This window comes from Bubalus kerabau, chromosome 21, assembly GCF_029407905.1.
Source record: "Bubalus kerabau isolate K-KA32 ecotype Philippines breed swamp buffalo chromosome 21, PCC_UOA_SB_1v2, whole genome shotgun sequence".
Classification (NCBI taxonomy): Eukaryota; Metazoa; Chordata; class Mammalia; order Artiodactyla; family Bovidae; genus Bubalus; species Bubalus kerabau.
Window position 1 is genome coordinate 58,283,643 of NC_073644.1, and position 72,089 is coordinate 58,355,731.

A 72,089-nucleotide genomic window follows, 5' to 3' on the forward strand; every position below is an offset into this window, starting at 1 on the left:
AGAATCTACAAACATTCAGCAAGAGAGGTAGGTTACACGGGTAGGGTGCAAAATTAAGTCATTAAAAATGAAGTAAATTAGGAGCTTGGGATGAACATATACACACTATTCTGGATAAAAGAGATAACCAACAAGAACCTACTGTATAACACAGGGAACTACACTTAATATTCTGTAATACCCTAGAAAAGGTAACAATCTAAAAAAGAAGTATATATATATATAGATAATATCATATGTATATGATCCCTTTGCTGTATACCTGAAACTAATACAACATTGTAAATTATTGCAATAAATAGTAATTAAAAAAACAACTAAAAATCAACTAACAAATGATTTTTAGTGACATAGGGGAAATAAGTAGAAAAAGCAGAATGTAAAATTTTATACACAATAGTTCAAGTTATAATAGTTCAAGGTTATAAAAAAAAGGTAACAAGACTGCCAGGAAAACACCAAATTGTCAACAGTGGTTAACTCTTGTTGGTGGGAATAAATACTTATTTTCTTCTTTATAGTGTATTCTCTCATTTTATACTGTCTACAATGAGCATGTGTTACTTTCATAATCAGAAAAGAAATCATTATCTTAAAAGAAAAGTCTCTAGAATTGTTGATTTTACCTGGCAGAAAATATCAGAGGAAACCATATTGATGAATTGTTTTGTAACATTTTTTAAAGAAGAATTTCACAGTTCTATTCAAACCAAAGTAATAATCTCCCCCCCTTTTTCTTTGGCAGAGCAGTAGCAAATAATAACTAGGCAAAAACTGTGTATAATTAGTTTTTACAAAAATGGTTAAAATATCTCTGTTAAAAAAAATTGAAGAATAAAAAGTCCTTAGCCGCTCAGGGTTTAAGTAAGAACACAGACATTTTTGTCTTATGCCATCATTACTAACTAGTGTAAAAATTTCACAGTGGCATTTTGTTTCAGTCTTCATTTCTTGCAGTTTCCGAAAGTATTGTTTGATCTCAAGATCAAGACGATTTACGATGTGGAGAAAACTTGCTCCAAGTTTTCCATAATCAGTCTCCACCTTCTCAGACCTCCCTGGCTTGCTTTTGTAGTTATCTGTCCCCTTCCCAGAGTCTCAGTAGATTCACACAGGAGTGACAACCCAAGTCTTTCCCCCAGAGCCAGCCCCAGGCAAATTTGTCAAGGAACTGAAGTTGGTGGCACTTCCTTTCTCCAGCCCCACGTCTGGTGTGTTCCCACCCTCTCAAAATCTGCTCTCACACGCTTTAATCACACTAAGCTACGCTAACGCTTCTGAGCATCTACTCTACACCAGGCATCCTGTTAAAGGTTTTCACCCATAATATTTTATTTTAGCCTCATGATAACCTTGAAAAAGTTTATTTGCCTTATTTTACTGAGGAGGATGCTGAAGCCCAGAGGGGTTAAGAAAACTGCTTGTGGTCACACAGCTAGCCAGAGCTCATATCCACACACAGCTCAGGTTGATTCAAGAGCCGTGCTTGTTTGCAGTTGGTGGGGCCAGGACTCTGGACTCTCAGGACCCTTTTCCAAGCTTTTTAAATTCAATTTTACAGATAGTTTATCTGTTTCCAACTAAAATCCCAATTGCTCTTAAATTGGAAAGAGTCTTAATGCTTTACAGTTTGCTCCTCAAATAGTAGGAATTTCCTAAAGAATAAGGACATGTGCTTAATTATAGCTAATAGATCCATCAGTTGAAAAGAACTTTACAATGGATTTGGGCAGCACTGAGTTGTCTCCAATTGTCACACCTTCCCTGAAGCCAAATAAGGGGGAAACAAGAAAATTCATGGGCTTGTCTTGCTTAATTAACATTGTTTCCCCCCTGGAATCTAAAGGTCATCCCATAAGGTTATTAATATCCCATTTCTCTCTGTAACTAATCAAGATTTGAAAACACTAATTCTCAAGAAATTCTTCCTTACCCCTTAATCAATTGTTATTCTGCTCCTCACTAGCTATAGGCCCTCAGGCAATTTACCTTGGGTCTCTGCTACAGATTTCTCCTCTGGAAAAGGAGGACTGGATTAAAACTTATACCCTTCTCCTCAAGTTGTGGAAAGCATTAAGTGAGATAATGCCAGTGAAGTTTTGGATAGATGGGTGGCTCAGGAAGGTTCACTTCCTTATTCCACTACCCCCTCTCCTTTGTATCTTGATATTTTCTCTGTGTAACAGTCACTGTGTCCTCCTGAAGATTTTCTTAACTGTTTTTTTTCCCCTCCAGGATACTAAATTCCTATCCCTTAATTCTTTTCCAAGAGACCTTCTTTTCCAATCGTGTACCTTTTGCAACCTCTCCATTCCACGGACGTTAAATACAAGACCTAACAGGGTTTGGATAAAGTCAGACACAAATCTCTTTTCCAACTCCCTTTCACTTTAGCCCCTCTTTCTCTCCCCCCCAAAACCCTCCTCACCAAGCAACAACAACCAAAAAACCCAGAGTGGCAGAGAAAGGAGGCCCTCAAAGTTATCAATTAAATGATCTTCCTTTGGTGGCTAAAGAAAGAATGTTTGGCAAGAGGGTAGCTTTAAAGGAAGAAAAAAGAAAAAGATGCTTTTCCTAACCAACTTCCTAGTCATCCTCCGTCAGCAGCAGCTGTAGGAATCCCTTTTCTGGACAAGGGCAAGGTGCTGTGGGCCGTTTAACACCTGGCCCCAGCTCCGCTGAAAGCCTGGCCAGTATCAAACACCGTGGATCACAGAAATGTTTATGGTGGTTATGATACAGTGAGCCGGGGGAACGAAATATTTCCCACCCAGTAATATTTAATGGAAATGCTTTTGCTGAGTTGATGATAAGGAATCTCTTCCTGGTGGTCAAAACCAAGGAATTAGGAACCTAAGATTTTACAGCTGGAAGAGAGGTGGAACTCCCACTTTCCGAGGTTAAGGAATATGAATTGTGTTCAGAAATCTTCCCACACTCCCTTTCTAAATCCACTGATTTAGAAAGTCCCAGGGGCTCTGGAAGTTTCTGATGATGGATCATCTTTTTTTTTTTTTCCTTTCCCCCTTTCCTTCAGGGCTCCAGACAGTTGGTGCTTAAGTGTCTACAATGTAACGTTTTCCTTGGGCTGCCGTATGTCTACCTATCCCGCCCAGGACATCTCCCTAAATAATCTCTGAGTGGAGAGGAACGATCCTCTCCTAGGAGATTTATCTGAGAAGGGAGGAGCGCGGGGCCGTTCTAATTCCGAGGCTCGGATTTCGTTCCGGGCAGGTCAGATGGTGCGGTCGGCGGGCCCGAGGGATGCGCGCAGCTGTCCCCGCAAGAGGCGCGGCGCACAGGTGCTCGGCCTCCCGCCTCCGAAGTCGCAGGGAAGCTGCTGCACCGACACGTGAGTCGCAGGCAGTTAAACCTCGGGTGTTTCGACCCTGGTGGACAGAAAACAAACAAAAAGTCAACGACATCCGGGGCGACTGTCGCGATTAAAGCCCCGGCCCCTCTGTCGCCAGCCCTCCGTCCAAACAGACGGAGAGCCTCGGATTGGCACCTCGCGGCCCGAGCCTCCCTTCGCGGGCTGCGTCTGCGCCATCTCCCCGCGCGGTCTGCACCGGCTCAGCTGCTGGGGCCGGGCGGGTTCCGCCGGCCGTGGGGGTCGGGGTGGGCGCGAGGGCGGGCGCCCCTGACACCGCCCGGCCGACGGTGCCCGCAGGCCCGCGGGCCGCGGCGGGTGCGTCCCTCCCGTGCGCCTCGCGCGATCCCGGGGCGCCGGCCGAGCGCCACGCGGTCTTAGCGCAAGTCGGGCTCGGAGCGCGCTCCTCGCGGCCGCCGGCCAACCCGCCCGGTTCCCGCCGCGGGCCTCGCCCCGCGGTGCCTCCGCCCGGGCGCTCCGTGCGGCTGTCTGGCCCGGCCTGGTCCGCCGATCGCGCTGCGGCGCAACTCGGGGGGCACCCAGCAGGCGCCGGCTCCTCCGCTGGTCCCGCGCTTTCCGCGCGGTTCCGCCGCCTCCCACCCGCGAGACATCTCCAATTTGATAGGATCTTTGATCAACCGCAGCGTTTCCCCCAGGTGTTAGCTGCCTCAGTTTGTAACTTTTCTGCATTCCCTATGATTGCTTCTTTTCTTTCCTCTTTAAGGTTGTGGATGGTTCAAAGTTTGGACCTGGCATGTTAAGAAAAACAAAAACATGTCACTTACAGTGTTACAGGCGGATGCTGAGTGGGTTTTAAATTTACCGACAAAAATGATTCCACCGCATGACCCCAGGCTCTTCATATACCTCTCTGAATCTCAACTTTACTTCATCTATAAAGTAAAATTTAAATCATTTTTATCTCACCTGCCTTCAAGTAGAGGGTTGGTGAGATGACCTCGTGAAAGATCTTGCAGGGATCGCTAATGATTTTGTGATCTGTTGATTTGAAATGTAGGATTAGAAATATATGATTTTCTTTTAAGCGGTGAGTAAAGAGCATTTTCTGTGCAGTTAAGTGTCAGAAGCAGGGCGTCTTTCTCTCTCCCTCTCGCCAGCTGGGGCAACTAGGGCTCTCCACGCTCAGTGTCAAGTGTCACGAACACAGAATCAGGGAGTCAGACCTGAGGATGACAGGTCTGTCCTGCAAGGACTGCAGGTTAGTCCTGTAAGATCCTTTGTGCCATTGATTTTCTCTGCTCATACTGATAATAGGATAGTTAATTGTGTATTTTGTGTATTTTGAGTTTCCCCTCCTTTCATGTTTTGAGTCCTGGAGGGAGAGAGACTGAGAAAGAGAGAGAAGGGGAGAGAAAGGCAACTAGTTCTCATTTTTAAAATACAAAAAAAAAAAAAAAAAAAAATCAATCCCATTGATCAATGTGGAAAACCAAAGGCCCAAATCCTTTCCATTACCCTCCACTGTGATTAAAATTGAAGTGTTCTTAAAAAAAAAGTCATTTCAGATTGCAAGGAAGAGAATCTCTCTCTCTCTCTCTCTCTCTCTCTCTCTCTCTCTCTCTCTCTCTCGGCCTCCCCCACCTTCTTTGCCTCTTTCCCTCTCTTTTAAGGGAGACATAGGAGCAGCTTAGGAATGTTTTTCTGATTCAAGAGTTTTTAAGAGGCTACCTCTCAAAGGCAGCTGAGACGATTGAACGCTGACTTTAGGTGAGCCAATATGAGAAATGTACTGCAAAGCCCTCCGAAAGAATCTAGACTATTTTTTACAGGATAAATCACCTGTGTGTTTGCATGACTGGATTATTTCGTGTTTGTTGTTCCTACCCACCCTTTCCCTAGGACGCCAGGGCGACCTTCTGTGAGAGGGGGAGGAAAAGAAGGAAGATGTGTGAGCTCCCCCTGGTGCTCGTCTGTATTCAGGCGGATTGAAAAGAATTGTCAGGAGCACCCGTCTACACAAGGGGAAGGAAAAGTCAATGATCTGGGTTATTTCAAGTGGCCCGCTTCCCCACTCACCGGCAGAAGATTTCAGATCAATGTCTCCAGGCTTGGATTCTCTTGGACCCTTTATGTCACACTGTCCGTGTAGACCTGCCTTTGTTAGATAATGTCGTTTCTGTCAAGAGTTGGAAGAGGAGTCCATGCCTTGTCAGAGAACAGGTTGACAAAGCACAACTTGAAGTGGGAATTTGGCAGCTGCCCTGTGGATGGGATTGCTCTTGGAATCAAATTGGATTACTTTTTTGTTCAGGCTTGTTCTCTTTTTGGATGAATAATTTTCACACACTAATTTTTGTGTGTGTATGTGGAAGTAGATATCACAAAGATATCATGGAGCTCTGGTGCAAACCATCTTGATCAGTAAGTCCTTTAATTCTAGACCATGTCTCCGATCCCAGTAAATTCCTGTACTTTTAAGAACTTTTTAAGCACCTGCAGTCAAAAGACCTCTGAGGGCTCTGGTTGCCAGTAAAGGCGGTGGAGGCAATCTCATGCAGTCTACTGTATAAATTCATCACAGTGGCCTTCAACAATTTGTCAATGTGTATTTAGTTAGTCCTGCATTTGGTCCACACTATGGGGAGTTTAGGGCTTCCCTGGTGGCTCAGATGGTAAAAAATCCTCCTGCAATGCGGGAGACCTGGGTTCGATCCCTGGGTTTGGAAGATCCCCTGGAGAAGGGAATGGCTGCCTACTTTGGTATTCTTGCCTGGAGAATTCCATGGACAGAGGAGCCTGGCGGGCTATGTAGTCCATGGGGTCGCAAAGAATCAAACACGACTGAGCGACTAACACTTCTACTTATGGGGAGTATAAAAGATGTACGAATATAATCCCTGCTGAGAACTGGTTAGATTAGCTAAGGGACAAACTTCAGTGTTCATGAAAATAGATTATTAAGATTCATTGACCTCATAAGTCAAGGCCGAGCTTTGGGTGCATTTAGTTTTCTGTGTGTGATTCTAGCTGCGTGAGGGTCTTGTCAAGCCGAAAATGGACCCAAAGACCCCAGCTCTCCTGACGGCTCCTGGGCTTCTCATTTACTCCGAGCTTAATCACGGAGCCCTGAAGCCCACCCAGAAGACTGTGGCAAGCTTTCACTGATCTATCAATTCTTTATAATCTTAAATGCATTCTCCTCTCTGGCTTTTATTTCTCCTGACACACCAGGCTCACTCCCCTTTACTTCTTTGCTGGGCTCTTCCTCTGGTCTGGCTGCTTTCCGCCTCCCTGCCTCCAAGCCATCCAGTGCCTACATTTTTAAAAAGTATTTATTTGTTTGGCTGTGCTGGTTTCAGTTGCAGGATGCAGTATCTTTAAATGCTGTATGCGAACGCCTAGTTTTGGCTTGTGGGATCTAGTTCCCCAGCCAGGGATTGAACTGGGGCCCCCTGAGTTTGGAGCACGAAGTCTTAGCCACTGGACCGCCAGAGAAATTCCCACTGTCTACTTCAGAGTGAGGTGCACCTCTTTCCTGACAATTCTCACCTATACAAATTGCTCTCCTAACTCTTCCTGTACTTTTTGTTTGTACCCCGAAACGAGCTCTTCTTACGGATAACCCCTTCCCTGATCTCTAAGACCTCCATGTGTGTTACCCCTGGCCCTGAACCGGAAGCTTCCTGGAGGAGTAATGGCTTTTGTTTCTTCTGTATCATCACACTATCCAAGTGCTCCAATTTATTTAAGGAGTGCTCTGTTCAATGAGTAAATTGAAATAATAATCCTGAGGGATTTTTTTTAATCTCAAAAAATTCTTAAATCCCATGTCTCTTACATGAAAAATTGTCAAATTAAGGAGCCATTTCCAGGATTTTAATTTATGTATTAGTTATGCTTTGCCTCCACCCCAAAAGGATTTAAGGTGGGCTTAAAATATTAGGAAAACTAGACAAGATTATTAATTCTGTCCTTGCAGGCTCTAAAATCACATAGTTCTGGGTCCCAAATTAAACAATGGAGAAATTTTTTTTTTAAGGTAAAAGGTGCACTTTCTAATATCTCTCATTTTCATGTTAAGGAAAAAAAAATCACAGATACAACATTTCAGAAATATTTTTGCGTCTTCTTTGCATAGCACACACACACACACACACTCACACGAGAACTGTACTGGCAGTGAACATGGGTTGTTTAAAGTATAGCTATTCAACTGTCATATAAAGTGAAATCTATATTTTCTCTCCCTATATGACTATATATTTAACATCTCTATGCATATGTGTGTGCATACATATGTATATGTTATATACACACACTCCACATTATTATTTCAAGGGGGATTTTGCTCCTTCTGGCTACCAGCAATAACTAGTCAATATTTACACTCTTGAATATCGATGATGTCGTGCATACACGGAAAAGCTGTGGAAAACATCTCCATTTTCACGAAGAGTTTTAATTATTTGTAAAGACTCTGATTGTTCACTATCTAATGCCATGGATCGGTCCTCACAGGGTCAAGTGCACTGTCCGGATCTCCCACAGTATTATAAATGGGCTTCTAAAGCCGGGTTGATTGATGTTTGGCATAAAACGCTGTTCCTCTGAGCACATATATTCCTTCTGTTCACCATTTTCATAGAAAAATACCAGGGCTGATTTTTATTCAAATCTCCAATTTATGCAGGGTTTAAACTACTAAATACCTAAAGCCTTTTTTCAGATCTCTTTTCCCTGCTTTTCTATTAGGTAGGTAACTAAATCTTTTGCTTCAGCGCAAGTAAGAATTGGAGATTTAGCAGATTCCTGGGGGGGAGAGAAAGAGTTTATTAATTATATTGAGAATCAAATAATATGCTTCTTTGACACTAATGTTCTATATTTCTCCACCCCAAGTACCCAGAGGGACAACTTTAAAGCCTTTATCAGGGTCTAGATTACCGCATTTATGGTTCCTTAGAAGAAGAAATTTAATGAATGGCATTCTGAGTTGAAGAGAGAATTCGAGATGTTTTAAGATTTAAGCTGCAACAGTGGAATGAGTTTTTTCCAAGTATGTTCCAGAGATTGTAACATAAAACATCACCCAAAAAGTACAATAATGTACATTTTCATGAGTTTTAATAAATTGTTAATACTGATGAAATGTAAATTTTTCCTTCATGACCCTTATCTGGATGTGACAGAGTCCTACAGAAACCTTTAAGTACCCGTTTAAAGCAATTTACAAGATATCGTAGAGATTCCCGGCAATAAAGAATGATTAGTGACCTTGTTAAAAATTTTTATATTGATAATATTAAACTAAGTGCCTTATCAAGATTGAGCCAGTTTTGGCTTGTGTCTGCACTGGTACCTTTATCAAGAGTGCCCTTTTACTTTACACGCTCTGTATTAGAAACAAATTTTACTTGAATACAGTTCTTCTGTTACTGATGGACAGCAGAAGATTTACTGAGTGTTTATTACCTAACCAGACACTACACTAGGTTTATTCCATTGATTATTACACTAGAATTTTATAGCTACTATATAAGGAAGATACACGATTACCACTCTTCTGGTGGCTCAGAAGGTAAAGAATCTGCCTGCAACGTAGGAGACTTGGGTTCAGTCCCTGGGTTGGGAAGATCCCCTGGAGAAGGAAGTGGCTACCCACTCCAGTATTCTTGCTGGAGAATCCCATGCACAGAGGGAGCCTGGCAGGCTACAGTCCATGGGGTTGCAAAGAGTCAGATATGACTGAGTGACTAACAGTAAGCATCCCTGAAAAAAAAAAAAGGATGAGGAAAGTTGAGTCATACAGAGTTAAAAGTGATTTCCCCCAAGTTTCCTGCTGTCTGAATCTCTTTGGACTGCTGTAACAAAATGCCATAGACTGGATGGCTTGTAAACAACAGAAGTTTATTCCTCACAGTTCTGGAGGCCAGAAAGTCCAAGATCAAGGTGCCGACAGATTCCGTGTCTGGTGAGAGCCCACATTCTGGTTTGCAAACAGTATTTGCTAGTTATAACCTCAGATGGTAGAATTTACAAGGAAGGGTGCTGTCTCAGCTGCTTTTATAAGGGCACTAATCTCATTACTGAGGGCTCCACCCTCATGACCTGTCTGTCCCCTTCCAAAGATCCTCACCTCCTGATACCATCACATTGGGGTTAGGTTTCAACATACGAATTCTGGAACATTAGACCACAGCACCTTCTTAGTAAATAGTGAAGTTAGGGACTGAACTGCAGTAGTACATCCCTGCTATCCACTATCTTTAAAGGGCCAGTTAGCAGATCTTAGGCTTTGCAGGGCATACATTGTCTATCACAGCTACTCAAGTCTGCTGTTGTAGTACAGAAGCAGTTCTAGATAATATGTAAATGAATTGTGTGGCTCTGTTCCGATAAAGCTTTATTTGAAAAAAACAGGTGGTAGGCCAGATTTCTCCTATGTCTGTAATTTGCTGACTCCTGTACTGATCTATTCTGCCAGCCTCGCCACTGCAAATAAAACCCACTAAGTGCAGCTAACTTCAGGTCTCCATACTGGGTGAATCCTCTGAGAAGGCAAAACCCAGTGTGGACTAAGGGCCTTAGAAACTACCTCCAACCTTGGCACTTGACCCTAAACATCGTTGTTGGAGGTTTTGGAAGGCTCCTCTTAGAATGTAATATACTTGTAGAAGTGCGGTCTTGAGTTAACTCATGAGTCCCTATTATTGTTTGAGTGTGAATTAGAAATACTTAGAGTGAAGCTGGAGTCCATATCTGCTTGGATTTCTAGCGTTCTGAAGGCCCCTTACTCTTATCTACAAGACAGCCTTGCTTCATCTTCCAGGGATTTTTGGAGCCCCAAATTACTCTTCATGCAGTCCTTGTTTTGTTTAATTGGACTTTTCTAGCATGTTCCCATGGGTCAGTCTGGGCTGATCTGGTGACTCACTGATTTTCCAGACCACTTAGGACTGAAGTGTGCCTTATACTTCCAAGTCTTTAAACCAGCAGCCCAGGGACTAGGTCCTGCCCACCAACTGGCCGGATACCTCTCTGAAATTCTATTTTCATCAGTTCCTAGACCATTTATTACTTCAGTTCATCCGTGACTGTGTATTGGAAAGTAGATACTGTCACTCCCTGCCAGTGTGGGATTCATTGTCTTCCCCATCAGATATGTATTCTGCAGGACCTATTGAGCTTCTTGGTCACTCAGCTTGTCACTGGCTGCCTCCCTACCCCCGTGGACAGGCACAGGTCCAGTCCTGGGTCTTCTCAGTTGGCTCCATTTACTGGCAGGTTGTTGATTCATGTTTGGCCATGTGGTAGGAAAAACTACCTCCCTACTCTACAGCCTTGCCAAAAGTGAGACACTTCCTTTCTTTCCTACTCAAAAGGTAAGTCATATGACCATAGAATATAGTTATTATAAGAGAGTTGCACAAGGGTTTGGCCTTATATTTCTCAAGAGTAGTAAGATAATGGAAACACAGTCTTGGCCTGATTGGCAAAATGACAGATGCAACTGGGTGAAGGAAAAATCAAAATGATAGCTGATGATTAAGAAGAGCCGAGATTAAACTTCAGATGCTGTGTGACTAAAGATGTTTTCTCTCCTCTTTCCACTCAAACATCTTTTTTAAAACTCAATTTTTGTCATTAATCTCAGTGATGATTTTTGTATTAAAGAGCTAAGTGGAATTTTTAACTAAGAGGAAAATTCTCTGGTGTTGGATTTAATCCTTGAAATCAATCAACAAGTCATTTAAAGTCCTTTAAATCATCACAAGATGAAAGGCCTCTTTGGATTTAAAGCCAAAGAAGTAATCCCCTGTCTCGGGGGTGACCGAAAAGAATGATTGTGAGCAGTGATCCCTGCTCTTAAGTAGATTATAGTGTCATTGCCAAGATAAAATGAAGACGTAAGAGACCATTAGACCAACTAAACAATATGGCGCTTCTGGTCTGTAAGCTTAGAGCAGAGAAAGATGATGGAGCATCAGAGTAAGTGCTGTGCAGAGAAGGTTGGGTTTGAGGGGTGTGTGTGTGTGTGTGTGTGTGTGAACTAAGTTACTTCAGTCATGTCAGACTCTTTGCAACCCCATGGACTGTAGCCTGCCAGGCTCCTGTGTCCATGGGATTCTCCAGGTAAGAATACTGGAGTGGGTTGCATGCCTTCCTCCAGGGAATCTTCCCAAGCCAGGCATCCAACCTGCATCTTCTGTGTCTTCTGTATCGTAGGCAGATTCTTTACTGCTGAGCCACTGGATAAGCCTTGGGTTTGAGGTAGGTTTATATCAGGAAGCCACTGATGGTTTTCTACCAGGGAACAAGTGGAATGTGAGGTCCTTGAGGTTAGAGGTGGCTAACTGTCTTTGCTAGCTCAAGTCTAGGTCACACATCATGGCACACAGTAGGTGCATAAAAAAGTTTATTTAGTATGAAAGTCAAATTTTAGTGGTGCAGACTACTTGCTGGAGAGATTGGAATCAGGAAAAAGATGATAACCTCTTTGATGACCAGAGGTATGCTAGATTATTTTTGCCAGCTAGGACCTATAATAGCTAACAATACTGGGTAAGCTCTTAAAACATTTTCACTAAAATTGCAAATTAGTCTCGGACATCAATCAGCAAGTTTCCAAACTCTTTTGATTATTAAAAAAAATGTGAGTTTTGAATTTTAAGACAAAGAAATAGATCCCATTTTTTGAGTGAAAACCAAGAAAGGATCTTAAGCTTAATTGTCAAGGGAAGTAGCACGGTGGAAAATTTTATGGGTAAGGGAGTCAGATCACATCACATCATAGTTGCATCACAGGGAGTAAGATGGCCACACAGGTTGTTGTACATGATTAGCTGGGGGATCTTTGGTAAGGTCATTGTTCTGTGCCTTGTTCTGTCACTTGAAAAATAGGGATGAGGACGTCTTTCCAGATGGATTGTGGTGAGGATTAGCATATATAAACATCAGCACAGACTCTGGTCCAGGGTAGATCATTTCCTGATGCTCCTTTCAGTTTCTTTCCTTCTCCTACAGAGCTGAATTAAATGAGAGCTTCGAGTCAAGTGAAGTCATGGAGTCCTTGATGTCCTGGGCTACAAAGACTGGAGTGTCATTGGGTGATAAGGACGAGCATCATGGATGGCCCCCCCCCCCGCCCCCCCGCATTGTGCAGGTCAGACCACAAGTTCTGAGCACGAGGGGACTGCACTGATGAGTACAGACAGGAAAACTCTGAGCACTGAGTTAGCCTTGTGGGATATTCGATGTTACAGCTCAGGAGGCAAAATGAAAAGAGGTGGTACTCAAGAAACAAACAAAAAAAACAGCAATCAATTTATATGCAATGGAAGGCGAAAGAGTTGACCTTTGTTGGTTATTAGTAATATCTAAGTGCTTTTGGTGGGCTTCCCTGGTGGCTCAGTTGGTAAAGAATCTGTCTGCAATGCAGGAGACCCTGGTTTGATTCCTGGGTCAGGAAGATCCCCTGGAGAAGGGATAGGCTACCATTCCAGTATTCTGGCCTGGAGAATTCCATGGACTGTATAGTCCACGGGGTCGCAAAGAGTCGGACGCAACTGAGCGACTTTCACTTTCAAGTGCTTTTGATTTTTGTGAAATTAATATGTTCACTGATGGGTTAATAGAAAAAATCGATCCCAATGAAAGCTTTAAGTGAGTCAGCTGTGTTCAGCTCAAAAGGAGTCCTTTTTATTCTTGGTGTGAGCCAGAGGAGTGGGCCTGTTTAAATAAGGAGAACAGTACTGGGAAAAATTGGGGTGTGCTTTGATTTCTACAGTGGAAGGAGTTTACCCAAGAATTGAAAGCAAAGCCTCTGTCCTGCCGGTGGAGGTTTCTCAATCCTTCATATGGGGAACCTGTATAGTCTTGGGGACCACAGGAGCTGCCCTTCTATGCTGCCAGCTTGCTCTCACGGACCACAATGGATGCAACAGGAGACTGAAGTCTCCGTGGAGGCTGCTGCCCCACCAGGCCTGCCTCTTCATTTCCAGCTTATCCTTTTATTCCGATCGCCATCCTTTCCTTGGGTGCCTCGTGGTACCAAGTGAAGCGTCATCATCTCAGACCCTAAGGCACTCAGGTATACCATATGTTGGTTGTCCTTGGCTGCTGTGGCTTATCCTGGAGATGGTTGTTGGGCTCCTCCTAGTCCAGATGCCCTGGTGCAGTGCATGGGTGTGTCAGGCATGCTGAGCATCGCCCACATAGGCTCCATCTATTCATCTCTATGAACACCTCTTTCTTAAAAATGAAGCTGCTGAGTAATTTGCTCAGGCTTTGTGGACTAGCAGATAATAGATCCAAGATTAGAATACAGATCTTCAGGTTCCAGGAATTTTTTTTCTGCAGACCATTGATCCTCAGACAGGGAAGCAACTTTCTCATCCCTCTGCCCCCACCAGAATGGCAGATCATACCTAGGGGGATGAGAGCATAGCTTGAAAAGTCATAGTTAGATCATTCTAAGTACCTATTGTTTTCATGATCAAACCAAAAAACTGAGAATTTTCTCAGTTAGTGAGTAAACAACTGTGGTGGGTGGTACTGGTGCCCACGTGACACGGTGATTAGAGCTTCAGAGACACAAAGGAAAGTGAGGACTGTCGAAGGTTCCTTGGATTTGCCGGCTAGAAAGGAATGGTGATCTTCAAGAGCCTTGTTTCAGCTCCACAGTGGATATGGAAGCTGGGTTGCAGGGACTGAGGAAAGAATGGGTAAGGAGGGAGTGCTGACAATGCAGGCAAAGCAGAAGTGGGACTATGGAAAGAAATGGAAGCAGAACTTTTGGCAGGATCAAGGCGCCGTCTCCCGCTAGACTGGATCAAAGGTTCAACCTCTGTGTCTTCCAACCCCAGTTCCTTTCTCTCCTTATTTAATGCAATATGTTACTTGGCATTTATGTTAAAAAGCTAGAGGGATTGTATTTTAATATATGAATATATTTAACGCATTGAAGATGTTTCTGTGTCCCTGAGGTAAGTACATTTCTTCACTTGCTCTCTCAGGATGCCGCCCCCATGCCGCCCCCAGCTCCTGCTCTCTGCAGCCCTTCGTCTCCTTGTCCCCACCCCCACCCTCCCTCCGAACTAGACAGCCAGACAGTGAATCACCCAAAACAAAGGCTGAACATACTTGAAAATCCTCCGGTCTTAGTGTAAGTCAGAAAGATTTGGATGCGTACTTGTTTAGCAAGTATTTCTGTCTTCAGAGACTTAAATCTAGTTCAAACTTCGATTCTAGATTCCCAAGGGCAGGGCAGGGCAGGGGGAGAAGGTACCAGAGAAAAGGAGAGCAGGAGGTGAAGAAACCCCAGGTCTCCACCGGGGCAGGAGCGCTCTGTCCCCCCACTCCGCTGGGGGTCCCAGAGGTCCACCCAGCGCCCAGTGGTCCTCACTGCCAGCTGGGGAGGGCTTCTTCGGGAACATGCCGCTGCAGAGCTGGTTGGCGTGTTCCTCAGCATTCTTTCCAGGCCTCATCTGATTGATTATAAGCCTAGGTGTGGCGGTAACAAGCAAGGGGGCCTCTCCTCCTCTCCCTGTGCCATTAGTTGGAACTGGATGGACATCTTCTACGAAATGAGAGCCCGCTACCCTGCGTTGTAGGTGTTTATGAACTCGTCTTCCCCGCTCTACTGGTAAATCCTTGAGAGCAAAGATCCTCTCTTTTTTTTTTTTAACCTCTGCATACTTGATACGTAAAATCATTCTTGGCACAGAGCTTGATTCATGTTTGTTGAATGAATAAATGAGTGAATGGCTGTTTGATAAATAAAATAAGAGTTAAAATGTTTAGAAATAGACATCAGAAGAAACCAGAGAGAGAAAAAGAGAGGGAAGACTGGTGTGAGTCTTAGTTGCTCAGTCCTGTCTGACTCTTTGAAGATGCTTAAAGAGGCAAGGATGATTGTTTAAGCAGAGCTGAGAGTAACTGGGAGCGGAAGGATTATAGGTAAATCTAAGTTCTTTTGGAGCCTGGTAAAAGGGATGAGATGATAAATGGTGAGCCTCTGATATGTTGGGTTTAACATTTTTTTTTCTTTAATAGCCATAGGTAACACTAAACTTATCTTCTTCATAGTTCTATTTCTGGTCATAGTGCATGTCTAGTAGTGTTGACAGTTAAGAATCATCAAGATGGTCTAAGAGTCTATAAAAGATAAAGTCATGGGGTCATATTTTAAGTCTGTCTTCATATTTAGAAAAGCATGTTACTGTCATCCTCATATTATTCTGTTGATCATCTGAGAACAGAATTTGCTGTAAGAGCATGTTCCAAATGCCAGGTATAATTGTGTGTTCTTAGCCTGGCAGGGTCAGAGAAAGCAATGGCACCCCACTCCAGTACTCTTGCCTGGAAAATCCCATGGATGGAGGAGCCTGGTGGGCTGCAGTCCATGGGGTCCCAAAGAGTTGGACACGACTGAGCGACTTCACTTTCACTTTTCACTTTCATGCATTGGAGAAGGAAATGGCAACCCACTCCAGTGTTCTTGCCTGGAGAATCCCAGGGATGGGGGAGCCTGGTGGGCTGCCGTCTATGGGGTCGCACAGAGTCGGACATGACTGAAGCGACTTAGCAGCAGCAGCAGCAGCAGCCTGGCAGGGTACAGTCCATAGGGTTGCAAGGAGTTGGACATGACTGAAGCGTCATAGCACACAGATACTGGTAAAAGAATCTGCCTGCAGTACAGGAGACCCAGGTATGATCCCTGGAGAAGGGAGTGGCAGTCCACTGCAGTACTCTTTCCTGGTAAATCCCGTGGGCAGAGGAGCATACAGTCCATGGGGTCGCAAAGAGTTGAATATGACTGAGTGACTAACACACACACACGCACACACACACACACGCCTTCAAGCAAGTCCACATTTATTCATTCACTAATTTTTCACTCTGGTTCATTCATTCACTCATTCAGAGGCATAAATTAAGACCTCAAAGAGATGATTTGTGGGTACTGAAGATTGATAAAAAAGGAGTTCCCAGCCTAGCAAGGGAAACAAACGCCTGAATGTATATTTAGGGGTCATGTGGCTTTGTCAATGCTGACACATGAGACATACCATTTCTGACCCCTTCCTACCCTCTCCTGAGCCATCTCAATCCAAGCCATTGGATTGACTGCCTCTCCACTGAGGCTGCCCTTGCCTGGGCCCTTCAGTGGAACCCCAAACTCTAGGAAGAAGGGGAGCTCTGAAGCTCTTCTTGGTTTTTTCCAGTCTCCCATGAGCTTCGATCTTGCCTCCACCCCAGCAGCCATAGCTAGACCCCATTTTCTCCTCTGGCCTAGCCCATTACCACGTGGTTCCAATGGCTGCCCCATCCACACCTCATCTTGCCATGGCCTTTGCACACACTTTGGACTGGCTGGCCCCCTTCCTTGGGGGCTGCTCTTGGCATTGGGTCAGATCTTCTTCTCCCTTTCTCCTGGCAGCTACCCCCCTTTCATGTAATATCTTGTTTCAAGGTCTGCCAGCAAGATTCAGGTCAAAGTCGGTTCAAGACAGCCCCTCCCGCCATGCTCTACTACAGGCCCCTTACGACCATGATGCTCGTGAATACCTCTTTCGGCAGAAAAACTTCCTTTGGATGTGCTTCAGAAGGGAGGAAGGAGTTCTTGCTTCTGCTGGGGCTAGCCCAGATCCTGGACCTACTACTATATGGCCATTTTCAGATTTCACCCTGAGAACTAAAGGAAGTCCAATGGGATAAGACGTGACACGGACCGATTCATTAAAGAAGCTGAAAGCTCTGTGCCCGCTTCAAGGGAAAGTGTAAAACTGTGGATTCAGTGACTTGATAGAATATATATATAGTGTTAGTGGATGAGTTGGAAAAGGAAATCAGTATTTCTCCATCTCTTATGTTAATCCCCAGATCATGTTAATAAATTCTGACATAGTAGACTTTTCTGGAGTGAGAAGATATTTCATTTGAAATATGACAAGGTTTAAAAAAATGTTCTTTATGTAATATCACCCCTTAATTTAACAAAGCTTTTTGGATGACTTTGTTGTTAAACTGATTTGTCAATTTGCCTCATAAGATTGTATTTCTCTAAGAATAACTAAAATATATAGAGATATCATTCTTGCCTGGAGAATCCCAGGGATGGGGGAGCCTGGTGGGCTGCCATCTATGGGGTCACACAGAGTTGGACATGACTGAAGTGACTTAGCAGCAGCAAGCCAGGGGGGACCCTTCAAACTTACATTTTGGAGAAAAATAGTGAGCTTTTTTGAAATCAGAGTACTGCAGTCTTCATTTCCAGTCTTCAAGTCTGTTAAAAAAATTTGAATATATGCATATATATATATTTTAAAGTAGGGAAAAATAACTTATTTATTGTAAACAGAGTATCATTGAAAATGCAAATTTTTGAGCTAATAGAAAAAAAGAATTGCAAATCATCAGTCTGTCAAACATCAACATCAGCTCAAACCTGGGTTGACTTTTCAATAGGTTTCTGAAAGCCGGAGCAGTGGAAATTGCTAAAAGGGGAGGACCCGGCAAAGATGTGTTCCCAGTTCAGGACAGCGGGAATAACGGCATCTCGCTGCTGAAACAAGCTTCACACGTTAGCCGGCAATCATTAGGTTGGTGACTTTCCTGATACCCAGGAGATGCTTGCTCGAGGAATAAATTTCTATGTTGAAGCATTTGACAAGCCCCAGTTCCTGATGTCTCACACTCAAGCCTTACTTTATAGTCACATCTGTTAGTTTAAAGCATTTTTAGTTTATTGAAGAAGGCTTCACAAAGAAAAAACAGATGATGAAAATCTCATCTGTCAAAACTGTTATTAAAACCAGTAACAGTGTGAAATTTTGTTTAAATTGAAAGCATCATTTATTTTTATCAAACATTTTATAAACAATCACATTTGAGAAAGATTTTAGGGGACCTGGAGAGCCCTCAACAAGACGCAGCTCATTATGTTGCTTTGTTGCTCAGAGATAAAGCCTGCTTTCCTTTAACTCAGGGAGAGACCACAGGGGTCAAGACATTACCTGGAGCGGGGCTCGGCCGTCTCGAGGAGGGAGAGTGAGCAGGAAAGAGGATGCGCCCACATGGGACCTGAAGACCTATGTCAGGCGGCGGACATGGGGCCACCTTCCTTGTCCTTTGCGGATAGATTAATTTGGAGCAACGTGGCCTGTGCCTCAGTCTCTGAGAGGGCTTAGACGAAGAAAGGAAAGGAAAGAAGAAAGGATACTCATGGAAAGAGTGAGCAAAGCTTGCTTTCTTTTCTTCTGTGCAGACTGTTGATTTCATGCTCAGATCTGCTCCTAATATCAAAGGGTGCTTTCACAGCCAGGAGGAGTCCCAGCCAACCTCAAGACAGGGAACAAGACGATCATCAAGTCCATTTAGTTGAATCTTCATTCAATCCATATGTCTGGCAACGTGGAGACAAAACATCCGACACTTCGCTCTTGTGTAGACTCAATCTTAGAATATACAAAAGATCCAGTTTCATGTTCTGAACTGTATCTCATGCTTCTTTGGCTATTTGGTGTTAGCAGCTTTGACAAGGAAGTCATGTCTGAGGCAAAATAGAACCGTGTCAATCTGAATGATTTGTTCAAGGGGTGACCTTTTTCTCTCCTTTCTCTGACAATACTGTGCTTAATTTTGTCACACTTAGATATCTCTTCCTGGGAGCCAGCAAAGGTTTGCCAGGGGGCCTGGGGCGTAGGAATGGGGACTTACAGAGTGGGAAGGGCCCTGCAGATCATCAGCTTTCTGTATCCATTCTTTTCTGAAGCTGACTGTTCTAAGAACGGGTCTGGTTCTCCTTGGATATTACTCCATTCTTAAGCCCTCCTTCCATTTGTAAAAGAAAATCTTACCTCTTACTCATCAGTTACCTCACTGAAGAATGCAGCTCCAGGGCATAAAGACTACCCCACCCCCGCCTCCCCCCCTCCATTCCCCAGCACTTTAAAGAAAAGGATTGTTGGGATCTTGCTGTGCTAAGTCACGTTAGTCATTTCTGAGTCTTTGGGACCCCATGGACTGCAGTGCACCAGGCTGCTCTGTCCATGGGATTCTACAGACAAGGATACTGGAGTGGGTTGCCATGCCCACCCAGGGGTTGAGCCCACGACTCCTACATCTCTGGCATCAGCAGGCTGACTCTTTTAGCGCCACCGTGGAAGCCACTAAAACCAGGCCCTCGCTCTGTGGCCCAGCTGCATGTTTCCCACATTTTCCAAGAGGTGAAAATTTCATGTTTACTTCCAAAATAGCAGTATTACATTTTCTGGAAATGAACCCGATATTAAGTTAGTGTTGTATTTTAGCTAAGTTAATGTTTATATTTCTTGACCATTTATTCAGAGTTTCAGGAAAAAAAATATTTTCATTAACTTTTGCCAGATGATTATATATTGTCAACCTCTATGTTAAACATAAACACAAATGTCTTGCTCACTGGTAAACTCTTTTCTGCTCATTTATTTTTGCCACGTGCTTAATACAGGAATAGCTTGCAAGTGCCACTCTTAAGAACATTAACAACAGGAATTAATACACCTTTTGTAAGCTCTGAACATCCTGTGGCCCCAATCATTTTTAATTTTTTCCTCTGAACTCTGTATTATGATGTCCTCTGAACCCAATATCATTCTAGCCATAAATTATATTCATCCATGGAAATATAAGCTAATTGGGAGAAAAACTCTATTGTCATTAAAAGATGCATTTCCAATAAGAAGTTTATTTGTTACATTCAATCATTTTAACATCAAAATGTAAGATATAGTTACGTTATTTGAGCAATTGTGGCTTACTAACTGTAATGATAATTAATTCAATCCAGAAGAAATTTTGGTAATAATATGAGAGTTGGACCATAAGGAAGGCTGGATGCCAAAGAATTGATGTTTTCAAACTGTGGTGTTGGAGAAAACTCTTGAGAGTTCCTTGGAAAGCAAGGAGGTCAGACCAGTCCATCCTAAAGGAAATCAGTCCTGAATATTCAATTGGAAGGACTGATGCTGAAGCTGAAGTTCCAATACTTTGGCCCCCTGATGCGAAGAACTGACTCATTGGAAAAGGCCCTGATGCTGGGCAAGACTGAAGGCAGAAAGAGAAGGGGACGACAGAGGACGAGATGGTTGGATGGCATCACCGACTCAATGGACATGAGTTTGTGCAAACTTCAAGAAATAGTGAAGAGCAGGGATGCCTGGACAAACTGCAGTCCATGGGGTTGCAACTGGACAGCAACAACAATTTTTCTTTCACGAAACAAGAACAACTTAAACTTTTCATATTCATATGAAGTGAAAGTGAAAGTGAAGTCGTGTCCGACTCTTTGTGACCCCATGGACTGTAACCCACCAGGCTCCTCAACCCATGGAATTTTCCAAGCAAGAGTACTGGAGTGGGTTGCCCCCTCCTGCACTGCAGGCAGACGCTTTACCGTCTGAGCCACCAGGGAAGCCCAATGGGAGCTGGATGGCATACTTCCACCCAGGAAATTGACCTAAATTTATTAAAAGAGTTTACAAAAATATTGGCGGTATTATGTGAAACCTAACTGAGGGCGAAGGGGCACAGAGGAACCTAGTCCTAAGGGTGTAAAGTGAAGGAACTCACCAGTCAGCGAAAGTAACTTTATCTCAGGAAAGGGCTGCCCTGTAGCAGCTGTGGTCTTGGGTAGAAAATGGAGCAGACCCGTGTTCTAAAGGATGGAAGCCAGGAAGATACAACGCCCTGACCTTACTCTTTTGTTGTCCAGTCTTTTGCCAGTGCCTCCCATTTGTCAACCCCCACACAAGTTGGGTTCTAACAATAGAAGTGACAGCAGCCCTTAATCTTGCATTGTTAACGATATTATGATGTTAGCTTTAGGTTTTGTGTGGACGTCTATCATCAGATCAAGGAGCTTCTTTTTTTTTCTTTTCTTTTTTAAAAAAATTATTTGTATTTATGTATTTATTGGACTGTGCCAGTCTTAGTTGCAACACGAGGGACTTTAGTTGCCACGTGCAGACTCTTTAGTGGCAGCATGTGGGATCTAGTTCCCCAACTGGGGATCAAACCCGGGTCCCGTGCTTTGGTAGCATGGAGTCTGAGCCACTGGGCCACCAGGAGAGTCCCGAGGAACTTCTTTTGTATTTATAGTTTTTGAAAGTATTTGTCATGAATTTTGTGAAAAACTTAACTGCATCTACTGAAATAGCTATGTTTTCATTTTTATCCTATTAATAACAATATTGATTGATTATTATATATAATATAGTATATATTATATAACCTTATTTTTTTTAATTTATGTATTTTTTAATTGGTGGAGAATTGCTTTACAGTTCTGTGTTGGCTTCTGCCTTACAGCAGCGTGAACCAGTCATAGTTATATATGTTTATTCCTTCTCTCCTGAGCCTCTCACCACTCCCCGCCACCCCGCCCCTATAGGTCTTCACAGAGCACCAGACTGGGCTCCCTGTGTTACTTAGCAACTTCCCACTAACTGTTTTACACACCAGAGTGTACCTATGTCAGTGCTGCTTTCTCAATTTGTGCCCCCCTCACCTTCCGGCACTGTGTCCACAAGGTCATTCTCTACTAGGTTCATCATATAATGCAATGATTTTGCAATGAAATATTTCTGTCCCCTATCACTTATCCATTGTGCTATTATTATCATACTTAATATTTCTTCATTGTTATAAACCCCATCATGAGTTTTTGTTGTTTCTGCTTTAAAGATTAAAAAAAATTTTTTTTTTAAAAATCAGGAAAAAATAGTTCTTTATGGTTCCCAAGAAGGTTATCATTTTCATCGTGGGTGGTGGTGGTTTAGTTGCTAAGTTGTGTCTGACTCTTGAGACTGCATGGACTGTAGCCTTCAGGCTCTTCTGTCCATGGGATTTTTTCAGGCAACAATACTGGAGTGGGTTGCCATGCCTTCCTTCAGGAAATCTTCCTGACCCAGGGATTGAACCCATGTCCCTTGCATCTCCTGCAAGAGTGGTTCTTTACCACTAGTGCCACCTGGGACACCCTTCTTGAGTCTTTACTGATATTCAGTGACATGTTTCCACTGTAACCAATGAGGGGAAAAATTAACCCTGGCCCTTTGTAAGCACAGGGAATTTTTTAATCTTACAACTCCCTGGTAATTGTTTATTTTTCCACATGTTGTTCCTCCCCCAAATTGTGGAGTTTTATCATATATACAAATGGTTAGCATTCAGCTAAAAACTCAAGACACCTATTCATGTTTCTGGAGTCCTTCCTCTGTGTAGCTTTCTTTTCTCTGATATCCTCCCTTGAAAATTTTAGCTTATCTGTGACTCTGAACTGTATCTCTCCAATTCAGCAAAGCTACGAAGCTCTTCTTGAGCTTTCACTCTCTGGACTTCAGGTTTACAAATGACTTCCAGGTACCCACTCCAGTATTCTTGGGTTTCCCTGGTGGCTCAGCTGGTAAAGAATCCGCCTGCATTGCGGGAGACCTGGGTTCGATCCCTGGGTTGGGAAGATCTCCTGGAGAAGGGAAAGGCTACCCATTCCGGTATTCTGGCCTGGAGAATTCCATGGACTGTATAGTCCATGGGATCGCAAAGAGTCAGACATGTCTGAGTGACTTTCACACTTTCCAGGTAGTTGAAAGACCCACTCTATTTTCTCTCTCCCCCTGCACCTCCCCACCCACCCGCCCCCTCCCCAGGGATCACAGTCCTGTGCTACCACTTTAGCTGATGTCTTCAGACAGCTGCCTCATATTTTCTTAATTTTCTGGTTGTTTATGGCAGGACAATAAATCTGGACCCTCTTACTCTCTTATGGTTGGAAGTTGAAGGTTCTGGGTCATCTTTGATTTTTTTCTCTTACCTCCACATCTGTGTTGTTTGTATTCCCTCCCAGGTCATACCACTGCAGTTCCTCTCACCAGCCACCTCCTTCCTATTGCTTCAGTCCACAGTTACTTGCTTCCTCAGTAATCATAAAAATCTTTACCTAGTCTTCCTACTTCTGGACTCCATCTCCCAATCCCACCATCACTCCCTTTGCCAGAATGATCTTCTTCGAACTTTTCTAATTGTGATTTTTAAACCTCATTTAAAATCTTCAGTGACTCTACTTGGTAGCAGAGTAATTAAACAGTTTTTTTATGTTGGTGTTAAAGCAACTTTATGCTCTTCTCTTTTGAGTTCATCTGCCATCACTTCCCTTCATTTACCTCTTTATATAGCTTTTTCTACTAGATTTTCTCTTCCCTACGTAGTAGGAACATTCTTCCTATCTTTGTGATCAAGACAAAACTGAATGTCTTTCATGATGCCCTGCTGGATCTCATTTTCTAAAGTATCCCCATCCTTCTCTGAATTCGGAGAGTAATTTGTTCATACCTCTTATGAAACTTGTGCCTTTGTCCACCTCTGTCATAGTTCTTTATGACTTAGTGCCGTGGACAACAAGTACTGTTTACTGTGATCCCCCCTCCCCCAACCATTTTCTCTCTTACAACAAATGATGAAAGTGAACTTCCTTGACTTAGTGCCAAATAAAGTGTTGCTGAAGGTATTACTGCCTGACTTAACACCTTGTCACTGAAAAGTCCTCTTTCCTTCCAGTTGGCTTCTTTGACTCCAGAACCGAAGTCTAGTGTTGACCTTTCAACTCAGATAAGATTGAAAACAAGCCTTATGTGGCATAGTCTGTGTTATCTCCATGTTACCATTTGGTGTCACGCATCACATGTCACATCACTAATTTGATATGTAGTTGTTGTTTCCACCCCTTTTGCATCCTAAGTTGTGTCCACCTCTTTTGTGACCCCATGGACTGTAGCCCGCCAGACTCTGCTGTCCATGGGATTTCCCAGACAAGAATATAGGAGCGAGTTGCCATTTCCTTCTCCGGGGGATCTTTCTGACCTATGGATTGAACACGCATCTCCTACATTGCAAGTGGATTCTTTACCAACTGAGCCACCAGGGAAGCTCCTTCCTTACTTTTATTTATGTCCATATTTATGCTTTGAGATGAGTGTATTTCTCACGAGATTGTCAGCTCTACACAAATAAGGCTTTTATTAGCCCTTTTGTACAGTGCTTTGTATATACAATTAGAAATAATATAATAGAATTATAAGAACTCTATTTTCTGAGACATGCACACTTTCACACTTTGGTTTACTGAGTGAGCATGGACCATAACATATTAACAATGTGATGTGTATATGATTTTAGCTAGTGCTCAATATGTGTGAAATTATATACAAAATTTGAATGGAAAAATGCTAAGGTCTCACTGTTACCTGCTTCATGTTAGAAAATAATATCAGAATATTAGTTCCAATATGTATAGCCTACATCTGATAGAGATCCTTTAATTTTTGTTTCTCAAATTAAAAGCATTCAATTTTCTCTAGAAAATGCTTGTTTCTCTCAACCTCATTATGAAAACATTTTCTGCATACTTTGCCTAAAATTACCTTGTTTTTTCTTTTAATTACATAACTCCAAATCACTTTTCCTCATTAGTATTTGATAATTATAAGCAAAGAAGCAAATATAAAAACAAGAAGTACATGAGCAGTGCAGTCATGCATTTTCTCCTTCTCTCTGTTGATAGCACTGATGAAGTGTATTTAATTTCAATCTGCTGAATGACCACATTCATAATTCGTGTTCATTTCCATTCCAGGATGATTTCTTTCCAATTTGATTCAATATACATAATTTTTCCTTAAGCATACATGTCCACATTCCTTTAAACTTGTTTTTGTCTGGGGAAGGAGGAAAGAAATTAACACTCATTTTGTATCTCCTTTTGACACAGCCTGTTTTTGGCACTTGCCACATATTATCTCATTTGATTCTGTGTACAATCTTGGGAAGCTGGAATTATTATTCTTATTCTAAAGATGAAAAACTGATGGCTAGAAACCAACGTGCCCAAGATTGTTTAATTAGGAAATGGCAGAGCCAGAATTCAATAAAACCGTCCTCTTTTGGTTATTGGTTTTAATGATACTCTGTTGTTTATTTTCAAGCAAAGATTTTTGCAAGAAATTCACAGGAATCTAGAAAGTTATGAACTTAAAAAAAATTGGTTTATCTAGTAATGTGGGTGAAGTCCATGTGTTAAAATGCTTCTCAGAACATGACACTTGAACATGTTCCATGCTAGAGTTTTGTGATGTCTCCAGATTTGCTGACATGTAAAGATAGACTTCAAAGGGAAGCATTCTGAAATCTCATTGTGAAATTATTTCTATGTGGGCTCTTGATTTTTTTTTTTTTAAAGACAGTGATCAGTTCAGTCAGTTCAGTCACTCAGTTGTGCCCTATTCTTTGCGACCTGACCCCATGGACTGCAGCATGCCAGGCCTCCCTGTCCATCACCAACTCCTGGAGTTTACTCAAACTCTTGTCCATTGAGTTAGTGATGCTATCCAACCATTTCATCCTCTGTCATCCCCTCTCCTCTCACCTTCGAATCTTTCCCGGCATCAGGGTCTTTTCCAATGAGCCAGCTCTTCACATCAGGTGGCCACGGCATTGGAGTTTCAGCTTCAGCATCAGTCCTTCCAATGAATATTCAGGACTGGTTTCCTTTAGGATGGACTGGTTTGATCTCCTTGCAGTCCAAGAGACTCTCAACACCACAGTTCAAAAGCATTAATTCTTCAGTGTTCGGCTTCCTTTATAGTCTGACTCTCACATCCATATATGACTACTGGAAAAAAAAAATAGCTTTGACTAGACAGACCTTTGTTGGCAAAGTAATGTCTCTGCTTTTTAATATGCTGTCTAGGTTGGTCAAGACTTTTCTTCCAAGGAGCAAGAGTCTTTTAGTTTCATGGCTACAGTCACCATCTGCAGTGATTTTGGAGCCTAAGAAAATAAAGTCTGTCACTGTTCCATTGTTTCCCCATCTATTTGCCATGGAGTGATGGGACCAGATGCCATGATCTTAGTTTTGAATGTTGAACTTTAAGCCAACTTTTTCACTCTCCTCTTTCACTTTCATCAAGAGGCTCTTTAGTTCTTCTTCACTTTCTGCCATAAGGGTGGTGTCATCTGCATATCTGAGGTTATTGATATTTCTCCCGGCAATCTTGATTCCAGCTTGTGCTTCATCCAGCCTAGCATTTCTCAAGGTGTACTCTGCATAAAAGTTAAATAAGTAGGGTGACAATATACAGCCTTGACATATCCTTTCCCGATTTCCTAATTGGGAAAGGCAGTGAAAAATTGATCTTAAAAGCCAACTGAAAATTCAAGTAGGTGGAAACCATCTGTGCATTTACCATCACCCACCAGCGTGTTAGGTTCCGGGCGACAGCAGTGGACACTGTGATCACGTTCATTTCCACTCCCAGCAATTTAGTTTCATCGAACAAGGCACAGGTTTTCCCCAAGGAATTTTGCTTAGCTGGGTTGTAAGTTGCTCCTTTTGGAATTATTAAGTCTCAAAGCATCCTACTGAGAGGCTATACATTGTGTGCTATGATGATACTTACGGTTACTCTTGCCTTAGTGACAACTTTAAGAGTGAAGCACTACCTACGAATTACTGGAATCAGCTCTAGAAAATATAATTTCAAAGTAGTTACGTGAACTCAGTCAAGTCACTTAACCCTTGATTCCTAATCTTGGCTTTTTCTTCCACAAAATAAAGAAATTGAACAACAGCATCACCAAAAGAAGTTTCCTTTTTTAAATTATTTTTTTCCCCAAGGGAAAAAGTAATAATGTAATGAAAAAATATTTAAATCGTATAGAAGAAACATGATAAAAAAATAATTCTCCCATTCTGGTCTCCTAGCCTTTCTCTGATGCAACCACTATTAACAGATTGTGAGTGTGTTGGTGCGTATTTTCTCTGCCTATACAAATATATACACATATGGAGTATACTTATATGTGTATGCTATGCACTGTTTTTTTTTTCCTTTTTAATCTCAAATGGGAATATACTGTACTCACGATTCACCCCAATTTTATAAAATGGCATACATCTTGAAGATATTTTCATATCATCATATTTAGATCTATTCTGTTACTTTTCGTGATTGCATACTATGTGGATATGCCATGATTTATTTAATCAGTTTTCTAATGATGGACGTTTAAGTTTGCCACAGTGGGCATACTTGTATATATGATACTGCAAGATTACAAAGGCAGAAAGATACATGAAACAGACTCCTAGAAATAAAATTATTGGTTCAAATTCTTTCAAAAAACGATTTTAGGATATTATACAATGGATTTTTAAAAACATAATACCCTCTTTGAAAAAAGTTCACAGATTTATAAAAATTCAAATAAACAAGAATAAAACAAGAAAACAAGTTATTCTCATTCACAACCATTTAGAAATTACTGTTTTTTACATTAGTTGAATAACAGATATTTATTAATGTTTATGTAGAAAGCTAGATAGATAAAATTTCATTGAAAAGGACTGTGATATATGTGCAAACTTTAAAAATGTGTTGCCTGTAGTTTTTATTTGGATCTAACACAATAAAATAAAACTGAGGTAAAACTGAAGGAATTTCTAAGTATTAGATAATTGTTTCATTACCACGAGAGATATTAGTTTCTTAAAATTCTCCATAGAGTTAAAAAGGAAGATTCCAAAAACACTGAGGATGGAATCTACTCTGAACACGGTATTCCACTTTGCTTCCTCAGAGGCACCTGGCTCCAGAATTTGTTGTTTAAAAAAGTTTTGTTTGAGTTCTGTAATTTCACAGTCTAGTCTATAATAATCGTTACCTCACTTTTGGTCATATTTTTATATTTAATGGGTTCAGAACTCATATTTTTAAAAACCATGACTTTTCTATTTTTGAGTTTTCTTTTTTGATTTATTTCTTGATTACCTGGATTTAATTGGCATTATTACTTTTTGAAGAAGGAGTCAAATTACTATTTTTCTAGGTGTTTGAACGCTTGAGAACATGACTGAGTTGTTTTTATAAAACACAGGACAAATTGGCCAAGTGTATTATTCTTACATTTTTCATTTTCCCTCAGAATTTTCTAGGCATTACTGTCTTACAGACTAGAGAGTTGCTGTGGAAATTGTCTGACTTCCCCTTTACTTTTTACCATGAAAATGACTTGCTTTTGCTGTGTACATGCCTGAGTTTTTTTTTTTTTTTTTCATACTAAAATTTAAAACTTTGAACATGTCTTGATGTAATTTTTCTTCTGTCAAATTTTCTTAGAATGTGATATACGTGGAAGATCTGCACATCTACTTCTTCCTTCATTACAGGTAAATTTTTCTTGCATTGTATTTCGCAATACGTTTCTCTTTCATTGGTAAAAAATTTCTGATTTGACATAATTATTTTATGTTGACTCATTTTTTGGTCCTTTGTGTCTACTGTCTTCTCTCTAATCTTTGTTTCTTGTGCAGTTTGTCTGTAGTTTTTACCACCAGCAATTTGATTTTCAGGCATGTAGAATTTTCTCTTGCTGTTTCTAACATTTCTATTAAATCTGTAATGCTGCTTTTTGGTTCTCAGGTTTTTTCCCCAACTATGTACATTCCCTTTACTCTTCATTTTGTACATTTTGTTATATTTTTCCCTTTCACTCTTACTGAAATTAATTCATATTGTTATTAAGTTTTCTTCTTCCTTTCATTGTGGTTTTTTTTTTTTTTCCCACAAGGAGTTTTAAATGTCTTTTATTAAATTCAAATATGGCAATTCTTTCTACTTCCTAGAGATGGTGCCTATCTTCCCATTACTGACATTCCACAGAAGGGGGAGGAGCCTCTGTGTTCATGGCGTTTTGTTCTCACTGTTTCCCCAGTCTGCTTACCCACCTCCTCAATATGTTTCTCTCTAAACTAGAAAATAGTCATGAGATTAAAAAAAAATTTTTGTCCTCTAGCATTTTCCCCTTGTTTCATTTCTGGGCCTTGAAAGAACGGTGATGAGTGATGAGGGCAGCGTCAACATCTCTTATTTACTTTGTTGGCCACAACATTTTGAAGATGATGGTGAAAGTGAAAGTGAAGTCGCTCAATTGTATCCGACTCTTTGCGACCCCATGGACTGTAGCCTACCAGGCTCCTCTGTCCATGGGATTTTCCAGGCAATAGTACTGGAGTGGGGTGCCATTTCCTTCTCCAGTGGATCTTCCCGATCCAGGGATGGAACCCAGGTCTCCAGCATTGTAGACAGACACTTTACTGTCTGAGCCACCAAGGAAGATGATGGTATGAAGTCCTTATTTCTTTTCTTTGGCTGTTTGCTGCTGATACTTTTTTTTAAACCTTTTTTTGAGAGTTCTTATTGCTCAGTTTGTTAGATATGTGTGTGGGGATCATTTAGTCTGGTAGTGCCATTTACATAAAAAATGCTCTCCATTGCAGATATTGGGAATTATCTTCCAAAATAGTAGCACCAACATGCATTCCACTGAAAGAGACTGCAAATGGGAACTACCAGACTTCTCAGTCTTTGCCAATGAGATATGTATTATTTTACTGTTTTCCTGAACAATTCTTGTGAATAAGTTCAGGTGGAAATTCACTTTCTTATTGATTTGTAAGAGCTCTTTATCTGTTGTGTGCAAAGGCTTTTGCAGACATTCTCCCCAGATTGTCATTTTTAATTTTGACTTTGATGCTGATATCTTTGTTCATATTAATTGCTAATTTATATGGCACCAAATGATACATTTCTCTTATATTTCTGACTTTTGTGACTTGCTGAGGAAGGCATCCTCAAGACTGGATTTTTTGGGGGGGGATGTGCCCCATGTAGAATTTTAGTTCACAGATCAGGGATGGAACCCGAGTCCCTGTAGTGGAAGCATGGGCATCTTACCCACTGGACCACCAGGGAAGTTCCAAGACTCGATTTTTAAAAGTATTTTCTTGAGCAGAAAAAATAGATTCCTGATCTTCACCCCCCCCCCACCCCCACCACTTGCCAGGCACACACACACACACACACACACACTGCTAAGGCTGAGTCTAGGGGCAAGAAACTTAGCACGTGTATTTTAAAAAGATTTCCCTGTCTGAGACTCAGTGGGTCTTGATAGTCTCTACTGTATTGATATTCTCAAATAGGAAAGTAGCAAACATTTTGTGAGGGAAAACATGCACTACAGGCATTAATTTAAAAATATTTATGTTTGCAGTTCAGGACTTCATAACTAATGTAAAGAGATTTTATAAAGTGCAATTTATTTCCACCGTTGAAAGAAAAACGGTAAAATTTAATGATCTCTTTTGTTGGAAGACTTTGTTGAGATCAGACTATCAAAAAAAGATAATCAGAAGGACAAATACTCCTTCAGAGTATTAAAAAATATTTGGAGAAAAGCATGAAACAAGAATGGGTTCTTGCTAGACTGGAAGCCAAGCAGATCAAAGGGACTAGAAAGGGAAGAAGGGGGAAAATGAATATTTACTAGAGCCTCATTGTCACTGTTATCTCAGAAACACATTTTATCAAAGGGAAAAAAAAAGCTTGGTAAAATGATTACAGACATGTGCCATCCTATCCTCTGAAGCGGTTCTATTAGAATATCCTGTAGTTTTCGAGGATGTTTCATAGACAGGATATCATTTCTGTTAAAAATGATAAGGTGGAGAACATGTAGCCAAGTGAAATTAGCCAAGTGGCAGAACATTCGCATATAAAATAATTTATAGTTCACCATAAATGTTGTGAAATCTGGGACATGTACAATGCTGAGTTATGAATTCAGCCCTTGTTAATGTTTCCTTTGCAATATGTGATGGGAAACAGCTATTAAAAATACTAGCGTCACTATTTATTCAAAGATTCCACATCACCAGAATAAATTGCCTAAGAGGAAACATCTTGTTCATAATGATTTGGAATACAGAGCTTAAAGTTTCATGCACGGAATGTTTAGCTTCATAATAAGGAAGCATTCATAATATGTGTGTGATATTTGTTAGCACTAAAGATATAGCTAAATGTTTTATGAAAGAACTATTGTGCACTTGATTTTACAATAAACAGTTAAAACTCCTGGAGTAGATTTGATGCAAGTGGAATGTTTGCTTAGATTTAGCAGCGAGGAATACTGTAAATAATTCATGGGGTGTAATTTGACTCGATATTTCTCTGGCCTTTGAGGTCTGTGGATTTGCCTTTTTCCCCCCATGTAACTGTTCTCTTCTTCAGGTAGCAGTTCCTCATGGTTTGCAGTTCAGCTCTGGGGCCAACTGGAAAGTAAATTCAGATCAGCTGATGAAAATGTGTGTGATAGATCAGAGGGAATCTTGTGCCTTCTTGTGGACACAGTCTCGGAGGCACCACCTACTCCCTTCTTTGAGAAAGATGATGAAAAAGAATAGGAGGAGGGCTGATCTCAGATGGTGCCCATTGGTTCCTGTTCTTCAGAGGCAGAGGTCTCTGCCTCTGACTTCCTTTCCAGCAAACCAGGCGTAATTAGGTGAGAAGTTTAAAGTGAGACCAAAAAAGTTAAAAATCTGGTGACTTAGGGCCATTGCCCCGCATCATTGCAACTGATGTGCTCAGTTGATTAGACAAGTCTGACTTGTTGAGACCACATGGACTGTAGCCTGACAGGCTCCTCTGTCCATAGGATTTCCCAGGCAAGAATCCTGGAGTGGGTTGCCATTGCCTACTCCAGGGGATCTTCCTGACCCAGGGATCGAAGCCCCTCATCTCTTGCACCTCCTGCATTAACAAGCAGGCCATGGCAAAGGATTAATTGTTTATTACTAACTTCAACTCTGATGCCCAAGGCCATCTCTAGGGACTGTGAAGGGCTCTACCTCCTTCCCTTGGCAATAATATTAAGGCAAAATCAGGTCCCAGAGAAGACGGGGGGCAGCCTTGAAGGGGAAATGGGGGAAATGTGAAGGGAGAGTGCAATCGTTCTTAGTGTGACTGGGGGCTTCACAGAGCTTTAGAGTTGCCAAGGCTACCTTCTTAGCCACCAGCTTCCTTTGAGAATAATTCTTGGTTACTTTCCTTACTTTCACTTAAGTTATTAGGAATTTAAATATTTTTTTCCATTTTAGTGATTTAGTCAGTTCAGTCGCTCAGTCGTGTCCATCTCTTTGCGACCCCATGGACTGCAGCATGCCAGGCTTCCCCGTCCTTCACCATCTCCCGGTGCTTGCTCAAACTCATGTCCATCGAGTCAGTGATGCCATCCAACCATCTCATCCTCTGTCGTCCCCTTCTCCTCCTGCCTTCCATCTTTCCCAGCATCAGGGTCTTTCCCAATGAATCCATTCTTTGCATCAGGTGGTCAAAATATTGGAGTTTCAGCCTCAGCATCAGTCCTTCCAATGAACGCCCAGGACTGATCTCCTTTAGGATGGACTGGTTGGATCTCCTTGCAGTCCAAGGGACTCTCAAGAATCTTCTCAAACACCACAGTTCAAAAGCATCAATTCTTCAGCGCTCAGCTTTCTTTCTTTTAGTGATTGTCAGAGTCTAATGAGGTGCTTGATTATTTCGTTTCTTTTTTTTTTTTTTATTTTATTTTATTTTTAAACTTTACGTAACTGTATTAATTTTGCCAAATATCCAAATGAATCCGCCACAGGTATACATGTGTTCCCCATCCTGAACCCTCCTCCCTCCTCCCTCCCCATTCCATTCCTCTGGGTCGTCCCAGTGCACCAGCCCCAAGCATCCAGTATCGTGCATCGAACCTGGACTGGCAACTAGTTTCATACATGATATTTTACATGTTTCAATGCCATTCTCCCAAATCTTCCCACCCTCTCCCTCTCTCACAGAGTCCATAAGACTGTTCTATACATCAGTGTCTCTTTTGCTGTCTCGTACACAGGGTTATTTCGTTTCTTTGATTTGTTTTTGATGTTTCTTTAGACATTGTTTAGAGAGAACCTATCCATTACTGACTCGATGGACATGAGTCTTGAGTGAACTCCGGGAGTTGGTGATGGACAGGGAGGCCTAGCGTGCTGCAATTTATAGGGTCGCAAAGAGTCAGACACGACTGAGCGACTGATCTGATCTGATCTGATCTGATCCATTACATGCAGTTTGAGTCCACAGATGTTTTTCCTTTCCAGTATGAGTTGTCTTGAAGTAGGCTTCTAAGAGGGGCTTCCCAGGTGGTGCCTGTGGTAAAAAACCTGCCTGCCGATGAAGGAGATGTAAGAGACATGGGTTCAATCCCTGAGTTGGGAAGATCCCCTGGAGTGGGGCATGGCAACCCACTCTCAGTGTTCTTGCCTAGAGAATCCCGTGGACAGAGCCTGGCAGTGTGCAGTTTGTAGGGCTGCAAAGACTGGGACACCACTGAAGTGACTTAGCATGCATGCACGCTTCTGAGAGGGCGACTGCCAGCCCATTCCTCCCCACTTCACCCTCCACCACAAACACACAGAGGGAAGACCACTCCCCAAGGCCTGCAGGAAGGGAATAACCTCCACTAAGGGATAAATCAGAGGAGAAACAATCGTTTAGAAAGACGTTTATATCAAGAGCACTAAAACTTTAGTAAGAATAGTGCATAAACCCTTTTACCTGCCTTCACGTGTCTGCGATGGAGAAAGGTGGGCTGAAAAGTGTGTTTCCTCCGTGAGCGTCCTCCAGATAGGATGCAGTTAGCAACCGCTCTGGGAGCCAGGCAATCGGAAATTCTCGCCTTGGCTCCACCCATTAGCTTGTGAAGTTGGCCCTTACCCCCTCCAGCTTCCTTAGGCATCAGCTGATTCTAAAATCCTTTCCAACTTCAGTCTCCTCTTGTTCGAGGCAAATGTTTCCTGAATTACAGTCAGACGTTTCCCAAAAGGGCCAGCGTGGAGCTCCCAGTTTTCAGTGGAAGAAAATGTGTTCCTTTTAATGTGAACAAAGGAAATAGTTTCTGTACCTGGATGTGGGCCTGTAGAGAACAAAGAATTCTGAGGAGGGAAATCTAGAAGCGGGATTTTACTGAAGTGTAGAGCCTAGAAGGGACTTCCCTGGTGGTCTAGGAGTTAAGACTTCACCTTCTGGGGCTTTCCTGGTGGCTCAGTGGTATAGAATCTCCCTGCCATTGCAGGAGACATGGGTTCGATCCCTGGTCCCGGAGAAGCTACGTGCTGTGGAGCAACTAAGCTCTTGTGCCACAACGACTGAGCCCGAGCACCCTAGAGCCGTGCTGCACAACAAGAGACGCCACCACGGCGAGAGACCCGTGCACCGTGACTAGAGAGGACCCACCGCTGCCAAACAAACAAATAAATAAAATTACATATAAAAAAACCCCCACCTTCCAATGCAGGGGGTGTGGGCTCAATCCGTGGTCGGGCAGCTAAGATCCCCCATGCCTGTGGCCCACCCCCCCCAGAAAAAATCAAAACATAAAAAATATATGAAGAGGCACTATTGTAAAAAATTCAATAAAGACTTCAAAAAATGGTCCGTGTTAAAAAAAAAAAATCTTAAAAAAAGAATAGAGCCTAGAAGAGGAGTGTGTGGATACCATGAGACTATCATGGTGCTCCTACATCATGGAAGGCATGTTACACCGTATCATACCAGAAGGGTTCCGGAGGCCACAGGATGACACTTCGGCTTTCACGCTGTGAATGTCATTGTCCTGCTGCCTTCAAGAAATGACCTTCACGTGTGTTGACCTGCAGACCACCTCAGCTCAGCCAAGCCACCCTCCACAGCACCCCCTTGCTCGTTTTCAAGACCCATAGAATTCCCTCTCCCGGTCTTGACTCCTAATCACCAGAGTGCAATCACCTAAAGCAATCAATCAGACCAAGACCAAATTCCTTTAAGTAAATGAAAAGAAAACGATGTTTAAAAAGAGAGAGAGGAAAGAAGGATTCAGCAGGTAAATCATCATTTCAGGCTAGGAACCAAAATAGAGGCACTGACATATTACAAAGCCCAGGATGTCAAGAATCTGCATGTTACCTTGAGAATCCTTAGGAATGTATTAATGCTTGGAGAACTCTCTGCTGAAAGCAAGGTATTTGCCCAGACAGGGCTACCTGCAGCTCTTCTTTGTAACGTTTTCTCCCAGAAGCCAGAAATTTGGGTTCTGAACCAGGGCAGAGGCTCACAGGCCTCTTTCTGAGCCCCTGCTTTGTAAGACAACACTGTGATTTTCTTTGGAGCATGTCCACTGGGGTGCTGACCAGGATGGAACCTATTTAGTTCATAAGTCCTGACAGTTTCATAGCCAAAAGGTGGGTTAAAAGGCAGTTCATCAAAGTTCAAATCATGATAAGAGCCTAGCATGAAATGGGAGGCTGGACTTGCCATAAAGAGAGGTATTATTTTGGGAAAGGTTGGCATGTTTATGATTCTTGAGGCTATGTGAGCTCAATTTTTCCTCTTAAACATCTGCCACAGGTGCTGGGGAAACACTGCTTGTATTTTTGTATGAACATGGTGTAAATAATGTCCACTTTCAATAAACCTTTAAAACCAAAACAGCTGCCATTTAGGGCTTAAAAACAACTTGTGACTTCCCGTAAGTCTGAGTGACCTTATCACCATTCTCTAACATTGAAAAACGTTACCCTCATCCCCTCCTCATCACCCCACCTTTGCTCTGTAGCCCTGTAAAGTTCATAGCCCTTGACTCTGTTTTTCAGAATACACGGCATTGGTTTTAAGAAATAAATAAACTACTTGTCCTAGATCTTTAGAGGGGGTTCTGAAGCTGGAGCACGTGCTGCTGTCTGGGGAAGAAGACATACTCTGCTTTGTGATTAAAAAAACAAAACAAAAAACCAACTCTTTAAAAAACTCCGGTACTCAGAGGGGCTTTAAAAAAATGTGTATGACTCTTTGTTGCTGTGTTTGTTATATGTTGTAAGTCACAACAGCTTGGACTTTATCTTCTAAATTCTTCTGTGATTTCCTAAAGATTTGACCCAGGACAGGAAGCAATCTACAAAGCTGACGCATGTAATAAATAATACCTTATGAGTTTTCAGGCCTTTATATGTGTTTTCTTTCTTAGCCACAGCAGATTTCCTTTTTTCAGCTGCAATAGATCGAAAAGTTTTCCCTTCAGCAAGTTCTTCTCGTGCCGTGGGAGCAGGTTGGGTACATCCAAAGGGATGATGGATTTCTCCTCTCACTTCTAACACAAATAATGCGGTTTACCTCTTTTATTTCTGAAGATAAGATGGGAGGGACTTCCCTGGAAGTCCACTGGTTAAGACTCCATGCTTGCGGTGCAGGGGTCACGTGTTTGATCCCTGTTTGGGGAGAGAAGACCCCATATGCCACACAGCACAACCAAAAAAATCTGTAACAATAAAAGTTAAAAAAAGATAATACGTTAAATGATGGAAAAAGAGAATCCAGAACACTTTTACACATTGCTTCTGCTCCTGCTAAGTCGCTTCAGTCATGTCTGACTCTGTGCGACCCCATAGATGGCAGCCCACCAGGCTCCCCCGTCCCTGGGATTCTCCAGGCAAGAACACTGGAGTGGGTTGCCGTTTCCTTCTCCAATGCATGAAAGTGAAAAGTGAAAAGTGAAAGTGAAGTTGCTCAGTCGTGTCCGACTGTTAGCGACTCCATGGACTGCAACCTACCAGGCTCCTCCGTCCATGGGATTTTCCAGGCAAGAGTACTGGAGTGGGCTGCCATTGCCTTCTCCATTTTACACATTATGGGATTTGATATGTGTACAGGGATTCTTTCATAGCTAATATTCAATAGATTAGATGGGACTTCACAGGTGACTCAGTGGTAAAGAATCGACCTGCCAGTGCAGGAGATGCAGGAGATGTGGGTTTGATCCCTGGGTTGGGAAGATCCCCTGGAGGAGGAAATGGCACTCCAATATTCTTGCCTGGGAAATCCCATGGATACAGAAGCCTGGTAGGCTCTAGTCCATGGGGTTACCCAGAGTCTAGACACGGCTGAGTGACTGGGTGCAGCACACACATTAGGTAGTGAATGGAAGCCTGTTAACTAGAATCACTAGTTTACCTGGTTGAGATCCCTGGTCCTGCTGACTGAGCCTGGGGCCTCCACTGGGGTAGTTTTGCTCCCCTGATCGCAGGGGACACTTGGCAGTGTGGTTCACTTGTGATAATATTGGGAGAGGATGCTCCTGCCTCTAGGGGGAAGAGGCAAGGGAGACCACCCAGAGTCCCACAGCAGAGGTCTCACAACAAAGAATTCGCTCATTAAATGTCAGCAGTGCTGAGGCTGAGAAGTTCTGGGGGAGAAAAGTGACGCTGGGGTAAACACAGGGTTAAGGGCCGAGAGTTAAAGAGGGTCTGAGAGATTAATTTGAAGACTACTATCTTCACATGCCAGGTCTTAGCCCAACATCATACAAGAAAGAGAATCCTTCTTCAAGGCACCAGAGGAGACGCTTATGCAAGGGGAGACTCGGGGACCACTCCAGTCTCCAGGGAGGACTCCAGAGCTCTGTGTTGTTTTTCCCTTTCTCCCAGAAATCGCCAAGTGGCAGAACCCAGGAACGATATTTGTGTCATTTGCAGGGCATCTCCATTGCTCACTCCCTTGTTTTTTTCTAACTTGTTATAACACTTGTTTAATGTATAAAATATAAGCTAAATGGTAGCCATTTAAATATTAATAATATGAAAGTGTCTACAGTAAAACAACTTCTTCTCCCCCATCTTCAATCAAGCCCCCACTTTGCTGATGTCACATTACATCAGCTGTAGATTCTGTAGAAACTGTAGATTCTTGAGTGGAATTTTACTTTACACTCTGGCCCCAAGTAATGCATTACTCTGATTTTTTTTTTTTCATTTAACAAAGATGTGGTAGATACTTTTGGAACTTAACTCATTTGAATTGACCTTGTAATTTTTAAAATTGGCTGTATAATGTTCTGTAGAATCATTGTACCATATTCATCCAAACTTTCCTCCCCTCTTTTGATCAACATTCCTGTTGTCTCTAGCTTTTTGCCGTGGCAAACAGTGCAGCAGTGAACACCTGTGTGCGTACAGCTTCAGTGCTCCTACACTCTCCACTTGGTATCTACCATCTTCTCAGATAAACCTGTGAATGCTGAAGTCCTTATATAAAATGTTACATAGTATTTGCATGTAACCTCCTCACATCCTCCTGTTGCCTTTAAATCATCTCTAGAGTACTTATAACATCTAATACAATGTAAATGCTGTGTAAATATTTGCCACCAATGGCAAATTCAAGTTTTGCATTTTGGAATTTTCTGAAATTGTTTTTTTTATATTTCCAAACCATGTTTGGTTGACTCCCTGAATGTAAAACCCAAGGATACAGAGAGCCAACTGTACTCTTGTTTACTTAATAGTATTCTTATTTCTGTTGGATTCAAAATGGGATGGCTAAGAGAAAGGTAATACATTTTTTAGTCTAAAAATTACTGCTGTATTTCTTTACATGTTTTAATAATGTGACATCAATGAGGTGAGTGCTTATTTCCCTACAATTTTGCCAGTAAAAGTTGTTAGTAATCATCTTAATTATTTAATAGGATCTAGTATGCTAACATCATATATGTGCAAAGATATCCTAATCTCATAAAACAGTCACTATAGTTTCTTGTGTTATATTTGTATACATATATATATATATCTTTAGTCTAGGCTTTATGTATGATGTGAAATAAAGGCCTAATTCTATTTTCTTCAAATGGAAAACCAGGTGGCACAAACTATTGTATAACCTATCATGTTTCCATAGATTTAAATATGATCTTTATCACATACATTATTTCCATAATACCACTGTTTGTTTCTGATAATTTAATTATATTGCACTGGTTATTTTCACCTCTGCCATTACCACTGAGTGTTACCACACTGTCTAACTCTTATAGCTTTATAATAAATTTTGATATCTAGTAAAAGAAGTTGCTCTTTTTTTCTATTGCTTCAAAATACACATAATACAAAATTGACCATTTTACATTTTTAATTGTAAAGTTCAGTAGCCTTAAGACATTCACACTGTTGTGCAACCATCACCACTGTTCATTGCTAGAACTTTCTCATCTTTCCCAACTGAAAGTCTACGCTCATTAATCACCAACTCCCCGATTGCTCCCTCCGCCCAGCCATTGGCGGCTACCATTCTGCTTTCTGTCTCTATAAAATAATTTGACTACTCTTGTTGTTGTTTAGTCACTCGGTCATGTCCAGCTCTTTGCGACCCCATGGACTGCAGCCCTCCAAAGTCCTCTGTCCATGGGGTTCTCCAGGCAAGAATACTGGAGTGGGTTGCCATTTCCTTCTCCAGGGCATCTTCCCAACTCAGGGATTGAACCTGGGTCTCCTGCACTGCAAGCGGATTCTCTGCCACTGAGCCACCAGGGAAACCTTACTACTCTAAGGAGCTCATATAAATGAAATCATACAATATTTGTCCTTTAGTGACTGGCTTATTCACTTAGCATGATGCCCATGGGCTTCTGTGGTGGTTCAGATAATAAAGAATCTGCCTGCAATGTGAGAGACCTGGGTTCAGTCTTGGCACCTTATAAACATCATTTGACCGTATCTATGAGTGTCTATTTCTGGGCTCTGTATTCCATTCCGTTGGTCTGCACGTCTATCTTTATGTCAGTGCCACTCGGTTATGATTACTGTAGCTTTACAGTAAGTTTTTATCTTGTTATTAAAATTTATTTGTTTTCCAAAAGTATCATGCCTTTTCTTGCTCACTTTCCCTTCAGATTGAAGTTCGGAGTACTGTCTCAATTGATATTTTGAGCATTAATGTGTAGACTAATTTGAAAATAACTGAGAGTTTTAGTTTTACAATATTGGTTTTTACCATTCACAATTATGGTAGTTTCTCTTTTTAGTGAGATTATTTTTTGGCTCTGAATAAAATTTTTAATTTGCATCCATGTCTTGCATATTTCTTATTAGGTTTATTTCATGTATGAGTTCTTCTTAATTTTATCTTTCTTAGTTCTGTTGGTTTTTAATGGAATTTTTTCCATTACATTTTTTTATTGGTTATTGTTAGTGTTGAGAACAGATTATTTTTGAATTTTGTTGTTTTATCTGATAATTGAACTCTCTTACTTGTTTGAATATCATTCCATTGCTTCTCTCTCTCTCTCTTTTTTTTTTTTTTTTGGTATGTTAGATAATGATATTGTCCACAAGTAATGAAATTTTACCTTTTCAATTCCATTATTTGTATCATTTGTTGCTCATATCTTATTGTCTTCTGGTGCCCAGTGCATTGTATTCCGTGATAGTAGTCATGGCAAACATTTTTGTTTTATTTTTGAATGCGTGTGTCTAATATTTATTATCAAGAATAATAATAGCTATAGGTTTCTGATTGATTGCCTTCATAAGTTAAGGAAGTGTTTTTCTACATTTGGAAAAAGATATTGAACTTTAGTATATAATGTATTAGCATAGATTGAGATAATCATTATTTATCTTTAATTTATTAAGATGCTAAATTATGTTCTTATTTTCTTAATTTTGAATTATCCTCATGCTCCTGGGATAAACATTTCTAGGTATACTTTGTTTTCTATTTTAATACCTTGCTAGGTTCAATTTAGCAATGTGCTGTTTAGAACTTTTTCATTTATATTCATGAGTTAGCGGATGCCTAGTTTTCTTTCTTAATTTTGATATTGGGAGTGTCTTACCTTGTGATATGTTTTAATACTTTCATTTTTAGCTTCCCAGGTGGTGCTAGTGTTAAAGAACCCACTTGCCAATGCAGGAGACAAAAGGTGTGGATTTTTTTCCCCAGGTCAGGAAGATCCCCTAGAGACAGGCATGACAATCCTCTCCAGTATTCTTGCCTGGAGAATCTCTTGGACATAGGAACCTGGTGGGCTATAGTCCATAGGGTCACAAAGAGTTGAACACAACTAACGTGACTTAGCACATGTGAGTATTAAATAATAGAAATTATCTAGTTTTTAAAGTTTCAGTAACAAAACTGGAAGAGGATTAATCTTTGACTAAATTTTCAATTTATTTTATGGTTATTGATTTAGTCAAGTTTTTTTTTAACCTTTCTTGACTCAATTTTGAGCATTCACACTGTCTTAGAAAATTATCCATTTCACCTACATTTACAAGTATATGTGCATAAATTTCATAAAGTGTTTTCCTAAGGTTTTAACATTTACTATATCTATAGCTAAGTACCTCTTATTTCTACTGCTATTTGTATTTTCACTTTTTCCTGATTATATTTGCCCTGCTTACTCTTCAAGTAAGACTTCTTTGCTTTTATTGACCAAGTAAACTAATTCTTTTCTTTTCTATTTTATATCTCTATCTCTATTTATACACTCACATCTTGTTTTTATCCTTTTTTGTGCACGTGGGGAGGCTCATTTGTTCTTTATTTAGCTTTTAGTTTGAGTGCTTTAGTTCACTTATTTTCAGTCCTTTCTTGTTTTCCATAAGATTCTACGGACCCCTAAATTTTGATGTGTGAGGCTGCCGTCTATGGGGTCACACAGAGTCGGACACGACTGAAGCAACTTAGCAGCAGCAGCAGCAGCTCTCAGTATTAATACTTTATAAATTGTCTGCAATATAAATCATGAATTTCTTTTTAATCCAAGACTAATTAGAAAACATTAAAAATTTTCTAGTGGATAGACTTTAATTTGACCATTTTTTTGTTTTTAATGTTTAGCTTTGTTGCATCATAGCTGTGGGGTATGGTTTGTGTGATTTCTACTATTAAAAACTCTTCTGAGAATATTTTTGTGGTCAAATATATCATCCGTGTTATAAATGGTGTTTGAAAAGGATGTTTATTCTGCTTCCTTTATTACAAAATTTTCCATATATTTACTAAATCAATCATGTTAATTGTACTTTTCAAATTCTCTCTCTTTTTTGGTGTGTTTTTTTCCTGTCAATTTCTGAGAAGTATTAAATTTTCCATTATGATATTACATTTGTCAATTGCTTTTTGTATTCAGACAGATTTTTTTTTAAATGTAGTTTGATAGTTGACTGTTGGATACACTGACGTTTCCTTGTGGAGTGGACTGCATTTGTCTAATTTACCGCTTCTTGACTGACTAAATTGTTACTACTCCTGCTTTACATTGTTAGTATTTGCCTACCATATCTTTGTTCACTTTATATTTGATCTTTCTGAATCGTTTTGTTCTAGGCATATCTCTTGGAAACAGATATACCTGGATTTTGCTTAAAAACCTAATCTGAAATTCTGTCTTTGAATTGGGAAATTTATCTGTTGCCATTTACCAGGAAAATGGAAACATTTGGTCTCACTCTGATATCCCTGGCTGGTTTCCTATTTTTATGTAAATTAGTTTTTTACCTTTTCCTGGAGTGATTTCATTTTCTTTACTGTTATTTTTTTGTTTACTGGTTTGAAAGTTATACATACTACCACTGTTATCTAGGGCTTACGCTTATGTCTTAATAACATGTTTGAACGTATTCCCTTTTGTCAATTTCTAACATGAGAAGGCAATGGCACCCCACTCCAGTACTCTTGCCTGGAGAATCCCAGGGACGGGGGAGCCTGGTGGGCTGTCGTCTATGGGGTCACACGGAGTTGGACATGACTGAAGCGACTTAGCAGCAGCAGCAGCAACATGAGATAGTGTCTCTCACCTCCTTAAACAAGATAAAAGTGTGAGGCTTGGCCTCTTACCTCTTTTCTACTTTAGTTCCTCCTCTGAGTTGATAAAAATACCATTTCATTTTCATGTTTGTCTTTAAATCTTGCCTTTATTTTGTAAGGATTATTTCTTAATAATTGAATTAAGCTTCAAAACACCATCATGAAAAATTATTTTGCTCTAGTTGGAAATTTTTGTGTGGTCCTTAACTTAATCATCACTTCTTGAAGCTAACGTCTTTCTCCTCCTTGGGTTTGTTTTTAATTTTTCTGACACAAAACTCTTGAGTAACTTTTAAAAAAAGCTTTGTGGGTGGTACTGATTTCTGGAATATCTGTAAATGGCTTTATTGAGTTATTGGGCTTAAGAATCAATAGCCCCAGTTTTTTTCCTTCTAACTTTGAAGATATTTTTCCACTATATTTTAGGATTCCAATTTTGGTTATTTTTCGAGTGAAAGAATGAAAAGCAGTCCAGTTAGTTGTTTACTCATACATCTACTTTTATGTTTTAGGCACAATATTAAGCTACAGAAATTTAGAGAAGGTAATACTGATCTATAAATGATTGTCTGTGGAAAGAAGAGGAATCAAGTAGCTGAATTTGCTTAAAATAATCTCCTTTGCAGGGGACACATTTAAACTGGATAGTGATATGGAAGCAGACATTTATTAGAGAATTTATAATCTTATCTAGTCCATATTTCTGGTTCTTATATAAAAATGTTAGATGGAATATGATTAAATAAATCTGGACTAGATTAGAACTGCATAGAATTTAAGAAATAAATATATATTCTCCCAATTACCAATACCTTTTATTTCATTCTAGTGTCTAAATAATTACTCTTCCCCTTATCAGATTTCCTAGGACAGAGGTTGGTAAACTAAGGTTGGCCATCTGTTTCTGTAAAGACTTATCGCAACAGCTATGTTCATTGATTTCTGTGTTGTCTGTGGCTGCTTTCATAATATGGTGGCAGAGTTGAGTATTTGCAACAAAGATTGCATGGCTCCCGAAGTCTAAAATATTTACTTTCTGGCTCTTTACGGAGAACATTTGCTGACTCTGGTCTAGAACACGTATCAGCATGAATCAGTGCTTCTGTTAGTACACCTCCAAGACCACGAAGGTAGGTTAAAACACCATATCTTGACTTCCTTAGGGTGGTTGATGAGATTAATAACAAGTTCGGAAACTCAGTTGGCCTGTGTGCTATACAGAAAGAGTGGAAGCTTACCTCTCTGTCTTGTGCTACTGTTAATAATCACTTGCCCTTTAAAGTATTTCCTTTTTTCAGTCTTGTTTTTTTCTCATCTTCTGGGAGTTGTGCAATTCAGCATTGCGATTTTCATTTCTTTGACTGCATGATGTGAGGGAAGCTGGCATATTTGCTAATGTGCTGTTGTGTGGGCTCGGGCTGCTGATTGCTTTTGGCCTAGGTGCTGTGCAGAGCTCCAAGGTTTGGCTTTGTGAACACTGCCTGGCAAAGCGGAAACATTTTGTGAAATTTCACAAATGTCACACACACCCGCACACACACACATTTTCAATTGCAAAATTCTCCCCCTTGGCACACAATTTCCCCCAGGTTTTTGTTCTTCATAATAAATCTTTAACCATCTTTTCTTCCTACGGGGGCATTTTAGTGGGTAGACGTGCTTTTGCTTTGATAAAACTTGCACTTAAAAGTCCTTGGTTTCTAGGGTGTTCTGATGATTTTCCCTTTCTCAAAAATTTAATGTGATCTTTTATTCCAAAGAGAAAGCAGCTTTATTTCAAGCCCAACTGTTCCCTCAGACAAAGATTCCCTGATTTAATTTCCAGCAAAAACCATTTTTCAAGATGGAACCCATAGAAACCGATCTCTCAGATTCACTCTGAAATCAGAGTGATACACAGGGAATTGAATTCAGAGAAAAACTGGGCACATTTCATTCTTTTTGTGCATGAATTATAGCATCTAAAAAAGTATGAGTGCTTAATTCCAATAAAAGTGCTTCTTGGTATATCTTTCAGTGCTTCCTTCACGGTTAGCTAAGAGCTCTTTAAAAACAAAAATGAGGTCTTTAAAAACTTTAGAATGAGGGGAGGGATATTATTGCCAGTGGATCACAGATGATGTTAAACCAGGGAGAGGTAAACTTTTCTTTTTTAATTAAATTTTATTTCTTTATTGGCCATGCTGCATAGCATGTGGGATCCTGGTTGCCTGACCAGGGATCAAACTCATGCACCCCACACTGGAAGTGCAGAGTCCTAACCATTCGACTACCATGGACACTCAAGATGTCACTGGGGGCTGAGCAGACTATTAATTTTATGGTTTTGGTGTGTCTGTTCTGAGCATTTGCCGATTTTAGGATATGCCTCTGGTTTAAGAAAATTTTTCCAATACAACTCTCTAAATTAGTGTTTCTCCCTGGACTTATGGCTCTGCTTTACGATTTCCTAGCACTCTTACTGTTATTACTGACAATGACCCCTCACCCTCATCCGTTCCTCTTGACCCCAGGGTCCTTGCGCCTGTGAGCTGCCGTCCTGGCAGCCTTGATGCAATGGGCTTGGCTCTCCCCCATTCGTGCCATGCCCTTCTTGGTTTAGACCTTTTCTGGTAACAATAATTGGGCAGTTGTCTGAATGCAAGGGGTACAGGTGCAACCAAGCCAAATGGGACAGCCTCAGCCACACTGTTTGCAACATGCTATATTTACTGGAGAACGGACGGCATACTTGAGACACTCTAAAGAGAAAATTAATGTCTTTATTTTGTCAAGTTATAGATCTGGCCCCAACTGTTTAGGGGGAAAAAAAATAAAATGTTTCATCCAGTGCTCAGTGTTCTGGGATAATTGTTCAGAATTTGTCATGGAAATGTTAAGAGTTAAAAGTCTGTGCTCCAGAGTTACACTGCCTGGGTTCAAACAATGACTTTGCCACTGAGTAGTTCAGTGACTTTGGACAAATTACATAGCTACTGTGCCTCAGTGTCCTCATGTGTAAACTAGGAAAAATATCTGCTTCTGTGCCATCCAATTCAGTGTACATTAGCCCTGTATGATTCTTTAAATTTAATTAAAATTAAATGAGGGTAATAATTTATTTCTTCAGTTGTACCAGCCACATTTCAAAGGCTCAATAGACAACATATAGTTAGTGGTTACTGTATTGGAGAAGAGAAAATAGAATGTTTCTAGCATAAATATCCATTCTGGACTTGTCTATATCAAAGGGTTATTGTTGTTGTTGAGTCACCAAGTTGTGCCTGACTCGTTTGCAAGCCCATGGACTGTAGCCTGCCAAGCTCCTTTGTCCATGGGATTTCCCAGGCAAGAATACTGGAGTGGGTTGCCATTTCCTTTTCCAGGGGATCTTCCTGACCCAGGGATTGAACCTGTGTCTCCTGTGTTGACAGGCAGATTCTTTAGGACAGCGCCACTGGGGAAGCCATATCGAAGGGTTATAATGAGGAGTAAATGAGTTAATACATCTAAAATGCTTAAAACAATGCCCGGCCTGTAGATAACGGTCAGCATATCTATCAGCACCATTATCTCTATGCTTCTCTCCTTTCCTAACTCTTCTTCAAAATGGCAGCTGGGTCTGCTATGGAAGAGTAGGTTCACTCCACTTCCTGGTTATTAGTTTTTTAAATGTTTTATTTCCTGTACCATCTTGTAAGTTTCCACGGGGCAGAGATTTCTTCTTTCTTAAAGAGAAACATTGTCATAGAGGTGATGTGCCGGTTCTGTGTGAGGGCTGTGGAGCCAAGCAGTCTGTTTTCTGCCATTTAGTAACTGTGTTCTTAGGCAAATTATTTACTCTTTCTCAATTTCTACTAATGTGAGATAACAATATACAATATAATAAAATCTTCAAAGGTTGTTGGGAGGATTCAGTGAATTAATGTAAGTACTTAGAGTGGGACCTGGCTTTGTTAAGTTCTCAGAAAGTATTACCTCACATTCATATTATTATTTCTGCTCTATCCTTGACTCTTTTTCAAAATGGCATTGGATACTAGTGGAGAAAGTGTTTGGTTCACTCTTTACTGGTGGGGGGAGGTGTGGGAGTCTTATAGCTCTTCTTGGTCTTTGGGATGATGTCTGTCCCTCTGCTGGGAATGGAATTGAAAGTGAAAGTGAAAGTCAGTGTGGGTAGCCTTTCCCTTCTCCAGGGGATCTTCCCACCCAGGGATTGAACCCAGGTCTCCCACGTTGCAGGCGGATTCTTTACCAGCTGAGCCACAAGGGAAGCCCAAGAATGCTGGAGTGGGTAGCCTATCTCTTCTCCAGCAGATCTTCCCAACCCAGGAATCAAACTGGGGTCTCCTGCATTGCAGGAGGATTCTTTACCAACTGAGCTATCAGGGAAGCCCCAGGAATTGGCTTGGTGGTTGACTTAATCTGTGGTTCAGTGTGCCTCAGCCTAGCTAGGCATCTACAATCCCAGCTTGCTGGTATGGTCATCCTTTGAGTCTCAGTGATACCAAGACCCACTGTGTCTCTGCCATATCTTGCTTTTGGTTTCTGACTGGTAGTCACTCCCAGCCTCCACTGCAAAGTCTATTGCTATCTCATCATGGCTGGTCCCTGGGCTTTCCACTCTTCTACACCAAGCTTTCAACCCCCTTTGGAAGAGCTTCAGAAACTTCTGGGGATCATACATACTGGATCCACAGGTTGATTTCACTACAGGTAGTCTGAAATAGGGTTCAGGGTAAAATCTCCTGCCCTTGGTACTCTCTTCAATTTACCAGAACCTTCCCCCAGTGAATTCAGATGAAAATTATCCCAGTCAGACTCTAGAAGTTGGTCTCAGCCTGTTTAGATACTCTTAGAGGATGAGGTCATCCAGGGCAGGTCTCGGTGAAAATGTAATTTCTCATTCAGACATTCCTTAAGACTGACAGCCACTCCAGAGTGCCTTGAGGAGTTTCCCGATCATTATCTGACTCGCAGCCTGGAGATGCCTTGATAATGACTCCGCTCCCCATCACTTAGTCATGACTTGAGGTTGGAACCTGGCTTCGGGCTCCTATTTGTATCCAGACATAGCCAATGACCTTATACTCATGGATTCCATTCTTAACTGGTAACTGGAATTCTGGATTAGTGGGGTGAAAAGTTAATGAAGCACGGCAGGAGATATACATGCATCAGATACTGTGAAAGTAGAGTTGATACTTTTGGCCACTGGTTGGATGTGGGAAGTAAGGAAGAGAAGATTCGAATCTTTAACTTCAAGATGTTCAACTTTGTGATTGGGAAGACCAATCACATGGAATTGATTAGAACTCATGTGAGTTCCAAAAACATGGAACTCAAATATTAGCTATATAATGAATCTTTGCTGACTGTTTCATTGGAGTTACTTGTTTTTGTTTTGTTTGTTTTTAGGTTCTGAGAAGGTAGGTCCAAGGGCCAGAAGTAATGTTGACATTTATGAGATTGTATCTGATATATAACTGTGTTGAAAAATATAATAGGTAATAAGTTGGACATCTTATCATAATATCAATAAATGAGCTTTTCATATAAAGCCATAAGTGATTGAAATAAAAGATAAAAGAGATTCTCCTCGGGAATAGTCATTTTTCCTTCATGACTTGGTGATCTGAGTAAGATACAACATTATTAGAGTTTAGTGTGTATCTCAGAAAGAAGAAGTTGCCTTTCTCTTTCTTAAATGAAAATTTGCATGGTATGTAAATTTTTGGTGCTGTCATGGGAGAGTAATATACCCCCAGGTACATATGAGTATTATTTGATGATGATGAGTACTTGATCATTGATTTTCAGAATGGTGTTTATAAACACCCTGGTAATAGTAATTATTGATCCAAAGGCCAAAAAAAGAAAAAAAAAAAGCCTATTAGATTTAAGAATAAGAAGTTATGCCTCCTAGAAAAGCGATCATTTTTAGTGGTTGTGGAGAAAATGTTGAAATGACTAAAAGAACATACGGGGAACTACCAGCAGACCAATTCATGTGTTGCAGCTATTTAGCTGAATTACAAATGCAAAATGCATTCTTTTCCCAGTTTCATTCCATTTAAACCCAAATGGCTATGTGAAATGGTGTCATACACCTGGTGAAAAGCTTTGCTTTTTAAAAATCTTATCGCTTCACCAAAGCGCCTGGTGTTGAACCAACAACAACATTCTTTCTGTATTTTTTTGAACGAGTTTACATTTTTCAGAATATTCTCTCTGTAAAAAGACTAAGCATCAAAATAAACGTAGTTTAATCCCTTCCCCCCCACCCCCCCTGGTTCTTCTGACATCAATCATGTTGCTGGTCATTGTCAGGAAAAGAAATGAAGATGGGATTTTTTTTTGTTTTGTTTTACCTTAAACCCAGGAAAAACAAGGAGTAAAAAATATTTTTGTTATTGTTAAAAGTGGAAGACTATGTTGTAAAACAGTAAGCACTCTTCCAACTGCTAAGAGGATGTAACCAAGAACGGAGGATCAAAACCCACAAATTAAAAACTTGGAACTAGACTTGGGAGGGCAGCATGAAGAAAAACAGAAATAATGTTTAGTTGAGGCAGAAAAAAAAAAAAATTGAGCTCTCTTCTAAAAACAGATTAAAAATAATATTTGATGTATTGGGGAACATAGGCTATTTTTAGTTATGACGAATAATATAAATTGGACATTGCAGACTGTTGGCCCTTGAGCCACATCTGGTATCCAGTTGTGTTTTATTGGATTTACCCACTCTTCCAAAAAAATTCCTATTGGCTACCAACATGTAAAACTTGGAGCATTCACATTAAAATTAAGATCTTTTTTTTTTTTTCAGTTCTTTGGAAAAAGAAGACTCTGGCAGCATTGGGCCTGAGTTTCTGCAAGGTGTCAGCTGGCAGGAACAAAAACCGTTTCCTTTAGGTGGGGTGTGTGTCTTCCGGCTGATCCAGTCCCCACTGCCCCCTGTTGCCTGTCTTATGATGGGCCTGTTTCCTTGTTTTTTGTTACCTGGCCAGTCTCATTGGTCTTCCGAGCTTGCAACTCTTCTAGGTCGTTTATTCCTCTTGTCATGATGGAATTATGTATTCCTGTGAAATGTCAGGCTGTGACTGTGAGATTTATACGAGCTCCAGGACTGGCGTGCAGGCAGATGCAGGGCGTTTGGGGTGGCTCTGGGCGTGCTCCTCTCTGCCCTGCTATGCTTTGCTGCACGTCATGGCTCTAGTCTGCTCTGACTTAAACATCGGTGGGCTTGACGTTGGCTTTCTGTGACTGGTCAGTCCATTCAAAATGGAGCCGGTGATTCCAAAATATTCTGGTTCATGGTTGGCTTGACCTGTGGGATTGGGTCTGGAAAATACTCGTCCACTCACCGTTTCCCTTGGAGAGTTCAGTTCAGTTGCTCAGTCGTGTCTGACTCTTTGCGACCCCATGGACTGCAGCACGCCAGGCTTCCCTGTCCATCACCAACCCCCAGAGCTTACTCAAACTCATATCCATTGAGTCAATGATGTCATCCAACCATCTCATCCTCTGTCGTCCCCTTCTCCTCCTGCCTTCAGTCTTTCCCAGCATTAGGGTGTTTTCCAATGAGTCAGTTCTTCACATCAGGTGGCCAAAGTATTGGAATTTCAGCTTCAGCATCAGCCCTTCCAGTGAATATTCAGGACTGATTTCCTTTAGGATGGACTGGTTGGATCTCCTTGCAGTCCACGGGACTCTCCAGAGTCTTCTCCAACACCACAGTTCAAAAGCATCAATTCTTTGGCGCTCAGCTTTCTTGGAGAAGGTGAGGACTTTAGCTTACTCCTTGTTGAAAATGAGGACTCAGTGAAGGATAGAGTCAGTCAGTGCTCTGTATTCAAATATCCCTTGTTATAGGCGGAGGTATCGCAGGGTGTTAAATATAGAATGCCACAGTCCATATAAACAATGCTAGAATGGATTAGTAAAGTGGCGCATAGGTTAGAAACATCAGTGAAGACGTTTTGGAATATAAAGTTTAATCTCCCCATCATACTTTTAAAAGTGTCTTCCAAATAAGAATCTATCTCATAATGGTTCTGGCCTTCTGGGTAATTATGATTTAGCTGAGGAGCTGGGACACATGTGTTAATGAGCAGTGATAATATATGGCAGCATGTATGTGCCAAACAAGTGTCATAGACAATAAGTGGTGTGGGGGTTCAGAGGAAAGAGTTTGTGTTGCGGGCTACATCATTTTGGGACAACTTACTGGTTTTATTTTGTTTTGTTTTTAAATTTTTTGCTGCACTGTGTGGTGTGCAGGAACTTAGTTCCCCAACCAGGGATCTAACCCAGGCCCCTTGCATTGGAAGTACAGTCTTAACCATTGGATTGCAGGGGAGTCCCAGGGAGAACTTATTAAAGAAGTAGCTTAGCCTTAACATGTATTCAAGAGCAGTTCTAATTTCAGGTTGTATCAGAATAATCATTTAGAATAATTATTCAAGGGGGTGGTTCTGAAGCAAAAAGACTCTCTCAGAGTGTAGAAACCATCCAACTTCTTCAATAAAAGTCAAAACTCTTTAAACTCTCTGGCTCCTCAATCAAATGAAATACATGTTTAAAAAGAAAAGAAGAACCAAGCCAGTCCATCATCAGCTAGTCTTTCAGCCTAATCCTCTGCTTGGAGAATCGGAGGTTTTCAACTACAGACTGTGTTTCTGCTTCAGTCATCTTTCAACCGCCTCGTTTTAGAAGGAGGAAACTGGTGTGTTGCTGGAGGTCACAGAGCTGGGTCGGTCTGGGAGGAAGTGCTCCGGGTGGGAGGTACATCTCCCTGATGGAGCTTCCACCTCCCACACAGCCTCCCAGCTGTCCTCACGCCGCTTTGGAACTAGGAGCGAGCCATCCTGATTCCGAGGCTTTCACCTGGGCCACGTCTGTCTCCCCTGAGTGCCTGGGACAGCTCTTAAAGTCAAACTGAGTGACACAGACATCAAGATTTATATAGAGACAGAGCTGGGCAAACCTATTTTTTATTTTCTCTAAGTAGGTTTTTCTCATGGTGAATTACCTTCAGTGATGCATATTTTAAATTCTTTTTTGATAGAATTAAACAATCCAATCATGTCATTTGATGGCTCTATTCACAATTTACTTCTGGACCCCATGCAGCCCCCAGGTGGCCTTTTAAGCGAAAGCACTTAATTAGTTCCTGCAACCTTAGGGAATGTGGAATTACAAATACTGCTAGATTACTAAAGCACATGTCTGGTTCATAATCTGTCTCTTCTGCTCATTTCCATCATGTAGTCGGTGCAATAATATAGGGGACAGAAATACAGACAGCAAGGGGGTGCTTTTACAGTATTCCCTGAGTCAGCTTTTAAATAAGGTCCATTAATTTATTCCTAACATAGAATATTTAGAAAATGATGAAATGCATTATGGAGCTCATTTTTGTAACGTGGCTCTGTCATTTCTTTGAAGAATTATAAATTTCTAGAAGTTAAGATACTCCAAAAATAAACATGACTGAGAAATCGCCCACTCTTTATATTATCTGCATCCCCAGACAATCGTATGCGTAACTAAGAGATGGCCAATTAGTATTAGGAATTCACTGGTGCCTAAGCAGAGAGTTTATTCTTGTACTTTAACATTTTAAATGTCACTCTTTCAAGTACAGCTTATGACTAGTTTGTTATGAGAATCCGAGGGCATAAAAAGTTCAGGTTTATTTGAAAAAAATGATTTTTGAATGGAGGGAATTCCGAAAGCTTAGGAAGTTAAAAAAAAAAAAGTCAGAAATATTGCATTTTCATGACCTTTTCTTTCATGAGTAACTCAGAAAATTTGATTCAAACTTTCCAAAATAAATGTTTTTTTGGCTTGAGACTACAGCTTAATAATTTTCGGTTCAAAAGGAGCTGTTGTTGGACTTCTTTTTGACAACATGAGAAAGGAAAGAAATTAGGACCCCCAAAAGAGTACTAGTTTTTGCCTTAATTAGGGAACAGGGACAGTGGCACCGTAATTGCTGGAAATGAGGCATCCACATCATTCATGTTATTTTGCCGGTAAATTTTTGACTTTGTCTTCCAAGGAAAAATGTGTATTCTGAAATGAAAAATCCCTTTTGATGTCATTAAACCTACCGTCCATCTACACTTTGTCTACAGAGTGGAAAGGGACATGGATGAGTGAGATAGAATATATGTTTTAAATCATGAGATGGAAATCCAGACAGAAAGGTTGGAAGGAAGCGGAGGGTCTTTGGAAGATTAGGAGAGATCGTGAAGAGACAAGAGAACTTGGGAGGTCACGGCCACTTTGCAGACACCTCTCCACACTCTCCAGTTCCAAAAGTAAGACACAACTCCTGAGATCTCATGGATGGATGAGAGCATAGGAAGAGGACCCAAGAGGAAGGAGTTTTCTGGAAGCTCTGCAAAGAAGGGGGAGGGAAAAGGGACTGGGAAATGTTACCAGTGTTCATTGGTGTTGTGTCATTTGGTGGCGTCCAGTCTCCCCAGCCCACCAGTCTGGAACAAAAGTCAGCCTCCAGCATAACAGCAGACACTGGTGAGCGCTCCAGCAGGTCACCTCCCTGAGAACAGCATGGCGCGAAGCCTGAACGCCAGCCCCAGGAGTCAGAAACGCTGCAAGGCCTGCCAGGGCCCGCGGTGGCTCCTCACTGCCTCTGAATGAACTGTGAGAAGACCAAGGATGAGCTGAGAGACGAGAAGGCCGGAGAACTGGGCTGCAGTGGGGTTGGGAAGCCCCAGACACGTCTCTGGCCACCCGGGGCTGTTTCCTGGCAGGATGGGCAGTCCACCCTTGGTGCCATCCTGGAGAAAATGGGACCGCAACTCAGACCCGCAGCCGGCTGGTGGATGGTGGGCCTCTGATTTCCTCCTGGGGGTGGGGGAAGGCTGAAGCAGTCTGTCAACTTTTCAACTTTGCACCGTTTCCTCAAAACTGCCCCCAACCATGGGCAGCTGGGATGGTGGCTAGGTCTCCACTAACTACACAACATGAGTTATAAAAGGTTCAGTTCAGTGCAGTCGCTCAGTCGTGTCTGACTCTTTGCGACCCCATGAACCACAGCACGCCAGGCCTCCCTGTCCATCACCAACTCCTGGAGTTCACCCAAACCCATGTCCATTGAGTCAGTGATGCCATCCAACCAACTCATCCTCTGTTGTCCCCTTCTCCTCCTGCCCTCAATCTTTCCCAGCATCAGGGTCTTTAAAAGTTAGTCACTGTTCATTGAGTGGTTCCCTTATTGCCCTTCCATTAATTAATGAATTGATTTTTAAAATATTTATTTACTTGACTGCATCAGGCCTTAGTTGTGGCACATGGCGTCTTTGGGGCATCACACGGGACCTTTCACTGTGGTGCAAGGATGATTCTCTAGTTGTGGTGCGTGGGCTCACTGGTTGTAGCTGCCCCACAGCATGTGGGGTCTTCCCGGACCAGGGATTGAACCCTTGTCCCTGCAGTGGCAGGTGATTTTTTAACCCCAGCACCACCAGGGAAGTCCCCTTTTAATTTACATCAACATAGTCAGCTGAGTGTCTGCCCATTGCCAGAGACATTGCCACACACTGAGAGGAGACGAAGAACACTGGGTTCTTGACCTTGAGATGCTCACTGCTTAGTGTGGGAAACAAAAAATTTTGATATAAAGTATTAACCAGAGGGATAGAGCCTTGCCTGAGAAGACCTTGACTCCGAGGAGGGGCCTTTAGCTCAGCCAGGCTGGTGGGAAGACAGTGACTCATGAAACTGGCAAGTGATGAGAAGAGGGTGGTAGGCCTTAAAAAAAAAAAAAAAAAAAGAGGTTACTTAACTCTTCATTTCACCGATGTCTTAGCCTCCGTCTGCACATGCCCCTGCTTTGACTCAATCAAAACCTTGGGGTTGGCACCACTAGTGTGATTAATCCCTGTCCTAAATTCACGGGAATGACCCAGTCCCATCAGACTGCTTATTACTACCCAAGCCAGAATCCCACAGGGCCATCCGAACCCCTCTTTCTCTCTCACCCCACACCAACTGGTGAGTCTGTTAATCCCCAAGTCCTGACTCCTTTGGAATTGGACCCTCAGTCTGCCCTGTCTCTGCCATCTCCACCTTTTCCCTAGTTCTCACCTGCCCTCATCTACACTATTGTGCCAGGCTCCTTAACTGACCCCTCGTCCCACTCTCGCTTCTGTGAACCGCTGCTGTGAAGGTGATCTAGAAAGAAACTTTACCATGGAATCTCACCATGTTACTCTACTGCTCAAAATCTATCAATGGTTTCCTTCTGCAAATAGTATAACAATCCAACTCTTTATCATGATCTAAAAAGTCCATTTAAAATAGTTGAACACGTGTGCTCAGACTCTTTGCAACCCCATGACCATAGCCCACCAGGCACCTCTGTCCATGGGATTTTCCAGGCAAGAATACTGGAGTGAGATGCCATTTCCTTCTTCATGGATCTTCCTGACCCAGGGATTGAACCCAAGTCTCCTGCATTGACAGATGGATTCTTTACCACTGAGCCACCAGGGAAGCCCATCTGATGAAATACAGCAATGAAAAAGAAGATGGATGTTTACCGTGCCATAGTTATACTGAATGAAAGGAACCAAAAAACTAAAGCAAGAGTACATACTGTATATATTGGTTTGCTAGGGTGGGTACCACAGGCTGCATTACTTAAACCATAGAAATTTATTTTCCCACTGATGTGGAGTTTAGAAAGCTGATCTCTAGGTGTTGGCAGGGTTGTTTCCTTCTGAGCGCTTCTCCTTGGCTTGCAGATGGCCATCTTCTCCTCTCTGTGTTCTCCCTCTATGGCTGTGTCCTCCCTCTATGGCTGTGTCCAAATCCCCTCTTTTTAGAAAGACACCCATCATGTAGGATTGGGGCCCACCCTCATGACCTCATTTTAATTTAATGATCTCTTTAAAGACTTGATTTTTGAATATGGTCTCATTCTGAGGTACTAGGGGTGAGAACACTTGGAGAAACAAGATTCATCCCATAACCCTGCAAGAATCAGTTTATGTAAAATTCTAGAAAATTCGAGCCAATCTATAGTAACAGGTGGAGGGACGGATTCTTAGAAAGTACAAAAAAATTGGAGGGAGGTGATGGGTGTTTTCATTGTCTGGTAATGGAGGTGATGTTATGGGTGTATCCTTATGTCAAAACGTTGTACACTTGATGTCTTTTAAACACTTTTCATGCTGTGTGGCTTGCAGGATTTTAGTTTCCCAACCAGGGAGTGAACCTGGGCCCCGGCAGTGAAAGGAAGTCCTACCCACTGGACCACCAGGGAATTCTGATTATATTCTGATTATATTTTCCTGACTGTATTCCACATTAGGTTCTTAGAAGATAGCGAGTCTAATTCCTCAGTTCCACGCTAAATCCTTGTTGCTTATCTATCTTGTGTATACTAGTTTGTATCTGTTAATCCCATTGTAATTTGTCCCTCTCCCCATCCCTCTCTTCTTTGGTAACCATAAGTTTGTTTGTTATGGCTGTAATTCTGTTTTGAGGATAGATTTGTTCATATTATATTTTTGATTCCATACACCACATTAAAAAAATTATTTATTTTTGGCTGTCCGCTGTCCTCACTGCTGTATGGGCGTCTCTCTAGGTGCAACCGAGGGGCTACTCTCTAGTTGCGGTGCAGGGCTTCTCATTGCGGAGGCTTCTCCTGTTGCATAGCATGGCCTGTAGGGTGCGTGGGCTCCAGTGGTTTCGATTTGTGGGCTCAGTAGTTGTGGTTCCTGGGCTCCAGAGCACAGGCTCAATAGCTGTTGCATGGGGGCTTAGTTGCTCTGCGGCGGGTGGGATCTTCCCAGATCAGGGATCAATCAAGGGCCAGTGAGCGTTCCCTGCATTGGCAAGTGGATTTTTTTTTTTTTTTTTTTTTACTACTGAGCCACCAGGGAAGCCCTTTATTACATTTTAAACCAATCGGCAAGACCTATTTATGACGAGGAAATGATTGGCAATGATGAACTATTTTTACAGGGATCACAAAAAACTCCCAAGTCTATAACGACTGGAAATCAGCTAAAGTGCTACTGAAAAGCTGAAAGCAATCTCAGTGTGTGCCCAGTATAGTTTAAGGTGTGCTTTGAACAAAGAAATTGGCAAGGCAGGCTCACTGATCTCTCTCTGGACACCTCTGGGGATTCCTTAAAATGGGATGTACTGTTATTTTCCCCTCCAGGACATTTCAGTGGATTGTCAAGGCTGGGAGATCTTTGGGGAGAATCTCTCCAAATCGGGTGGGTGGTGAATTGAATCATTTTGCTGTCCATCGTCCAGGGCACATTGGCTCATCCATCACCCTAGTCCTCCTTATCCTCGGACTGGGGATGAGACATGCTGGGAAGTGGAGTTTAGACCTAACTGCCTTTGTTTTAATAAATGCAGGGCTTTGGGGTTGTAGAAATACCTGATGGTTCACAAAATGTCGTTTTTACTGTTTCCCCAGGAGGCTTCTCATTACCTCTAATTACCATTTCACTACAGTAACATTCAAAACCTGTATAGAATTTTATAAGCCTGGAACATAGTTTAACCAGAGTGTTTGAGCAGTTATGCTTTCTCTTGGCTTTCAGGGCTAAAGCCCTGTGGATATACCATGGGAGCGATGGTACAGAGCAGGTTTGAGGTTCTGTGCTAAGACTTCTCTTCCCTTGCCCGCTTCAGTGGTGAAGGTGCGTGCTCCATGTGACAGCTGTGGGTCTCCCAAGACACCCAGCCATTGAAAGCGGGGCAATTGCCTCTCTTCTCCTTCCATTGCCAATTTCAGTCTCTGGAGGCCTGACTGTTACTTAGGAGAGTAGCTGCCTGGGGCAGAAGGACAAGGAAGGAGCATATAAAAGTCTCTTTTTCCTGTCCTTAGAAAGTCACATAGCAATCTACTGCACATAAAGTAGAGCAAGTCCGATGTGACGTTCTCCCCACTTTGATCTACTTTGCGGAAACAGTAAAGATTCATTGCATCCTCTGAGCTCTTTACATTAGATCACGGGTTGGCAAACCTTTTTTTTAAAGGATCAAAGAGTAAATAGTTTATACTTTTGCAGGCCAACTGGTCTCTCTCAAAAGTACTTATTTCCACTGTTGGGTTTTCACTGTAATGATAGTAAAAACATGAAAACAGCCACAGACAATACCTAAGTGAGTGAGCATGGTTGTTTTCCAATAAAACTTTATTTCCAAAAACAGGGGGTGGCTGGATTCAACTCACAGCTCATAGTTTGCAGATACCAGCCTTTAGTAGATGATAGTAAATAAGATTCATGGCTTTCTTCTCTGTAGCATTGTCCTCTTCTTTGCCATTGATGTTTTTAGAGTTAGTTCTTGATGAAGTGTATTGTGGGACATATCGTATTAGTATAATAATTAAAACTTGGAAAGGATGCTGCATTTGGGTAGGATGTTATTTCTACAAAATAAAACTCAGTTCCATCAGAGCTTAACGTTATTTGATGCTTATGTGAAAAAGCCCAGGGAAAGTTAATGCAAAATTTCCTCCTTGGGTAATTTAAAATGTAATTATTTAGGATTTTTCACCTGTGTCATGGTTTACCTTGTCAGTTTTCCCAATGCTCGGCCAACTAATGATAATATCCCCCCCTTTTTTTTTTCAGATGATAACAATCATAATAGTAGCTAGCGGTAATACTCCCTCACTTCCCTATTCCTGGTTATGTCTCAGGAATAATCTTTAAAACCATTTCTTCAGGACCATCAGGTGTGACCCCAATCTTTTCCTGAAAATTCAAATGAAGGTTTATAAAAATCTAAATGACACAGTCTATCTGATAACATAGATAAATGGAAACCAAAGAAAGAAAAGAAACATCCTTTGTAAAACACTTATAAGGTAAGGGTTTCCCTGGTGGCTCAGACAGTGAAGAATCCACCTACAATGAGGGAGACCTGGGTTCAGTCCCTGGGTTGGGAAGATCCCCTGGAGGAGGGCATGGCAACCCACTCTACTGCTCTTGCCCGGAGAATCCCCATGGAGAGGCGCCTGGTGGGCTAGTCCATGGGGTCACAGAGAGACAGACACACCTGCGCGACTAAGCACAGGGTGGTCTCCATTTGGCAACTCTAACAACGAGCCAAAGCCTCTGACTGTGTGGATCACAACAGACTGAAAATTCTTCAAGAGATGGGAATACCAGACCACCTGACCTGCCTCCTGAGAAACCTGTGTGCAGGTCAGGAAGCAACAGTTAGAACTGGACATGGAACAACAGAATGCTTCCAAATCGGGCAAGGAGTACGTTAAAGCTATATATTGTCACCCGGCTTGTTTAACTTCTATGCAGAGTACATCTTGGGAAACCCTGGACTGGATGAAACACAACTGGAATCAAGATTGCTGGGAGAAATATCAATAACCTCAGATATGCAGGTGATACCACCCTTATGGCAGAAAGTGAAGAACTAAAGAGCCTCTTGTTGAAAGTGAAAGAGGAGAGTGAAAAAGTTGGCTTAAGGCTCAACGTTCAGAAAACTAAGATCATGGCATCCGGTCCCATCACTTCATGGCAAATAGATGGGGAAACAGTGGAAACAGTGACAAACTTTATGTTTTTGGGCTCCAAAATCACTGTAGATGGTGACTGCAGCCATGAAATGAAAAGACACTTGTTCCTTGGAAGAAAAATTATGACCAACCTAGACAGCATATTAAAAAGTGGAGACATTACTTTGCCAACAAAAGTCTGTCTTTAGTCAAAGCTATGGTTTTTCCAGGAGTCATGTATGGATGTGAGAGTTGGACTATAAAGAAAGCTGAGCACTGAAGAATTGATGCTTTTTGAACTGTGGTGTTGGACAAGACTCTGGAGAGTCCCTTGGACTGCAAGGAGATCCAACCAGTCAATCCTAAAGGAAATCAGTCCTGAATATTCATTGGGAGGACTGATGTTGAAGCTGAAACTCCAATACTTTGGCCACCTGATACAAAGAACTGACTCATTGGAAAAGACCCTGATGCTGGGAAAGATTGAAGGTGGGAGGAGAAGGGGACAACAGAGGATGAGATGGTTGGATGGCTAATCGACTCAATGGACATGAGTTTGAGTAAGCTCCGGGAGTTGGTGATGGACAGGGAAGCCTGGTGTGCTGCAGTCCATGAGTCCGTGCATGGGGTTGCAAAAAGTTGGACACAACTGAGCGACTGAACTGAACTTAACAATGAGCTAGGCTCTTATAGCCCCAGTGCAGACTCTCGACAGTGGATGCCCAACTTGGGTGTCTAGTAGCTATCATCCCAATAGTAACTGAACTTCCCTGGTGGCTCAGATGGTAAAGAATCTGCCTGCAATGCAAAAGACCTGGATTAAATCCCCGGGTTGGGAAAATCCCTTGGAGGAGGGCATGGCAATCCAGTCCAGTATTCTTGCCTGGAGAATCCCATGAATGGAAGATCTTGGTGGGCTACAGTATGTGGGGTCTTAAAGAGTTGGACACGACTGAAATGACTTAACACAGATGCATGCACCCTCTGTTTCTGCCATCATTTGATACTACTGATGATTCTTAGCCCTAAAATGCCTCTGAAAGCTGATGAATTTAAGCACATCTATGGACTTATGGAGAAGGGTTCAATTTCTGTAACATTATTATTTCAGTCCTTGCTTCATTCTTTTGCTAAGTGGAAGCAATTATAATTTTGTTTTCTTGGCATGTTATATGAAAATACAGTTTTCATAGTGAGGGAATCAGAGGTAGATCCTGTTTTCATGAGCTTGCCATATTTATGAGGAGGTAAAGATAACGAAGAAAGCAAAAGTGTTTGAGACAGTGTATTGGTATTATCAACATATTTCTTGTGACGTAACATGCATTGGGAATTCAGGAGAGGAGAGGTCAAACATTGGAGCAAGAAATTAAGAGAATGAAGTTGGGAGATGGGGAGTATTCTTATGGACTGAATCTTGGGAAAACACTGGATATTCCATGTCATGCATATGGATAGCCGCTTACTGAGCCTTCCATGTTTTGTCTGAGTGGCTTGTCATTGTGTGAATGAAGGATAATTAGGCTCTGGTTTTGGGGATATTTTAGTTCTTTTGCCATATAAATTCACTTTAAAAATTCTGTGCTCACGTTGAGGGCATTTCATGATGACTTCTAAACTTTTTCCTCTTTTTTCACTAATAATATAGATTACCGGCCCTTTATTTATTTATTTTTGTTATTTTTCAGCCGCATAGCACCAGTGTAGGTAGGTCAAATGAGGACAGATGCTGAAATAGGGAGGCTGCTTCCGACAGAAATGGGCATCAGGGTCTTCGGGTATCAGATCCCCCAGTGAGTAGCCATAATGATGACCTACAGGACAGAGCTCGTAGGAAAAGGAGGAGGAGGGCAGCCCACGTTAGATGCTCCGTTGTCTAATAATCAAGAGGATGATGCTCTGCTAGCTTGGTGGGGCAAGAACACTGTCTTGCCAAAAGAGGACCAGAAAACCAAAGGTAACGTCATCAGGAAGAGAAACAGAAATGGCTCATCTCTTGGGACATTTCGTCTCCACCCAGAGGGAGTTCTCAGGACCTCCGTGGCCATCCCGGGGTTAAGACTGCCTTCCAGCGCAGGAGGTGTGGGTTTGATCCCGGGTCAGGGAGCACAGATCCCACAGGCTTTGCAGCCCCCAAACCAAAACAGAAACAATACTGTTATATATTCAATAAAGACTTTAAAAATGGCTCATATCCAAAGAATTAAGAAAAGTAACTCTCCCTGACTGCTTGTTTAATCCCCTGATGCTTTGAGGAAGCTAAGGCACTTGAGAACAGGATTCCCAGGGATCTTTGTCCCCAACACTCTTCTTGCTACTCTCCATGTATTTTTAAAAGTTCCAGTAAACCCAAGAGCACCGTAATTTAGAGTTGTGTGAGTACCCACAGATGAGCCATTTGGACAGGTCAGATTGTGGTATTTGAAGCTGTTCCATAAAGAGGACTGTTCAGGGCAGACGTCAGGGGGCCCTGGGTAGGAGCTGGCCCCCAGGGTCTTGGAATGACAAAGCTTAGGTGGTACCTTGTGCCGGATCCTCACCTTATCTCGCTGTTAATCCATTTCTGGCATTCTTCCACTAATGACTTTCTTTAGAAAATGAGAAATGAACTGGACTCAGAAGCATGAATGACAGCCCCGACTGCCATTGCTTTTCAGAGCCCACATGACATTCTACAATTCTATATGTTTGGGGTGCAGAGAATTATCATCGCAGTTGAGCCCAGCGCCCAGTTTAGGCATTTAGCTCTTTAACCTCTTTTCCAAAACCCTGAGTTCATATGGGTGCATTATCAAAATGTTCATGTCTAATTATACCCCCCATTTTTCTAAACACCACAGTTACAATGATAAAATGAAATAATAGACGTGAAACAGATTCATGCCATCCCTCCTTTAGAGTGCCTCCTCTCACTACCTCAGCAAATATTCATTGTGGGACATTTGGAAACCCCTCAAAAATTATATGGAAGGAAATAAAAATTAACTGCTGTCCCTTTACCTAGTAAAAAGCACAGGTGACAGTTTGATGTGTATGCAATACATTTTTGTATCCTTTGGATAGTTTGCAAAGATGATAAATTGGTTTCTGTTGTTCTAAGTTGTGTACATCTTATTTCCCCTATTAGAGTGGAGCTCTTTGAAAGAAAGATCAATTTCCTGTAACAACTAGCATTGTATTTTAAGTTAATTTACACGAGTGGTTGCGATTGCTAATTACTACTGAGTATCCATCCTCCCCTTCCTTCTCAATAAAGAATGCTATTAGACAGCGGTAATCCCAGTTTAAAAAACTTTTTAAAAGCCAAAGACACTCTATTTCCCAGACATCCTTATAGACGATGAAGCCATTAAAAAAGTTGGAGTCGTTGGGTAGAACTTCTGGGAAAGTTCCTTAACTCAGGTGGCAGGCATGTATTTTTCATTTCCTCTTTCTGTCTCATCTTGCCTGAATTTGAATGTATTGGCTGGAGCTATAGCAGCTGTTTGGGGGTCATGAGAGAAAGGTCAAGAAAATCAGAGGGCCTTTGACCCTGACACTGAACCATTAGCTGAACTAACATTAAAATTGTTGACACAGACTTTAAGTTACAGAACAAAAATACACTCTTGTCTGTTTAATCCACTGTATTGCAGTCTATCCAACAGCTGAACTCAATTCCAAACTCACACCATCATACCACTTTATTTCAAAAAAGGATTTGACCACCATGCCTCTTTATACATCATTGTATTTTCAAAAGCAATAGGCATTGTGTATCTTCCCAGTGGTAAGTGTTCTATGAATGTGTCTTGAATGAACTCTAGAGAGTTTAAATTCAGCCCCACCAATAACCTCATCTTCCTCCAGTGCCTGACTTTACCATTTTTTTGAACCCAAGCAGTTACTTTTTTTTTTGAATCAGAAAAATATAATGGTTCAAATCTATAACAGGTATTCATTCTAGGAAATGTCCACCTAAGTTTTTATTTATTTTGGGATAGCCTTTCTTCTGTAGCATCTGATGTTTTATTTCTCTCAATTTGATGATCATTAAGCACTACACCATAAAATAATACTGTACAATTTTCAATATGTTTAACATATCAGGAACTCAGTAACTATTTTTTTCTCATTTTACCCACACTCTAGCATGGGATAAAAATAGTCTAAATGACTTGGGTTCTAAAAATAATATTGAGATGAGAAAGAAATGTCTTGCTTCCCATTGCTAACTAGTCTCTATCCTCAAGATGTATTAAAGGTTTTGTTTAGTGTGCCAGCCCTGCTCAGTGGGTGGAACACAGCTGACTGTCCCTGTGTTAAGTAGGATTCTGCAGCCACATTAAGGTTCAGCTGTCAAAAGGGCAGTAATTGGATTAGCTATCCTGTTGTAGACAGGAGGATAAATAGAGTTGTCTGCGGCAACTCGTGTACCTGGTATTTGCCATCCCACATGTGCGTGTATGTGAGCTGAGTCGCTTCAGTCATGTCTGACTCTTTTGAGACCCTATAGGCAGTAGCCTGCCAGGCTCCTCTGTCCGTGGGATTCTCCAGGAAAGAATACTAGAGTGGGTTGCCATGCCCTCCTCCTTCCTGACCCAGGGATTGAACCTGCATCTCTTAAGTCTCCTGCATTGGCAGGCAGGTTCTTTAACACTGGTGCCACCTGGGAGATCATCCCACATACCAAGACAGATTTACTTATACACACATGCATGCGTGCACACACACACATGCACACACACAGCTGAAAGGCATCACATTCTTTAGAAGGAGTTCCCTAATCCCAGTCGTCTGCCAATCTTTTCCCACCCTTTTAGATTTATTCAGTCTAATTTTTGTATTCATGTAATGTATACACACATACTGTATGTGTTTGTGTGTGTGTATGTGTGACGTATGTATATATACATTTTTTTTTCTGTGTCCCAATTTAGATCAGATTCCTTAGGCTAAATCATGCATCTATTCTGAGTTTGTCTTTTATAGAATTACTAGAATCACAACATGGTCACAGTGTATGCTATGGTAAAGTTTTCTGATGACAGTATGCTTCTGAATTCACTGGATAAAGGTCAGTGTGGTATTGTTTATATTTCATCCTTTCTAGAAGGAGGAGATGGTGGATGGCATCTTAAAGCCCCTTTTAAATATTCAAGTGTACAAAGGCTCAGGCCAGGGGTTGGCAAATTTTTCCTGTAAAGAGCCAGCTAATAAATATTTTAGTCTTAACAGGCTACATAGTCGGTCACACGGCTACGCAGTTCTACAATTGTAGTTCAAAAGCAGCAGTAGCAGCAGTAGACAATCTGGAAATGAGTGGGCATGGCCATGTTCAATAGCACTGGGGAGGATGGGAAGAAGGTTTGACTCCTAAGTCTAATTTGCTGACATCTGCAGAAGGAATTGGAAGACTGGGAAGGTCCCCTGCAGGGCACTTGTGTGAGCTTCGGTTTCTGTCTGCACGCCCTTCAGTTGTCTGAGGCGCGATGGTGATGACGCTGGTGCTTATCTTCTAGAGGTGCTGGGAGGATTAGATGAGCTGATGGTAGGTGCACCTGAATGGTACTGCATCTGGCCAAGAAATGGACCCCTCAGGTGATCATTTGGATGTTTTATCCTCACCCGCGCTCTCACCTCACCCACCTGCAGGCTCAGGTGAGTGGAACGTGCGAGGCAGCACAGCTGGTGGAGATGGGAGAGCAATGTCCCTCTTAAGGAGCACGCTGATGCTGAGCCCCAGGCCACTCTTCTCATGTGAGGCAGGGCTCTTCTTATCGCCAGGTCTTCTGAGCTTTCAGGAGAGGACAGAAATCTGTATTTTAAGTAAAAGATTCCACTTTGAAAACTTTTGCAAACTATTTAAAATTTTAAAACATTGTAGGAGCTTGAAAATGATCCAAGTATAAGGGTCAAGAGACGCCACTATATGACCTTTGGTGCACAATTCCCAGGGTCAGGATACTATGTAAATGGTATGGTTCAGGGACTTGGAAACAAGGTAATGTCAATATGCAGCCAGGCCTCACAGATCCTGTGCTTAAGTGCTAAGCTCTCAGTACTTCAATTAACCATCATACCAACTGGACTCGTTTACTGAGTAGATACTAATGAGAGCGTCCTCTGTTCCAGGCACTGGTCTGCACAAAGGGTATCTAACAGGAAACAGGGCAGAAAAAAAAGCCCCTGCCTTCATGGAGCTTTTATTCCATGAGATCAGTAAGGTTCATAAAAATACATGCAGAGGATGCACCTCCCCGCTGGTCCAGTGCTTACAATTCCACCTTCCAGTGCGGGGGGAGGGGGTGGGGGGGGGGTTGGAGTTCAGTCCGTGGTTGGGGAATTAAGACCCCACATGCCTCAGGGCCAAAACCCCAAACCATAAAACAGAAGCAATATTGTAACAAAGTCAATAAAGACTTTAAAAATTGTCTGCATCAAAGAATCTTAAAAAATAAAAAGAATATATGTGGAGGAACTAGTAATGAAGAGTGACCTTTAGAGGAAATGATGCTGAGAGCCAAATCATTTCTTCCTGGAGTTGCAAAGGGTAACAGAATTATCAGCAAACATGAAGGATTGTAATAGGAAGACTACAAATTAATGGCATAGAGATGTCACTGACTGGCTGTGCTCTGGGTTCCCTGAGGATAAGTGAGAGGAAACCAGATCCATTTCCAGGGCAGGGCTTTAAGTAAGATTCCAGGAAGAACTTCCCAAGAGCATGGTTGTCAAAGAGAAGCAGGTGGCTGAAGTTGATTGAGAACTCTATTCCCTGGAGAGCTTTAGGAGTGGTGAAGTCGACATTCATCCAAACAGAGTCTCTTCGTGGAGGCCGGGAATTGGACTGGAGCCAGGAGGCCCGAGAACCTTGGTGAAAGATTGTGAACTTCTAAATTTCTGACTTAGGTCTACAGAGTCATCGTCTTTAAAGTTAAAAACAGTCTGTGCCTAGAAAGATCTCTTCTCTCATAGATGAAGCTCCATGGATGAGCTCATGTAAGGAATGCGTTTTTTTAATTTTAGCAGTTTCTATAAATGGGTTTTCTAAACTTCAAGCTGAAGTTGTTACCACGACGGGGAACATGGAGATAATTTTTCATTCTTTCATGCTATGCTGAATGTCAGCAGTGGAAGCTCCTAAAAATAATCATACCTTGTATTTATATAGCACCTTTCCCGGAGGTTCTCAAACTGCTTTGCAGACATCATGTAATTAATTCCTATAAAGCATCCTGAAGACAGTGGTGTAATATCAAGTTAATATTTGTCTTATATAGAGAGGTAATGCATTTTATCCTTACATATTATATTTATATTGCATTCGGTGAACTCTGTGTCAGGCATAGGGTTTGCTGCCTGAAACCACTCTCTGGTTCCTGGGTTGCACAGGTTGACAAGAGGGAAGGATGAAGAAAATAAGTGCAGATGAATAAAATAAGTTCAGGAAGGTAAGAGCACTTGAGAAAAGAGAAATTCACACCAGGCTGCCAGAAGTTGGTGAAAGTGTCAATTATTTCTAGGGTTCATGGGAAGCCATCACAGGAATATGAGAAGAGAGAATGGAAAGGGGATTCTAACAGCCGTCCCAAAACAGTCTTTTTAACTTACTCAAACCAGTAAGTGAAAGAGGGCAGGCCTGGAATGCGGTAGGTGACACTCTCTGTTTACTGTTTCTGTGCCAAGTCTCCCCTTTCTCAGCCTTCTTCTCCCCACGGGGCCGCACAGCTTCCCTTTGACATACTTTTATCTTCATCTTTCTCAGTTCATCTTTTCTGCACTTTCAGAAAAGGTTCTAACAGGAACCCACTTGCCATCAGTCATAAAACCTTTAGTGTGAAGTTCGGCCAGGACAACCTCTGTCAATCATTTAGACCCTTTACGTGTGATTGAGTGCTAAGTCACTTCTATCTTTGTGACCCCATGGACTGTCACCTGCCAGGCTCCTCTGTCCATGGGATTCTCCAGGCAAGAATACTGGAGTGGGTTGCCATGCCCTCCTGCTGGGGATCTTCCCGGCTAAGGGTCGTACCCTCGTCTCTTATGTCTCTTGCATTGGTGGGTGGGTTCTTTATTGTTAGCGCCGCCTGAGAACCCATTTGCCATTAGCCATAGACACTTTAGTATGAACTTAAGCCAGAAGAACCTCTCCCAATCATTTTGACCCTTTACACCTCACCTCTAATTTTGCCATGCAGGGATTAAGTGAGTGAATTTGCATCCTACCTCTTAGAATAACACCAGACTTGTAGTAAATGTTTATGCAAGTCATTGTTAGTAGTGTTTGCAAAAACGTCAGGCCTGGCTGAGCAGCAATGAGAGTAGACTGGCTTCCTGCAAACGTTGGTGCATCCTTCAAATCAGACTGCAAAGGGGTAGCCTTTGATTCCCTCAATGCATCAAACCCGCCCTGGCAGCAATTACAGCAAAGGAACTGTCTCCCCGGCCCCAGCAGATGGCTGGAAAATGGACAGAGGAGAGAGGGAGGGAGGTCAGATGTGAGGAGTGTTACTGGGAGGGGGGATGGGTTGCTGTGTATGATGATAAATTGGACAGAGAGGAAAAAGGGGAGGGAGACTCTGCGGAAGACCCCCAGGTCCCAGCTTGGAGGGGTGGGCCATCAACTGCTGTGGAGCATGGCATGTGGGTTTGGAAAGGGAAACTGTTTACGTAGGCTCCAGCTTGTGGCCGGCCCAGCAGGCTGCCTGCAGGTTTACAGCTGAACATTACTGTCGTGGCACTCTCCACTCTGGAGGAGCCAACAGGAGGGAACGGCCAGGGACGTTTCCGCCAGCCCAGAGGTTCTGGCGCCGCCCTTGAGAGCTTTCGAATTGGCAAGAGTGGTCTGATGATTTTCCACAGGCCAGCTCAATCTTCCATGCTCATGGACCCAAAATTTAGCATCTGTACTGGGTCCAAAATTCCTCTCAGGGACTCTGATAAGCCCTTTCAAACCAGCTGAAGACTTAGCACTGTATCCACTTTCAAGTGTGAATAAAGCCTTGAGTTGTCCAGCCCCTAAACCTGAAACATAACTGTCTGTTTTCAGTAGGTTCTTCTTCAAGCACCTAAGCTGGTCTTGGCTCACCCGGAAAATAAGACGTTCTTGAGCCAAGGCCTAAGGCTGTGGAATTCTGCCCTTGGCACTAAAGCAGAAGCCTTCAATGAGGTATTCAGAACAACCTTAGCTGCATTAATTCTGCCTTGATGGAGTCATCTTTGATTCAAGGCCATCCAGGAATACAATGGACATGGTCCTTTCCTGCATCTTAGCTGCAAGAAAGAGATTTTCTTTCTGAAATTTAATCAGTTCTCTTAAACAAAAGGACAGCCATCTCAACCCATTTCATTTAAAAATGGAAATTTCAAAGAATTTGAAAATAGGTTAGCCCATGACGTGATGGATGCCGCTATTAGCATCTACTATGCTAGCATTACTATCTATTATCAATGTATGAAGCAAAGTTTAATGTTTAGTCTTCGTAAAAGGACAGAAAGTCTATCATTTTTTCCTGGAAATGTTTGTTTTCTAGCTCAGTAATGGAAAAGAGAGGACTGGCCTTACATAGAATTGGTTGACATTTAATAATTCTCCATCGGTTCTGCATCAGTTCTTTGAGGCTAAGCCTTCTTTATGGTCCAACTCGCACATCCGTACATGACTACTGGAAAAACCATAGCTTTGATTATACGGACTTTTGCCAGCAAAGTGTAATGTCTTTGCTTTTTAATATGCTACCTAGGTTTGTCATAGCTTTTCTTCCTTGGAGCATCTTTTAACTTTGTGGCTGCAGTTACCGTCTGCAGTGATTTTGAATCCTGAGAAAATTAAATCTGCCACTGTTTCCACTTTTTCTCCATCTATTTGCCATGAAGTGATGGGGCTGTCTACCATGATCTTAGTGTTTTGAAGGTTGAGTTTTAAGTCAGCTTTTTCACTCTCCTCTTTCACTTTCATCAAGAGGTTCTTTAGTTCCTCTTTGCTTTCTGCCATAAGGGTGGTATCATCTGCCTGTCTGAGGTTGTTGATATTTCTCCTGGCAATCTTTATTCCAGCTTGTGATGGCATTTATTATGATGGACTCTGCATAAAAGTTAAAAAAGCAAGGTGACAATATACAGCCTTGACATACTTCTTTCCCAGTTTTGAACCAGTTGGTTCCACCATTTGGATGCCACCATTAGGATGAGAATTACCTGAAAGCTCTGGGTGCAAGTGACAGAGATAAGATTTAAACCATCTTGAGACAAAAAGAGAATTTATTGGCTCTACTGCGAAGTTTGAGGACTGGGTATCCCTGAGCTTTTCTGGGTTTGGGGGTGCAAACAATGCCTTTGAAGGCTCAGGCGCTCTCTCTCCCTCTCTGAAACCTGATTTTTCTGTGTTGGATTTTTCTTGGGTAGTATTGCTTCACTTTTTGGCAAGGACAGCTTCCAGCTACTTCAGGCCTCCATCACTCTTAATGCTTAGTTATTAGGCTCAGGCTGGTTTAGTAGCTGAGAGATGGGGAGAAATGATCAGATGGGGATGCAGTTTGGATGTCCAAGGGCAGGGGGAGGGGAGCGGAGGAGGTTTGACTCAGGAAGGCCAGTCAGAGCCCTTTCCAGTGACGGATACCAAACTTTGATTCCCCGATCCATCATTAACACCATTACCTTATCAGAATGCTCCCGTACTGTTGGAGGGAATGTAAATTGATGTGTCCGCTCTGGAAAACAGTATGGATGTTCCTTTTAAAAATGAAAAATAAAGTTGCTATGTGGTCCAGCAATCCCACTCCTGGGCATATATCTGGAGAAAACTCTAATTCAAAAATATACATGCACCCCAGTGTTCACAGCAGCACTATTTGCAACAGCCAAGAGCTGGAAGCAACCAAGTGCCCATAAACAGTTTAAGAAGATGTGTATATATGTATATATAGAGAGAGGTGTGTATATATATATATATACACATACACATACACACACAGACAATGGAATATTACTCAGCCTAAAAAAGAATTAAACTACGTCAATGACCTAGAGAATGCCATACTAGACGAAGTGAGACAGAAAAAGACAAATAATATATAATATCACTTATATGTGGAATCTAAAAAATAATATAAATAAATCTATATACAAAACAATAGCTGACTTACAGACATAGAAAGTAAACTTATGGTTAGCAAAGGGTAAAGAGAGGGGAGGGATAAAATAGTATAGAATTAATAGGTGCACATTACTATACATAAAATGGATGAGTGACATGGCTTTGCTGTATAGCACAGGGACTTTATAGTCAATGCCTTGTAATAATCTATAATGGAAAATAATCTGAAAAAAATACTTGTAACTGAATCATGTTGTTGTACACCTGAAACAGCACAATATCGCAAATCAACTACACTTCGATTAAAAAACAGCATTCCGTTATCAGCACTTATAACCCCCTGCTCCTCCCGGTTTCCCATGTCGCTGTCAGAAGCAGACATCCTCCCGCTGGTGTGGCATCGTCTATACCTGTGCTGTGAGGGGAGCAGACCTGTGCTTAAAGCAGAAGGAACCATGCGGTGCAACACAGTGGCTGATCCCGGAGGAGGCGAGGGTTCTGTTTCCATAAGAGGTGTCAGCTGCCGGGATCGCAGAACAACAGACGTCCCTGCAAGGGTAGAAGCTGACCAGTGCATTAATGGATTCTCCCCAGCACCTGCCCATGAGGGCTCAATCTGATCTTCCCATAGTGAATGTGAGTCTTGGATAACTGTATCTTCTTCACGTGCTCTGATTCTCCAGCAAAGCTTAGGTTCAGCCCCTGTGAAGTGGGCAAATCAGATGGCTTTGTCTAGAGTCATCATCCCGATACCTTGTCTCATTCCTATCCACTTTGAGAAAGTGTTAGTTAGTTATTTTATTTTTGGCTGCACGCGGGCCTCCTCTGCTGGTGGTGGCGGGCTTCTCATTGCAGTGGCCTGCTGTAGAGCTCGGCCTCCATGGCACATGCGCTTCCGTAGTTGGGCACATGGACTCAGTCGTTTAGGCACTCGGGTTTCCTTACTCTGCGGCATCTTCCCAGACCAGGGATCAAGCTGATGTCCCCTGGATTGCAAGGCAGATTCTTAACCCCTGCACCACCCAGGGAGGCCCCTATCTACTTTTTAATATGAACCGGGAATATGATAGTAGATGACTGTCTTTGAACATGATCTCAGTATTTTGATGTTTTAACCTTGGAGACAGCAACAGAAGGTACTATCTCCATTACCTAGTAAGAGTTTGCTTTTGTTTTTGTTGTTTTGCTGAATGCCCAGACATAGAAAATAAAGACTATATTTTTAAATCTTCTTGACAGCTAGGTGTGACCAGGTAGGTTTTGGTCTCTGGGGTTCGAGTGGAACTTGGGTGGACACCTTCTGAGTCATATTCTCCCCTTCTCCTATTCTGTAGGCTGGAATGTAGACACGGTGAAGCTTCATTTTGAGTAATTCAGATGAGGGCACAGTCTTAATGATGACCACCCAGCAGGAAATAAGGAACCTGGAGGCCCGACTCTGTGTAGCCCTATGACAGCTGTTGGTCCTGGCAATCTCCCAGAGCAGAACCACCTCGTCACAAGGATGGGAGAGAGAAATAGATGTGAAAGAAAGATCATCTTTTATCTTGCTCAAGCCTATGTTATTTTGGATTCCTGTCACATGTGCTA

General features: G+C 41.8%; 1 long non-coding RNA gene across 1 annotated transcript; it reads left to right on the top strand.

Moving 5' to 3' along the window:
* The first annotated feature begins 2,789 nt into the window (after positions 1-2,789).
* Positions 2,790-42,037, top strand: LOC129635873 (uncharacterized). The gene is made up of 5 exons (XR_008706505.1): positions 2,790-3,352; positions 12,356-12,494; positions 28,546-28,595; positions 41,044-41,183; positions 41,712-42,037. It is a non-coding gene; the product is annotated as an uncharacterized LOC129635873 (long non-coding RNA).
* The last annotated feature ends 30,052 nt before the right edge of the window (positions 42,038-72,089 follow it).